Source organism: Carettochelys insculpta, chromosome 5 (assembly GCF_033958435.1).
Source record: "Carettochelys insculpta isolate YL-2023 chromosome 5, ASM3395843v1, whole genome shotgun sequence".
NCBI lineage: Eukaryota > Metazoa > Chordata > Testudines > Carettochelyidae > Carettochelys > Carettochelys insculpta.
In genome coordinates this window covers 38,775,088-38,836,035 of record NC_134141.1, presented here as the reverse complement: position 1 = coordinate 38,836,035, position 60,948 = coordinate 38,775,088, and the positions used below count along the sequence as shown (strand labels likewise).

General features: G+C 43.5%; 1 protein-coding gene across 1 annotated transcript; it reads right to left on the bottom strand.

Moving 5' to 3' along the window:
- Positions 1–369: 369 nt before the first annotated feature.
- Positions 370–5,158, bottom strand: DMRTA1 (DMRT like family A1). The gene is made up of 2 exons (XM_074994851.1): positions 4,678–5,158; positions 370–1,324 (listed from the first exon to the last, which is right to left on the bottom strand). Exons 1-2 carry the CDS (start codon positions 5,156–5,158, stop codon positions 537–539), a joined length of 1,269 nt encoding a protein of 422 aa, XP_074850952.1. The 3' UTR covers positions 370–536.
- Positions 5,159–60,948: the final 55,790 nt, after the last annotated feature.

The window sequence follows — 60,948 nt, the reverse complement described above, 5'->3', positions numbered from 1 at the left end:
TGGCCCATCCATACGGGGCCAAATATCAGGAAAACCTCCTTTGCCAAGACATCGCTTCTTCCTTGTGGAACAAGGAAGACAGAGATGTTGGCAGAACGCTCCCAACATGGCAGACTTCTGCCGAGAAAAACATATCCCAGTTAATATTCATTTACCACCCAATTTGAAGATGGTATGAAATAAAGTGTAAATAAAATTTCAGTTTTAAAATCAGTACCAGTTTTTAAACCAGCTCTTTACAGCAGATATTCTGAATGGAAAGAATACATACTTTAAAAATATTTTATTTTGGCTTAAAAATTTCTACATTAAAATAAAATCACATTCAAAAGGTGTGAGAAGTTTCATTTTTTTTTTTTTTTAAAAAAAGAACTGGAAGTGGAAGTGGCATCCTTTGAGCCTTCACATATTAGTTCAGAGGTCAGTGGAGCTGCGCATTTTGGAAGCGCATTGTGAAAGGGAATATGCTAATGGCACTAACAGTCTTCCTGATGTAGCCTTGAGTAAATTCCACTGCTGGTGATCGACTCTTTACTCTAAAAGAAAGAGGCACCTTTGATCACTCCTGAAAAGGAGTACTCCAATGCTGGGTGAAAAGACAAAGCTGGAACCAGTCCAGGTGTTAAGTAAGGTGATATAAATCCAGCCAGACCTCTTCCAGGGGTAGAATAAGACAGTTTTCGAGGGCTAATCCCTGGTCTAGGGTTTAGGCCAAAAAGATTTGTTTCACTTTCTAATGAAGTAGAAGTGGTGCAAAGAGGGGAGAAAGCTGATTTTTTGCCAAATGCTCCAGCACTTAATCCTGAAAGGGTACAGTCAGAAGCTCTCTGTAAGGCACTAAATTCAGATCTTGATGGGTTTGTAAAGTCCCTGACATCTTGTTTATTCTCTTTCCTATTCAAGATCTGTTCTATGGCTTGGACTACATCTCCTTTGCAAAACAGAAGAATACTCTCCAGCTTGCTTCGTTTGTGTCTAGGAAAGACTTTGGTGAGAATGTCAAGTGGGTCTCTTTGTCTTGAAGCAGCAGTGGTCGGGCTAGAACCAAGGGGAGCAAAACCCTTGGACCATTCACTTTCGTTTCCTGATTCCATGTCTGAAGAAGAGAGAGATCCTGAGCTGTCTAAGCCTTCCAAATGCTCCCCTGGATTAAGACATGGAATATTGTCTTTCTTTTCTGAGATGTCCAGGCCAGATGGCCTCACTCTATAGCTTCCACCAGCTTGTGTAGACTCAGGAGAATGTCTCAGGGGAGGAGGATGTGATAGGACTACAGGTCTTTCTAATACACCGAAGTACAAGTCACATTTCTGCACCTGCTCTTCTGGGAAATAAAAAAAGATAAATTTAGTCTAAAGCTCCCCAACTAACCTTCAAAAGCCTTATAAATAGCTACTACAATTTCCACATTTCACTTCCCAAGAAAGGATTGAGGATGAAATCTGAGTTCCACCAAAGTAAACTATAAAATCAACAAGGACTTCAACTAAGCCACAGTTTTACCCCGGATGTTCAATGCAATGAACAGTATAATCAAGATTGAAGTCTGAAAAATGACTATGCAAAAACATTGCATCTTTGTATTCAACCAATCCTTGCCCAGATTCTCATTTGGAGTAATCCATTCTTTTCAAGGGAGCTATGCTGGTACACAATAAGAGAAAAACAAGAGTCCCTCTGTTTATTTAGGTATATCAGCTCCCTTTAGCAATGAAACAGCCACGTTGGCTCTGCAGGGCTGTGAGAGTGGGCTGGATTCTATTCCTTCTTGTTCTTCAACAAACAAAATTGCTTCTTAAATTCAGACATTCATTAGAATGCTCAGTGCCAGTTTGCATGTACATTTAGGAAAATTCCCTCCAGTTGATTCTGAGTTAGGAGAAGACGGGGGAGACGAAGCAGAAACGTCAGCTTAGATCTCACCACTCTTTAGCTATTTTTTTGCCCATGAAGAAGAAAAATGACTCCTTTTTAAAAAACAGCAAATAAATGGTGGGTGGTCCTCACTGAGTAATATTCTTTCATGGGATACATATTTTATTATTTTCATCTAGGATACAGAGGCAGCTGAAATGGAAACGAATACTGACAAAAGACTTCCCAAATTGTCCAGCATAATACTTACATCATGTCAATACTTTCTGGAGGGAGGCAATAAATATTGCACATGCCCAGAACAAAAATCTAGGCCCCTATCCTTCTATTGGTCTCATGCACGTAAACATTGTGCCTGAATAGTCATATCAATTTCATTGAGGCTCTACCTGTGTGCATAAATTACAGAATTAAGGCCTTCAAGGTTAATTAAAAGAAATTCACATAATAATTTTCTTTGTAACATAAGTTTGGAGGTTCTATTTTTGGTCATTCATTAATTTTACAAGGGTTTTTTAAGCAAATTTTTGCACTTTATGTAGATGTTCAAAAACTGAGGTTTTTCTCTTTGTATATGCTGTAATGAGTACTTTCTTTATAATGTTCCTTAGTGCCTTTAACGTCTTACTATTTCAAAGAGCATGACATTAAAGTGTACTAGGGAACTTCTAGTACAGCAAGGTCTACATGGCCTAATCAAAGCTGAACATATTAGTACCTTTTAAAAATCACACCCACCATAGTCTGAATTACTGTTCTGGGTAGGCAATACAAATAACTATTTCCAGTACTTATAGGATAAAATCTGATTTATCAATTTTTGGCAGTTAAAACCTAAAATCAGAAGCCTCACAAATATGTAAATATTGAAAATGTTCTCATATTTGCATAATCCTGGCAGCAACCACACCACAGAGACTTTCGCTGTTTAAAAATTAAGGCTGCAAATCCTGCAACCACTAATAAGTAGGTGAGACTATAAGGACTAATTTTGCACCCACTAAAGTCAGAAAGAGTTTTGCATCTGATTTCAGCAATATGACTTCAGGCACATGGTGCTTACACCTCTGCAGCTTCCGAGCCCCATAAATGATCTCCCATGCATGCATGATTCACAGAAGCAAATTCGAAACAGTAACACTCAAGATTTGTCAAACTACAAAATGTAGCTCAGTCAGTACTAGCTTTCTCACTCCCTGCCACCCCGCCGGGTGCATAGTGGGTAGATTTGTTAAACTATAAAATGTAGTTCACTTAATGTTAGCTTTCATACCAGTTTAAAATTCCTTGCTATGATACTTGGTTTGGCATATCAAACATCCAAATGTGTATGAGTCTTTCATTAAACTTTGGTGTATATTGCGTATATTGCCAAAGGCAAGGATTAAAGACTTGAAGCTGCTACCCTTAGTCACTGTTGTCCAGTGCCACCTAAATGGACTTCACCCCACCTACGATTCTGCAAGATTCATTTTTGTTAAACTGTAAGAAAATCAGCAGAGACCAGAATTACGCCTAAGAACAGAAAAGCCATCCACTTTTTTGCAGCATTGTACCATTAACTTCATAAATGCCATACTCCCAATCTTAAAAAAATTTTTTTTGCATCTCAAATGGGTTTTTAAAGCCATCTCTTGACTTATTTCTAAATATTACATTATATACATTATTCAGATCATACAGTGCTTATGCCATTTAATATGCAACATATTCATATGGTACACAGTATTCTGCATAATAATACTGCATATTTAGCATTTAAATATATATGTAAAAATAAAACCCTGATCTTGCAAATACTTATGCAGTTTACTTAGATGAATTATCACATGGAAATTAGTGGGACTTGTCATGTACTTAGACTTAAATATATACATCAACGTTACAAGACTGGGGCCATACAGCACTGATATATTTTAAACATGAAATTGCCTACTTTCATAGAATCATAGAACACTAAAACTGGAAGGGATCTCAAGAGGTCATCAAGTCCAGTCCCCTGCCCTCATGGCAGGACCAAGCACCGTGATCCATAACCAAGCATCCCTGATAGATGTCTACCTAACCTGCTCTTAAATATCTCCAGTGATGGAGATTCCACAGCCTCCCATGGTAACTTATTCCAGCATCTAACCACTCTGACGGTTAGGAAGATTTCCTAATGTCCAGCCTAAACCTCCCTTGCTGCAGTTTAAGCCCATTGCTTCTTGTCCTTGTTTTGTTTTACTGCACAATATGATGCATTTTGTTATATGCCTGCACATCCCCAATGCAAATTATATTACATATGGAATAGTTAAGAGGGAATTGCATATTTAATGAAAAGCATAAATGTGTTTACATGCTGCGTATAGCATCCATGCACAATGTGCAATACACTGGCTATTTACAATATACAATATATACAGAGACATCCTGTAGTGGCACAAATTGCAATACTTGCTACTAGCTTTTTAAAAGAACTCAGGGCATCAGGCTCTTTAGAAAAACAGGCCAGGACCTGCTAGGCGCTGAAAACAAGGTTCTTACTTAGGAGCCCGCAGGGAAGCACTATTCTTTTTGAGGTAGGAGCCCCAAAGGCGCGTGTACCGTCAGGGCAGTTCCTAGCGTTATCTACAGGCGCCGCAGTCCGTCCGCACAGCCTCGGATCAAGCTCTCCAAGGCGCACAGGCTGCACAGGAGGACTCCTGCCCCCCCCCCACCCGAAGCCCACAAACACGTGCCGCAGAGGGGCCACGATTCCGAGGCAGCTGTGGGTCCCTTCCCCGCCCCCGTGCCCCCCTCCCCACTCCGCTCGCGCACCTCTTGGCCCCGAGTGGCGCTCCCCGCCCGCAGGCGGCCGCCTTGCAGCTCCGCGGCCCGTGGGCGGCGCGTGGGCGGCTGGGGCCGGCGGGCGCTGCTGGAGCAGCTGGAGCCCCCGGCCCTCGCTCTCCTCCTGCGCCTGCTGCCGCCGCAGCGCCACCTGCGCCGCCATGACCCGCTGGCGCTCGGCGATGAGCGCGCACTTGGCGCAGGCACAGTCCCGCCAGCGGCACAGGCGCTTGTGGCCCTTTAGCGCGGACACCACGCCGTGGTTGCGGCAGCGGGCGCACTTGGGGGTCCGCGGGGAGCCGGGGCCGCGCTCCGGGCCGCCCGCCGCCGGGCAGCGGGCAGCGGCAGGCGCAGCGCGCCGTAGGAGGCTAGGCGGGCGGAGGAAGGCGAGCGGCAGGCGCAATACGGCGGGCGGGGAGGCAGCAGCAGCCGCCAGCCCCTGGCGCAGCAGCGGGGGGCCGCCAGGCTCCATACCCGCGAGAGCCGCTGCAGCCTAGCCAGCCTTGTCCCGCTGCGCGCGGCTTTAAAGCGGCTCTCCCGGGTGGCCCCGCCCCTGGCTGGGGCCAGCGCCCCGGAGCAGAGCCCCCGCCCTCCCTTGGGCCGGAGCGCTGGTGGCTCCCCCGGGCAGAGAGGGCGGCGCTGACCTGTGAGAGTTCGGGTACTTACGGAGAGCGCCGGCTGGCACCGTCTCGCTCCCCCGCGGCCCTCCACCTCCTCAGCCCATGCTTCAGCCCGGGCAGCACTGAAGCTGGATCTGTGGGATGACCACGCCTCGAGGAATCCCATTCCTTTCCCCCCTTTGCTGGAGGAGATAGAAAGATTTCGCCCCAGAACGTAATGCCAGGAGGGACCACCAAAATCAAAGTTGTACCTCTCAAATCCAGGGTCCTCTCCTCCGGCTCGGTGTTGCTGGACCAGAGAATCCAGAGCCGGTGTCCAGCAGCAGGGCCTGGGTCTCTCCACCTGGCCAGGGCTAGCAGTGGGAGCAGGGCTGGGGTCAGAGCTCACTGCAGTAGGGCTGGCATCAGGGCAGAGGTGGTGGTAGTGGGGCTAGAGCAAGGCTGAGGGTGGCAGCAGGGGGGCCAGGAGGGTTGGAACAGGGGCTAGTAGGGGATCTCTCACAGTCCAGCAAAAGCCCCTTGTTCTGGACTGGTCGGGTCTCAAGGGTGCCAGACCAGGGAGGTCCCACTTGTATTTAGTTCAGGGGCGCTCAAACTGGAGGGAGACGGTTTTCTTTTGAAGGGCTGTGGCTATCAGCTCCAAGTACCTGGGGCTCCTGCAGAAGCCCTGCCAGGCTACCCTTTCTTCCCCTTCTTCTGCCAGCCCTGCACCTTATTGCTACGCCCAGGGGCAGACAGCAGGGCTCAGGCTACCAGCCTCTGGCGATAACAGAGAGATAAGTGCTGCACTCAAGCATCATTCCTGCTCCCAGAGAGTGGTACTGATGAATATCAGCATTCACAGTGCCGACCTTATTTCTATATTATTGTTAGTGGTGAGCTACCTTCAGAGCTTGGTCACACTATATGTAACGGAGTGAGGAGGGTAAGTGACCAGAAATACAAAGGAACAGTGATCAAATAATTTCAAGAAGCACTAATCTCATTTAACCTCCCATATATCACAAAACACCAATAGCAGGGCTAGCAGAAATGGTGAAATAGCCACTTATTCTGAACTTCAGTGCCATGTAGATGGCACTGAAGTTCAAAATAATTTACCTGGAAATAAATTATGCAATTTGCACAACACAGCAGACTAAGCTGTAAAGTGGTACAGGAAAACAGTAGAAGAGACTGAGGAGTACCAGCACAATAGTAGGGAAATGACTGAGATATACTTAGAAAATCCCAGGGAGGGACCTGCACCCTCTCACTGCAAAGGAATACAAAAATGACCTTCCAAAAGGCACTGCCAATCAAATCTGGATGGAAATTACCTGTTGACTAATGTGGTGAGCCGGAGAGCAAGGATGCAGAGAACTGGCCCTCCTATCCTATTTCTCATTTTCAGCCATGGCTATTCCTGATACTTGGATGAACCCTGAAGAGTATTAAGAGGGAAGAGGAATTTCTTCTTCAGCCCTGCAAGTAACTATCTGAAATCCTGAAGTATGAGCTTTAGGGTAATAGGACATAACAAAGAGAGACCCTGAGGTGGTGAGCCTGGCCTGCTATCATCACATGCAACTCTCTCATACAACTGCACTTGGAAATTTAACCATCTCTCTCAAAACTAAATTTTTCATCCCCACAACTCTTTTGAGTGACTGTTCCAGAATCTCTGCCTTTTAATGGTTAGAAGCCTTCTAATTTCCAGTCAGAACTTGTTTGTGGCCAGTTCATATCCATTTGTTCTTGGGCAGACATTCTTTAGCACAAATAACTCTTCACCCTCCTTAGTACTTCCCTCTCTAGCTTATTTATAGAGAGCAGAAGTATTCCCTCTCAGCCTTCATTTTTGATAGACTAAACAAGTTTTGTTAGTTTTCAACCAGCAATTCACAGCTCTGACGTCTTACGCTTCATACAGTGTAAATCATCTATGTGAATAGCAAGTGTAAATGCTACTGTAGTGAGTCGGTATGGCCTCCTGCTGACTCAGAGGCAGAGGAGGCTGCGCAGAGGCCCTGGTGGGCAGGTCCAGAGCCAGAATACCAGAGGCCCACCCCTCAGAGGGCAGGGCCCAGGGCTAGAAAGGCCAAGGGCAGGGCTCGGGACCCATTAAAGCCTGGGCCTCCAGGCAGGGAGGACGTGCCTGCATGAGCTCCCCGGTGCGAAGGGCAGAGGGCTTGTCGCCGTCCGACCGGGCCGGAGGAGCAAGCCCCCAGCGGCTCCGAACAACCCCAGATCCAGATGCCTACTCGGACTTCCCAGACCTGCCAGGACCCTCACGCCGGCGGAGACCCCCCGCCTTGGAAGAAGCCCCAGGAGCGGTCTGCCCCAGAGTCCCGGCGGATCTCTACAGCCCTCAGGCCCAGGATCGCCTCGGGTCCCCCATGCTACCGCCGCCCGACTATCCCAATGACATTGAGATGAGCGACTGGCCGGAGCCCCCGAAGGTGGACGATCTGGAGGAGACCGACCCAGAGGGACCCCCCCCAACCAGATGGACTGGGACCTTCTGCCAGTGGAGGTAGAGGTAGGAAGTGGCCTGGGGAACGACGCTCCTGAACCCATGGCAGTGTGTTGCGGCCTGGATCCCCACTGCTGTGGTCGTGTGTGAGCAACCCCCCCAGGGCCCCGGGCTGGGTCGCAGTGGAGTGGGAGGGTCTGTGCTAAACCCTTGTGCTGTTGCCCCGCCCCAAACTGAGGGCTGGGCCTGTGCTAAAACCCTTGTGTTGCTGCCCCACCCTGGACTGAGGGCTGGGCCTATACTATCTTGCTATTGTGAACTGCTGCCCCGCCCTGGACTGAGGGCTGGGCCGGATGTGTGCTGTGACTGTGAACTGCTGCCCGCCCTGGACTGAGGGCTGGGCCGGTATTGTATTGCGACTGTGAACTGCTGCCTGCCCGGAACTGAGTGTGGGGCTGGTGTTCTAACCCCTTTTTGGGTGCCGCCCGCCCTAGGCCAAGGGCTGGGCGTCTCAGGACTCTTACAGCTCCTATTTTATTTTGATACCATTTGCTATAGATGTAAGTGAATACACAAGGTGCAAGGCACTGGAGAATCAAGCATCATGCTTTTGTCTAAATACTGAAGTCAGTGGCTGTGCAAAATTCAAAAGATTGTGTTCATGTTGGCCATGTCTACACTACAGTGATCTTTCAGATCTCTTCTGGAAGCTCTTCTTTCAAACAATAGGTCTACACACAAAAAAGTGGCTCAAAAGATCAATCTGCTGTTTGGAAAGAGTGTTCACACAGCCTTCCCCCACGGGATTGAAAAATCCAGCTCCATGAGGACCAGTCTTTGAAAGAAAGGGCCCCAGGAGCATCCATGCATACATTTTTCCAGAAGAATCTTTCAGAAAAAAGCACTCTTCTTACTCCAGAAGAAACATCACATTCTTTTGAAGGGAATTTAAGAGTGCATTTTGTATTTGGATGCACTGCTTGTTCTTTTGGAAGAGGGCCCGATTTTCCAAAAGGACTTGCTAGTGTAGACATGGCCATTGAGAGAAACTTAGCCTGCCATAGAAGCCTACTGCAAGGCCTGCCAGATCATATTCATTTGTAACTTACTGCATGCATAGACTTATTCACTCACAAAGTAAGGTGTAAGTCAGAGTAAAGGTAGCAGAATTCGTCCATAATTCCCATGGAGGAACAATGTTAAGCATGCAGGAGGTACCATAGTCAAAGCAGCCTGTGATTTACGAGGGGATTTTGCAATGAAGGTACCTTTGCAGGCATGAAGGGTGGCAATTGCCTGGGGGTAATCTGAGACCAGAATAACACTTGTTTACACCCTATGCTACCAACACTTCTGCTTAGGTCAGCAAAAAGGTGACATTAGCTTGATTATGAATCTGGACAAATATTCTTTCACACATTCCTAGGAACTCAGTGCTCCAAATGATTAGCTCCATATTTCATTATATGCTATTATTTTATGCTGGGGTAATGCCTCCCGCAGATTTAAAGTAATGTTCTCCTCAGAATGAAACACTAGGTCAGATTGACCTGCAACATTTACAGGAGCAATTCTAATGTAATTGTTCAAATGTACCTCATAGAAACATTTTGAATCCTGCTTATAAAATAGAACAATTATCCCTTATTTAAAATTAATATAATCCATGTGGAACAAATTAGAATGTGAAAAATGGGTTTTGAATGCAGTTAGGAGTTGAAGCTAGTTTTAATGACATGGAGCAGAGCTACTATATTGCCCCTACACTCTAAGACAGGCATGGGGAACAGCCAGGTCGCACTCCGGGCTTGTCTGGATCCAGATATCAAGGCTCAGGTCTCCCCTCCATAGCACCCAACCCATGGTGGGGTGGAGGGTTTGCATCCCCATACTTCATGGGCCATTTCAGAGAAGGTGGGGTGGATCCAGACCACAGGCTTTGCCGTGGGCTGGGGAGCCAGAAGTGGCTCTGGGCTCTGTCACTCATTGCTGCTCTCTCAATCAGGAAAAGGGAGGGGGAGCAGCCTCCTCAGAACTTCCAGGAGGTTTCATACCACTGCTCTGATTGGCTGTAATCCCAGCCAATTGGAGCAGTGGAGGACCATGCCTGGGAGCAGAGGGATGGAGCTATGTGCATCTGTGGTTGCTGCAAAGGTAAGCTGCACCCCCATTGCCCAGACCCTATGGCACCCATCCCATCCATCCCCAACTCCCAACCCTCACCCTGCTTCTGCCCCCTCACCTCTACCCCTTCCCACCCAGACCACACACCCCAAAGCCTCCTACTCACTTCCTCCCACCTAGATTACCAGTCCCAGCCTGCTCCTACACCTCCCTTCCACCCAGACCCCATAGTCCTGGCCCCCATACAGTTCAGAATCATAACATCAGGGAGGTTGTTTTTTTTTTGTGGGGAGGGCGGTTTGTTTGTTTGTTTGTTTGGCTTCTCACTTGTGTGGGCCCCACCTGGTTTATCTATGGGTCAGTCTTCCCAACCCAAAAAGGGTTCCTGACCCCTATCTAGCACTTTTCATTTTAGGTAGAACAGTCAAAAACTTTTGTGTTGGGAAGAGTATTCAGCAGTGGCCTCAGTGCTCTCAGTGTGTTAGATGGGAGCTATATTTCAGTGGGAGCTGAGCTAGACCAAATATGAGCGGTTTTGAACATTCCATCCTCCTATCAAATTGCTCAGCAATTTCTGTGTTAAATTGTTTAACACATAAAATGAAACTTCTTATTCTGGGGACAAATATCCTGAAGAAAAACAAAGTTGGATAAATCTTATCCAATCACCAGGCAGACCCATGCTGCCTTCTGCAAAGAGGGAGTATGGGAAAAGATGATTACCACCACAGAAGGTATTTTGTTGAGCTGATTTTAAAAAAAAAAACCATGCCCGAGGACAAGAGTGCTTACTCAATGAATCAGGTGGTCTCCTGTAATGCCCACTTCAAATGCATTTGGAAACCATATCAGATAGTAAGCATAATAAATTGCTGACCTTCATATAACTATCATCCACCTAGTGCAACCTCCATCTGTCAAATGTGAACATAGTGTAGCTTTAAAAGGATAAAGAATAAGCAAAAAGATCTACCATCTCACTCTGAGCCCTAAATTGATGAATTATCACATTCCACAACATATTTCCTCTGTGAATGGTGTATGCACCAGTCCCGATTCTTTCCCGAGTTTATCCTCATCCTAAATACTTACCATAGGGTTTTCAAACAGATCTCAGCCTGCATGTTGCTCACCAACTGTTCATGTCACCTATTGGCAGTTCATGGTGAGTGCCTATCACCTCAGGCTTGGTCTACACCAAGAGATTAGGTTGAGCTTAGCTGATTTACGTTAATTTTCTAAGCAATCAGCCCACACTACTGGGTCCATTCTGCCAACTTTAAGGGCTCCTAAAGTCAATTTTGCTACTCCTGCTTTTTCATGAGGAGTAACACCAAATTTGACCTTGCATGATCAACTTTAGGGTAGTACAGACAGAGCGTTGCAAAATTTGACATGTTAGGCCTCCTGCAGGTGTCCCATAGTGCCCCACTGTAACCACTCTGGCCACCACTTGCAGTTCTACTGCTCTCCAGGTGTGCAGGAAACTTCCTGGAAAAGTTTGAATTTCATTTCCTCTTTTGCCAGCGTGGTGGCAAGCAGAGCAGGCAGCATACCTCAGCAGCACATCTGGCCATGAATATCCAGGGTTGTAAATCGGCTCCAGCATGGAGCATGCAGAAGATCTGACTGTCTTGCTGTGCGGTTGGTACTGACAGAACTACAAAGCAGCAAAAGATCCCACAGAGCATGTTGAGAAAAGGATACATGGGCAGTGCCACGTGAAAATAATGGAGATCAAGCAGGTATACCAGAAGACAAAGGAAGCAAATGGACATTCTGGATCATCACTGCAAACATGTCACTTCTATCCCAAACAATCCATGGATACCTCCCAAGAGATTCTTCAGACATTATCCGGCAACAGTGGGAAAGACGTGATGGACAAGGATGAGGGGGACGATGACAACAACAGTCAGCAGGTGAGTGGAACAGCTGTTCTGACAGCCAGGAACTTGTTTTAACTTTGGATCTCATCCCCTCCTTCCAGGGCATTTCATAGCTACATCCTAATGGCAGGGAGGACACCTCTGGTGAATTCTCATTTTTAAACCACGCTGCAAGTGGTTTAAAGCAATTGGGTGTCATCACTAATGGATGCTGTACCTACCCAGCCTGGACCCCTCCCTGCTCAGCTCCATAAAGCTCTGACAGGCACTCTTTAATCCTTCTCACAAGGTTTCTGGGGAGACCTGCTTTAGTCTGACCTCCACAATAGGAAACCTTTCTATGCCAAGCCAGAAGTAAATAATCTGGCATCATTATACCAAACAGCAATGCAGTACAGTACTCTCTCAAGTTATGCGAGGGTTGCATTCCCACACCCCCTTGCACAACTCAAATTTCATGTAAGTCGAGAGGCGGCTTTTTTCCCCAGTGGAACACACATTCTGCAGCCAGGGAAGCAGAAGAAGCACCTGGAGTTTCTTTTGAGGGTATGTCCTGGGGTGGGGGGCAGTTGGGGAGGGGTAAGCCTGGAGGTGGGTTGGGTCCATGGGATGGGATCAGGGGGGTTAAGCCTAGAGAGTGTTAGTGCTGCAGGGGGTGGAGTTAAGCAGTGGCCACATGGCCCTGTGGGTGGTTGCACCAAGGTTGGGGAGTGAGCCAGAGCTGCATGGGGTGTTGAACTGGGGCCACAGGGCAGGGGTTGAACAAGGTTGGGGGGGTGAGTCAGAGGTGGGAGGATGTTTGAACCAGGTCTTTGGGCAGCGGTTGGGGTTTGAACTGGGGCCACAGGGGTGCAAAGCAGGGTTTGAACCAGGGCTGAGTGGGGCCACATGCAGGGGGGGGGTTGAGTCAGGGCTGGGGGAGCAGGATTTTGAGCTGCACTTAATGCACATTAATGCGAGTTAAGTGCAACTCAAAGGAGGGATTACTGTATACTAAACAGCCTTCTGGCCACGTTCAACGAGCGTCCATTCCTTAGCAATGTGTGTTATTCTAAGCAGGCCAATATCTCCCATTGCAACTTAAAGGAAACATGGGAAGGCGCACTAAGCTATGCGAGCACAAGCTAATCCACCATGCCTGGCCCACTCCCCTCCTTTCCCTTCCCTGAAGTTTTCACTGTCTCAGACAGGTGTAGACAGTTTTTTTTAATATAATATACAGGACATTATTAATAATTAGACTACATTAATATCGTTCCATGATTAAATGTTAACCAACTGTAACTCTGCCAGCCACCTTTCTCTGAAGGAAAAGCAATGGTCTTTCAGGCCTTTGGTAGAGATGCATCAGGCAGACTGTTTGTATCTGATGTCAAGGCAGAAAGAGATCAGAAGGATCCCAGCAATTCAGTGTGAACACACAGTTGCTCTTAGAAATGACTAGCATATAGGCTGTGGTGGGAAGGAGGTATAACAAATGATTAAGGGTTTCTATTAACACAAGTTTGTGTTAGAACTAGATTGACTACCTTACAAAGACTATTATATCCCTCTGCCTAAGCGGGAGGAGAGGAGGGTGGATCAGGAGGACAAGAGTGCTGATCGTGAGGCGAGGAGAGCACTCAGAGAACATGAAGTCTAGCCCCAGTAGAAGATGATGGTTCAGCAGACAGATCTCCTGAGGAGCCTGGTACAGAAGCATATAGCCCCACTCCAGCCCATGATTAATCAAATGCCCTCTTCACCATGTTCTGTACCCTTCCGAACCTCCAGAATGTCAGGGTGAGGATGGAATTCAAGGGCAGCCCTCCATGCCTCTCCAAGGGATGCTTCTCAGAGCAGAAGGCTGACATTCCCCAACCTGGGATTAAAAAAACAACTCTTGCCCTAAGTTACCCTCCTTCAAAGCTCCTTTCAAGAATTCCTTTCCTGTGTGCTGAATTTTGTCCCCTAAATAAAAATGATTAAGCTCTCAAAACAAGGGTCTTTATTGCTTGTGTTGCACAGAGATCACTGAGGTCTAACCAAGCCAGGAGGCTCCTGAACCTGGCGTTTAAACAATGCACATTCTACCACCATTCTGAACTTGCTCACGTGTACTTAAACTGCTCCTTACTGTGGTCCAGTGTATGGCTTCATGAGCCAAAGGAGTAAGGGGCACTCTGGATCTCCCAGGATCACTATTGGCATAGTCATGTCTTCAATGGTGATTTTCTAGTCTGGGAAGAAAGTTCCCATTCTACACCTTTCTGGACAGGCCAGAATTCCTAAAGATGCACCTTTCCTGACCATCCCATGTTGATGTCAGGGAAACAGCCCTTGTGATCCACCAAAACCAGCAACACCATGGAGAAATACCCATTGTAGTGTATGTACTCTAAGGAAAGGTGGTCTGGTGCCAAGATAGCACACACTTCTTTATCACCCCACAGCAGTTAGGGAACCCCACTGTGGCAAAACTGTCCAGTATGTCCTGCACATTTCCCAGAGTCACTGTCCTTTGTAGCAGAAGGGTACTGAATGGCTTGGCTACCAGTAGATTTGCTCTCTCCAAACTGATTGCACACTAACAGGTAGCTGTCTGGCATTGCAGTCTTCCACAGAGCTATTACCACTCTCTTCTGAACTGTCAAAGCAGGTGTAATTCTGGTATTGCTGTGCTTCAGGGTGCAGGGAAAGCAATTTGCAAAGTTCCGTAAAAGTGGCCTTATGCATGCAGAAGTTTTGTAGCTGCTAGCGATTGTTCCATGCCTGCAGAATAATGCAATCCCACCAACCTGAGCTTGTTTCCAAGCATCAGAAATCGGTGCTCCATGTCTAAAACATCAAGTGCAGCTGGCATCTCCTAGTTCCTCCTCTCCAGTGATCCACATTCATATATGTCCTCATCAGAGTCTTCATCGTTCTGAAGGTTGCTTCGGCTCTGCACATACCACCGCACAATACGTGAGGTGCTCACAATATTTGCCACAACAGTTTGAAGTTGCATGGGTTCCATGTTAGCCTGGCAATGGTGTCTGCATGAATACCCGGTATAAAAGAGGGCACAAACACACTTTTTACCATTGCTTTCTGAATGAGGGGAGGGGAGGAGATAAGTGCACTATGGGAATATGACCGCGCATACCCAGAACCACCCACAGCACTTTTTTGTCCCATCAGATGCTGGGAGCTTAACCCACAATGCAAGGGGGCAGCAGAATCTGTGGGGAATATTGCCTGGTGCCCACAAGGCACTACTGACGAAGTCAAAGCTGCCCACCCTACCAGGGAAACACGCTATCAACTTCATGTGCCAGTGGGGACATGCACCCTCAACTTTACAAAATCAGGTGCTAAGAGCCAACCTCAACAAATTCAACCTAATCTCCTAGGCTTAGGCTACATGTCAGAGAAATGTTGGGGAAAAGATATGCAATTGCAATTTGCGTTATCTTTTCCCGCTTTTCTGTTGGGAGGGGTTTTTCCAAAAATTGACCTGTCTATACAGTGGTAAATTGCAGAAAAATCTCTTCTGTCAAGCCATCCGTTCTTCCTCATCTAACGAGGTTTACAGGGATGGCAACAGAACAAGTCCACTTTGCCAGAAGTGTTGTTGGACATGGCAGACCTTTTCCGAGAGACCTCTGGTATCCTGGGAAAAGGGCTGTAGTATAGCCATAGCCTAAGTGTAGAAGTACCCTAGGTCACATAGCATTATCTCTACTTCCTCACTAGATGTCTGAAACTCTTTAAACATGAGCCTAATGAAAGGATCAACACAGGCAAGCGATATACTTCTAATGTCACAGTTCAGACAAAATCACTGGTGCCAACATTTGAGGCACCTGAATCAGAAAACACAATCAGAAAACAAACCTTACTATCTGGAACTGGTGGTGAGGTATCTCGTATCTGCATCAGACAGAGAAGACAACCCAACTATTAGTTTTGGAAGAACTACAATGTTAAGATGGCTGTAGAAAAATATCACAACTGCATGGAATAAAATTACTCAGAGTATCCTGAATGGTGTTTGGAAAAAAGCTATTGTTCGTGATTTTCGTAGTTCTGCGGGTGAAGTGAAAGACATTCAAATTTTATCATGTGACTGGCAACTCCAGCAGGATTCAATGAGATGGACACAGATGATGTTCAAGACCTGTTATTGTCACAGTGAAGAATTGACTAATGAAGAATTAATTCAGCTGGGTGCAGAAAGGTTATCAGAAAAGGAGGAAGAGGAATTGGAAAAAACACAAAAAATCTGCACACAAACAGTCAAAAGTCTTCAGTGCATTGGAGGCAGTCACAGAAATTCTTGGTGACAATGACCCAAACTTAGAACAGAATTCAGCATGCAAGAGACAAAGTCATGAGGCTATTTGATGATACCAGGAGTTGTACGACAGGAAAAAGAGGGCTGCAGTACAATCTTCAATTCTATCACTTTTTCCAACCCTCACCCGCATCAGCTCTTCCTAAACCCTCATCACCGTCAGCTGATCCTCAACCCTCACCCTCAAAGGCTGAAGAAAAAACCCCAATTAAGGAGGCTGAAGTCACTACGAAACTATTTCCAATGATGACACAGATGATCCCATGCAACTCCCATTAACACCACCATCTTCACCACTAAGAACTGACTAGCGGTAATAAATGTCATAAAAAGCAATAAAGTAGCATGGTTCTTATTTTTATGATTGTATAATATTGTAATATACATGGGGAAAATATTGGGGTTTTTTGGGAACTGGGAATCAGTCAGAATTTTTAACATTGAAACTAATGGGAATTTTATTTTCAAATTATGAATTTTCACCTTACAAACAGTTTTCATGGGATGAATTACGTTCGTAAATCAAGTGAGAAATGTATAGTAATGTGCAGAATGTTGGGGACCACATGTTGAACTAATGGATTTAAGCCTATTCTAAACCCAAGAGAGACAAAAATAGAAAGTCAATTGCTGGAAATGAGAGGCATATAATTAAGATTATGGATAGCAAGTGTGCAGTCCTGATCTAGAAGCTCAAATGCATGATCTCCCAGAAACCTGTGTCAGAAACTTACGAAATGGAAGCACCTTAATAGCAAGGAAGATGGTAGAACAAGTAGTTGAGACATATGTCTGAACTAATTAGAGAGAGACAGATGGGAGATCCTACAGAATGCAAAGGCCAAGACCTAGTTAAACTCAGATTAACTCCCTCTTGTGCCTATCTGTAAGAAACAATACTTGTACGTGCTTTGGATTTGGGGGGATAACTACATTTATCACAGCTAAGAAAGTGCTTGGAAACATTTCTTTTAGGGACAGTCCTTAGGATGGAGTAGTTATTACAATAGGGGATTTCCCAGGTTCTTCCCACCTTCTCATCTGTGTTGAAGATGGGCTACATCCACTCTGATTCCATTTGCACTGATATCAGACTCCCATCTCTGTATCCCTGTTTTTACTTCAGCATCTGAGGAAGTGGGTTGTATATCACAAAAGCTTATGCCACAGCACCCTGATAAATTTGTTAACCTTTAAAGTGCCAGTAGACTTGTTTTTTTAGAGATGTTCTGAGAGATTCTATGCCTTAGAGTTTATACTTAGGATTAAAGTAATCAGATGTGAAGTCACACTAGACAAATGTCTTGTGTGGGCTAAAGACAATAAAACCTCTGGCTCTAGAAAAAGTTATAAACCTAGAATCCAGAAAAAGACATCTCCTAAAAATGACTGGTCTAACAACTAAGTGTGAGGTCTCTCAACAGCATTAGAAATTTTTAAGAACAAAGGCAACATTTAAACAGGAACACAAATAAATTATAAGAAGAATAATTTGCTCTTACAAGCAATGACACACTAAAGTAATATATCTATATTTTATATGTTCTCTAGTGGAGGTGCTGAGTGCTAATGAACCAGACTGTAAATTCTGTATGCAATGGAAACCAACACAGCTCAGCACCCTCAGCATGCCTAGTTCCAGTGTCTATGTTGTTATCTGAGTTATTGCAATAAAAATAAAACATGAACGATAAATAATTTTGTCACAGTACTTGTAGCATAAGGAATTGAAGGATGTATTGCAAATTCTAAAGATAACGTTAATTTGCTACTTGTGGCAAAACTGAAAAGATTGAGAGCAACTGCTGTAAATAACAAATTTGTTCCAATCCAAAAAAAGATCAATAGGAAAGCTATTCCAGAGCCTGGATCCAAAGCAATAAATATCTACATCTCTAAAGAACATGACACTGGATTGCAGGCTCTCCAATAAAATAAGAACACACTGTAGTTCTCAATAGACATTAGTGTACTGGAGAATAATAACCAATTTCTTTAGCACAATTTCAGTCCATTCATCCCCTGAACAAACAAAATGAATCAATCTTGGGCAAATGAAGTAAAAACAGGATACTGTGCTTTAAACACATCCTGCAAACAAGTAAGTAAAGAAAAGATGTGTGAGCAAAGATGATTAATGACCCATCTGCCAACCAGTACCTGGAATGAACCAATGTAAGGCAGCACATGGAAAGTCTGCAGAGCTGGAGGCAGTGAATGGAGACAAAAATGTTACAATAATTGTGTGTACAACTGTTAACATATCATACTTCATACTGATTTTCAACAGAATGTGCTGATTTTTATTCTGGCTTTGCTAAATATGTACATTTATTTGCATTGCAGTCTTCATCAAACCAGGCTGGATGGAACCAAGCATCCTTATTTCACAGCAAAAGGTGAGTTGCTGTGAATCTGCATTGTAATAAGGGACACTTTGTGCAGTTTAGTTAGCACAGAGATAGTAGAGGAAGTGTTTCTGCACATTGATTTAATTTTTTCAAGGAATAATAGAGAATTTCATGTAAAAGTTCTGGCACATGAAACAGCATTACAAGCATTATTTTTAATTATACCTAAATTTTCTTATGTCCCCTTTGCAGTGGGATATGAGGTCTGTACCACTTTTCCCTCATTTCTGAAAGCTGACTCAGCATTGATTAAATGTGTTGGATGGACATCTTTGGAAGCCTGCATTCTCTAGTTATCCACAGAAGAAGTCAAATCCTCATTTTTATCCATAGGCAAAACAGTGACTTTTCCCCTCACTTCCCTATCAATGTACATTCCATTCTGATTTGCAGAAAACACATTCACTTTGTTAGAGGCTAGTTCAGTGCCATAGGCCAATCAGTTTTTGGCCTGTCTGCTGAGACTAACATAACAACTAGTACCAGCCATGTTGGTCCATTTTGTGATGTGCCCAGGGCACTTAGGCACCAATCCTGCAATTTGTTTTATATAGAAGCATATGTGCTGGTACTAAGAGTGTGGGTGGAGCTGTAGTACCCCTGGGCTTGAAGTAGTTTCCATTATACACGGGTTTACAATTTTCTTGTATGCACTCCCACGATATAAATTGTTCCGGCATCTCTGTATGGAAGGATTGATGCACCTACCCCGCAGCCCCATTTGACTTCACAGCTTCACTTAGTGCAGTGATCCAGCTGTGTACAATAAATTGCTGGATGGACCTCTTGACAGTAAGAGCTGGATAAAGATAGTGATGGGTGAATAAATTCCATTAAGACTGAAGGGGTTACATAGCAACACTGGGCTCAAATGACACAGCCCAGTTGTACCTGCTGAGCATGCTCCAGATGCAGACGGAGCTTAAAAGAAGGCCAGACCTCTCAGAAAGGAACTGGCAAGGCAGCTCCTGGGAAGGTATGCTGCAGCATCTCCTCTGCAAAAAGACGACCTCGTTAGCTAGGCCCAGACAGACTGAAGATGCTGTTGATATCTTTCCCTCAGTACCTTTTGCTACAGACTGCAAAGCATGGATGATGAAGTTGGGGGGCTGGAAGTAGCTCAGAGAGGATAGCTGTAAGATGCTGTGGGTGCCTCACCTTTGGAAATCCCCACAGGGCGCTGGGACGGATCCCCTTACTCTGCAATATGGAGGAACTGAGCCCTTAACCACTAGGTTAGTGGTTCTCAAGCCTTTTTAGTGGACTGCTAGAGAATTGCTGAGGGGTCTCGGTGGACCACTTAATGATCTTTCCAAATGTAGTTTGTACCGTTAGCCAACTACTGTAGCGCACTTTGGATAAAAGTGTCACGTTAAAAACACTTAATGTTTTTGTTCTACAGATAAAAGTGCACAACTCATATTTTAGCATCAGCAGAGGTGTCTCCCCTGCCTCAGCAATCAGAGTCGAGGCTGGGAAGGAAGCTGGAGCTGGGGAAAGTCACTTCTTTCTCTGGCTGCTGCAGTCCTGCACATCCCAAATTCCCCCACCTCTCTTCTCAACTCACTGGCTGCACACCTACCTCCTATTGCTCCCTCCATCTTACCCAACTGCCTCCTCCCACCTATTCCCTCCAAGGCCACCACCTCACCTTATATTTGCATCTTCTCCAGCATCCAGGCACTGAATTAGAAGAATCGTGCCTGTGAGCGACTAAATAGGTGTGCAGCCCTTTATTCTCTTGTCTGTGGCTGCCCACCCATGCAGCTTACAAGCAACTATCTACAGACCACTCGAATGGAGCCCATGGAGTGGATCACAGTTTGAGAACCCCTGCACTAGCTGATGCTTCCAGCAGGCACCAGTCATTACAAGGACGTCCAACTCTATTCACAGAAACTACTCGGCCATCCATAAATGGTAGCAACTTGCAGTCACTACCAACCCCAAAGTTTCAGAGCTCCGACCTAGATGTGAAAGATTCCAAACCCAATCTCCTGAGTCTGCTAGTCCACACAACTGTCAGCTCTTCAGTCTGTGCCAGTACATTTATGCAGCAAACAATTTTAAGTGGTGTTTTAAGGAAAAATATATACCACTGGCTCCAATCAACAAAGCATTTAAGCAGAGGAGAAATCTTGTCTCTGTTCCCAAACACTTATACTGAATTGGAATAAAAACAACACCACAGTTGTCTGGTGCAGCAAATTATTCCCCACTGTTCAGTCAAGGAATGCGAGTCTCCCTCCATTTGGCACCAGCTAGAGAATCTGGGTCCAGCTTCTCAGTTACATGCAAATCTCTGTGTATAATCTGTCATGGAAACCTGATACAGCTTTTATCTCACCTTAGCTTCCTGAAAAGGAAAGAAAAGAAAGGCACTTTTGTCTTGACAACTAATTATTAGCTTCTTAAATTATGTTTCTTTCATTGCCAAACTCTAATGAAAACACCAATTGTAGATATGCCTGTAGATTCCAGTTCTGTAACTCTAGCAAGCCCCTTCTGTGAAGCAACATACAAATGCAGGTTCAAATCCTCTCCTCTGATACATTTGGTGCAACCGCATCTCAGAAAGCCTTGCAAACATTAAGTTTCATGACATTCCTGAGAAGAAGGTATCACTCCTATTTTGCAGTTTCTATTTTATTTTCCTATTTTACAGCAAGACAGTGATAGAGCTGAGAAAATACACAGGCATTGCTGTTCTTGGTTCCTTGTTATAATTGCTAATCTGACAACTTTCCTTCTGAAGGGACTATAAAATCATGGGACTGTACTAGACTCCCATTCCTCATTTATTAATCTTTTAAAGAGCTGGCTTTCTACTTTTATTTGGGAACAGCAGCCACACGACATCACAGTGAGCTGCAGCAGAGTCAAAAGTCAGAATATTTGGTGTTCACCAATGAATGCTATAGCTAAGACTGAAAGAGGACTCCACTGTTTCAAGTTCCAGTCTAAAAGTTATCATGAAGTAGTTCAGGCACTTTTAAGTGTGGTTGGGAACTTCCAGAATAAATCCCGGAATCATACCTGGTCATTGTCTTGATAATACAGTGGATGAGGGTAATGTTTTCCTTCAACTTTCAAAATCTTATGCTCAGCAGCATCTCTCTAGATATAGCATGAATAACCGAGCTGTGCAGAATTGGGTTCTGTAATTCAGAAGAGAAAAAGATTAGTATGAAGAAATAATGCCACAGAAAATAGTAAAAGAATTCCCATAGCCCCCGTGTATGGAAATTCCTGTTAAATGGAAGGTTAAATTCAGAACTATTTTTGCTGTTAAAAGAAAATACAAAAAGTGTGATATCACATGTCAAATAAAAGGTGCCCTACCATAAATATTTGGTTTATCTGAACAACTGTCAAAAAGTGAATTTATAGATTACGCTTCAATTGTCTCTTTTACTCTTAGCACCTTTGGCCTTTCCTTTTATTCAGCTTTCTACTCCCTGGAAAGCTTACATTCTTTCTGTGTCCATATAACTGTTAGTCTTTAACAGCTATCTAGTCATTCTATCTTATTGGTCCTTTTACCACATAGATGAGACAAGAATTTCAGGGCTTTGCTGTGGGATAATCAGATAAGCATCATCTCAGACACTGACAATAGCTAGCAAGATAATCTATGTGAAAACATACAGGGGTAACAAATAACATGATTAGCTACAAATTTCATAGCCACAAGTGTATCTACTTTAACATATAAAACTCATGGTTTTTTTCTATTGGCCAGAAGAAAACTAAAAATTGAAATGGCACCAAATAGCAATATGCGCAGAGAATGGAAGCTCCCGTTTGCAAAGAATTTCAAAATTTTGAAACTGTTTTGTTCCAAATTGAAGCAAAGCTTGAAAAAGACAATATTCTCCATAAATTAAAATGTAGAATAAAAACTGGGGTGAGGATCATTAGAAATATTTCATTTAGACAAAAACAAAATATTTTGTTTCCCTGTTGACTTTTAAAGCTTGTATTCTATTATACCATGTTATATTTAGTTCATAATAGAATATGCACATTTTTTAAAGTTTGAAATGAAGAGTCATTTCAAAATGAAAAAAAATGTTTCATTCCTTAAAGGTCAAAACAATACTCTGTTGAAATCAACTAGATTTTATAGTGTTTTGATTTGGTAGAACTGCATATTCCAATAGAATATAGTTCCATCAAAGTTTCTTCAACCAGTTCTACCTAGCAACACATCAGTAGTATATGAAACTACCAGCATATATATAGGCTGGACACATGAGAGGTATTACATGACAGATGATATGAGCAAAACTACTCCTGGAATCATGCTCCACTGGTTTCAATATAGTTCCACCCAAGGTAAATTTGACAAGCTAAAAGTAATGAGGACAGAAGTAACTTTTGCAGCTTCACCTGAGCACCGCTTTTCCATTTGCAGCAGCTGCAGCTTGTACCAGTCCCACTGTCCTTTCCATGCACATACACTTGCCACAAATACTCTCTAAACATGGATGCTCTGTTTTCCCTCTCAAGCATTCCATATTCTCTGTGTCTCAGTCCCACTGAAAATAATGTGCTACTGATACTGTTCCCTGGCCATACCAGCCATTCTCACACAGTCACTGTGACAGGATTAGGCTGCAGAACTAGCTTAGAAGGGGAGAGAAGCAGCTCTAAAACACAGTAATTGACCTTGGCTAATTAGGAGTTCTCAGGCAGAGCAGAAGCAGCCAGAATGGGGCTGCTATAAATCCATCAGGGCCAACTGATCTCACCTGAGGCTGCCACTGGACCCTTTAAAAAAGCTTTCTGCAGTAGGGAACATGGTAGAGTGTGAAAGAGAAGGCTGGAGAGAGAGAAAAAATATGAAAGAATTTAAATAGAAAGTCAGCATTGCCAGAGGCTAAATCTATACTAGGTAAAATAAGTCAACCACAGATACACAATTCTAGCTACAGCAATTGTGTAGCTAAAATAGAAATATCTGCACTCAGCTATCTTGGCTGGCCATACTGGGGACGGCTGATGGGAGAGTTTCTCCTGTCAACCTTCCTTACTCCTTGCATCTCATGAGGAGTACAGGGATTGACTGAAACCCATCAGAGGTCAGTTTCATGCATCCATACAAAGTCAAACCCTGGAAGATGAACCCTAATATCCAACCTAAGCCTCCCCCTTAATATATAGCTCATCATTTGTTAATAAAAGTATCTTGATTGGTTAAATAGTTGTACCAGTTAACAATTAAATAAGAATATTTTATATCACGTGCAACAAAGCCAAGAAGGAACATTAAAGAGATACTTGTGGCTTATGAGCCACAGTCGAAGTATCACTGTCTGATGTTTCTTCTGAGAAAGTAAGTTTTACCCACAAAATACTAAGGAACACAGAATGAGAAGATTGGCGCTTCTTAGGTCATGGCATCCATCCATCCTCCCTTCTGCCAGTCTATGTGGATATTAAAGACCTAACGGTCCTATTGAAATTCTTAGAAGATATAGCAGGTGACATTAGCCAATGTTCCATTTATCAATCTAAAGCAGGGCATGAACTGCTGAGTTCATAATAATAGCTGTGCTTGCCTGTGCCATACTGCATTAATTATTTTGTGGAATGCTTGTGGAGGATGGCCGTGACTGCAAAAGACCCTGCAAATGCATATTACGCTTTATTTGAGCTGTTAGATGAATTTCAGCATTATGCTCTATATTTTGCTCGTCTTTTGTTTGTGACTTGCCAAGTGACAGTTGTACAGCACTTAATACTAAAGATTTGTTTCCCCAATTTCTCACAGACCTTATTTTAAAAGAACACGTAAGTGTAGTATAAAGCTGTGCATAAGCCTCCAGGAACTTTGCACACACAAAGCGTTTCATGGAAGGAAGTCGGTTTTACCCACAAAAGCTCATGACCTAATAAATGAGTGAGTCTAAGATGCTACAGGATTGCTCATGTTTTGTATACAAAGAGGGAAAGAAAAGCATTCTTTCATAGCTCATTTAGCAGAATACAAATGAGAAAGGAGCTAATTTGGGGATAAGGAGTACAAGAATGACATAATAAAGAACAAATATGCAGGCAGGTGCAATGGATGTAAAGCTTAGCCCTTGGGAAGGATTATTTTAAGAGCTTCTCCTCCAACAACATGTCAAGCATAAGTGAAGTTGGACTTTAAAACAAGAGGCCAGTTCCTTTCCCGCAGCATGACAACATCTGAGAGAAAGTTAACTACTGCTATCAGAAATGTACTTGTTTGCAGAGTACACTCTACTGCATGTTTAAAAAATCAGATTAACCCTCAATCCCTCTCTCCTGCCCTGTCTCCACTCTGATAGAATTTGCTAGAATTTCCCCATGAAGCCTTGAGCTGAAGCCTGTATAAGTCAATACATTCCACACCTGCCCTCAGCTCCTCATCAAGCCCAGAAACCATAACAGCACTCATTATTGCATGACCTGCTTGCGTTATGGGTCAGGTGGTGAGAATACAGCTAAAAGTCAGACAATAGCTAATGACAAGGCAGGCAAACCTGCTGATGAGAAAGTCCTGATTGTGGGACAATGTATACAAAAGCCTGAGTCAAAAGCACCAAAGTTATTGCTTCCTAGTCCTGCCGTACTGAAAGTATGTAAAGATGGGGAGAGGGAAAAAAGGCAATAAGGCAAACGGGACTATACTGAGGGATTGCCTTTGAATGACTGAAAATTTAAACCTTCTTACAGCTACTGACTCCATTACAGCTGATTGCTTTGATGAAACCAAGTCTTTTCTGGGCAATTGTTGGTTTTACAGAGGTAAGTGGGATGTTCTGACAGCTCCCTGACCTCCTACAGAAGTGGTGTCCCATAGTAACTGAATGATCGCCACACTTGTGGTTGTCATCCTTCTGTATTTGCCACAGCACACCCCTCCCAACAATGCCCTCCCCATCCCCCACCACCAGGCACCCCCAGTCCCCCACCGGCGCAAACTGAATGTGGTGACTTACCAGAGCTGCCGCCACCTCAGGAGCAGGTGCTGCCCATACTGCGTTGGGAACCGAGCCATGGCTGCATCAGGGCCTGAGCCACACTGGCAAGAGCTGGGGCCAGTGCCATAACCCATGCAGGCAGGAACTGGGAACTGTGTGAGCCGCACTGGCAGGAGTCACACCAGCAGGGGCCAGGGCCTGCACAAGCCACCAGTGGGCAGACAGTGCTTACATGTGTGGCTCTGAGGAGCAGCATTGAAAGGCTCCAAGAGCTACATGTGGTGAGTGGAGAACATATTGCATACCATCGGTTCTATAGTGTTCGGCTTCCCTAAAAATTGCTCTTACCTCGGTGATGAAGACTACACTGCATGCAACTCCCAGGTTTTTTCTTGAAGCTTAACAATTTTCTTTTCTTAATGCAGTCAAGGCTATGTCTATACTACAGCAACCTGTCCACAGACGTTACTGTTGGACAATAGCTTCTGGCAAAAATTTTGTTGACAGATCGAGGCCAGACCACAAAGCAGATCAAGAGAGAGATCTGCCTGTCGGGAGAGGCATCCTGCTTCACTGGGGGACCAGCAGACCACTGTTGACAAAAGTGTTGCACTCTGTTAATTTACTGTTGACAGAACACCTTGGGAATGTGGAGGCAACGTGGGTTTTGTTAACAAAACATTAGTTTTGTCGACAAAAGTCTCTAGTGTAGACATGATCTGAGAATGCTGAGGTGGGGGAGGGTGAGTGCACAGGGGGAGCACGGATATGGGCTTCCAGATTTACTAATGATTTCTTCTGCGGCACAAACTCCAAAGAGACGTAGCCATGTGGATTCAGAAGGGCAACAACAGTAAGTCTCGGACTTTTAAAGGTGCCTCTGGCAGACAGGCCCCCAACTGCCATTGAATTTTCATAGTATTTGGGCACCTAATTTTTGAAGGTCCAAGTCCAAGGCCATCTCTTTTCTTCCCATCCCCATCTGCAGAAAATTAACTCAAAATCTAAAAAGAGATAAGCCCATGGTTTTCCTCTGTGTAACAATGAAACCATAGCTGAAAAAATAAACCAGTTTTCTTTTGTTTTAGAATGATTGCATTAAGCAGGTGGACTTAGAGTTTTGAAAATCATATTCAATGGCACAGAGATGCTTTTATGGAAGTTTTAATTCTTTTGAACAAATTTTCCTCCTCCTACATCCATGCAACCACAGAGTCTTTAGGAAAGTTAAGAGTAAGAAAAGGATTAATACTTTAATTAGTAAATTACAATGAAAGATTAACACAGGATCCTTGGACACTAAGGGAAATTTTGTCACCCATTACCTGGAAGTCCATGGTGGTTTAATTTAGTCAAGGGTGACAGAATTTGGCCCTTCGAATTCCTGCCCACAAGTACGAGACATCAAGAATTTGGGAAGGGATGATCAAGGGGCCACTGGACAAAGTGAGGAACAGAGAGGAAGAACAAGAAGTCCTGTGGCACCTTATAGACTAACAGATATTTTGGAGAGTAAGCTTTCATGGGCAAAGACCTGCTTTGTCAGATGCATAAGTCAAAACAGAATGTGTCTGTAATGCTGAAAAAGAAAGATTAAGGAATTCAGGGGTGAAACCCTCAGCCAGGAGTCATCGTTCAATCTTTGTAAGGTGCAGAAAATGCTCTTTTGTTGTTTGGTTGTTTAGGGGTTTGCTAAAATTGTTTATCCTAATTCTGAAGCTAGAAAGATGGATGAAAATATCCCTAATGAAAAGCGACTTGTTAGGAGACTAAGATTTAGCCTTTGGTTACCCAAGTTCCGGCTGTGGCTGGCATGCAAATAAAACGATGCTGGAGACTGAAATTTATAGGGAAGTTTTCAAGAGAGCCTCTGTTGGACAGATATTTCTATGTGTACCTGTGCAAATGCTTCAAACAGTTTAGCACGTGTTCACACAGCATAGGTGCTGGAATGAGAGGTGTGGGAAGCGCAGCAGCACCTCTGGCCTTGAAGGGGTGGCAGTTACACACATGGTTTAAAGTTTGGTTCAAAGGATTTCAGCACCTCCACCACATAAATTATTCCAGAACTCCTGTCATTCGGTGTTGGAATCTGTATCCCCGAAATCTATTGGATCCAGCACGCTACAAGCATGCTGTGATTACTCCACTTGGTAAACTTTGTTACGAACTTCCTTATTTTTGTTGTCCAATGGAGAGCAGGGCAGAAATCTTTTTTCCTCTGGTATTTAATTAGCTGCAGTTTCATGCAGGTCATGTGTGTTTATGAGCCCACTACTAGAAACTTACTCTTGCAATTTTTAAATGCATTGTTTTAACTGAACATTTCACATGGATATGCCTTCTTCCTCTCAGACTTTAACCACTTGAGGTGGACTCAAGATCCCACATAGAGGCCGTGTCTACACTAGCTCCAAACTTCGAAATGGCCATTCAAATGGCCATTTTGAAGTTTACTCATGAAGCGCTGAAATGCATATTCAGCGCTTCATTAGCATGCGGGAGGCCACGGCACTTTGAAATTGACACGCCTCGCCGCCGCTCGGCTCGTCCCGACGGGGCTCCTTTTCGAAAGGACCCCACCTACTTCGAAGTCCCCTTATTCCCATCAGCTCATGGGAATAAGGGGACTCCGAAGTAGGCGGGGTCCTTTCAAAAAGGAGCCCCATTGGGATGAGCCGCGCGGCGGCGAGGCGCGTCAATTTCAAAGTGCCGCGGTCACCCATATGTTAATGAAGCACTGAATATGCATTTCAGTGCTTCATTAGTAAACTTTGAAATGGCCATTTGCGTGGCCATTTCGAAGTTTGGGGCTAGTGTAGATGTAGCCATAATGTAAAAGTTATGTTTACAAGGTGAATTCAACTATTGCACTGAGGGCACATATCAATAATTGTGACTCTGTACAGTACACTCTCTTTACTATACGCAGTCAGGATCACATTCTGATCTGCCTGGGACTTTCAAAAGAGGCTATGAGAATTAGGTGCCCAAATCCCACAAAATGTTAACAGGCGTTAGGTGCTGAACTCAATTAGGCTTCCTTGAAAATCCCAGCTAACAGTTTTCTTTTTTTATTCCAGTGGAAATTGTATGCAGATGTAGCCAGAGCAGGGTTTATTAAATAATTATCTGATTAAATAAAAAGGGACAATTTTGTATGCCTTCAAAGCAAAGGCTTTGGGGTACAAGAGCCATAGGCCTGTTTTAATAGAAGATTTACCCCGCATTACTTGGGTCCTTCCATGCAGGAAGCTAAGGGTGAGGGTGTACAGTGCTCAGGGCAGGAGTTTAGGAATGTGGGGGCTCAGGGCAGGGGGCTGCAGGTATGGGTACGCAGGAATCAGGCCAAGGGGCTGGGAGGTGAGGGGGAGCTGAGGACAGGAGATGGGAGTACTGGAGTCAAGGCATGGGTTGGAGCCAGTGTTGGGGAGAATTTAGAAAAGGGGGCTGGGAGTCAAGGGAGTGGCTGCCAGGCCTGCCTGTGGCAGTGTGGGTGGTGCTGCTGTGATGGTGGCGCACCCCAGCCGGCTACGGCTGCACTGCCTTGGCAGTCATCTCCCTGGGGAGCGCGCTTGTCCATCTGACAGCTCCTTATGCTCACAGGAAGTGGGGGCTGCCTGCCCAGCCCCCATGTCAGTGACTCTCTGTGGGGCAATGGGGGGCTGAGCTGCCCAGCCTCCTCTGTCAGCTCCTAATGGGGGGCAGGGCTGGGCTGCACACCCCCTCCCCACCAGCTCCCTGTAAGGAGGGGGTTATGGGGCTGGGCCACCTCATCCCCACAACTGGATCCTCACAGGAGAGGTGGCGCTGGGCTGCCCAGCAGCTCCTCAGTGAAAGGGGTGCGTGTGAGGGAGTGAGAGGCAGGCCTGTTAGTGCAGAGGCTAAACAAGAACTGTTTGCCCAATTGGCCTCCATCATTTCACCTGCAGCCAGAGCCAGGCCTGGAGGGAAATAAAAAGAGGGAACTTGGCTCAGTTAGAGGTGAAGAGGAAGGAGCTGGTTCTGCCATCTGCAGGTCCTGAGCCACAGCTGCCTACTAGGTCAGCCACAGAAGGACACAAGCCACCAAAACCTCCCCCAGGTGCCAAGGGGAAGAACCCGAAGGAAAGTGGACTTCAGAGACCACACCCCTCACATTTGTAAGTGATCGGTAGTCTTATTCCCCGAGGTCTGAGCTAACCTGGGGATTTAATCACTGCCCAGGGGACCCAGCTACAGGGTAGGACGGCTGGTCAAAAGGGCTTCCACCCTCTGGTGATGTGGGCTCGGGGTAAGGTGGCAAAGGGCCCACTTACCTGGTTGAGTGCCCAGCAGTATAGAGAGCCCTGGCCCCAGCTGGCCACTCTCTTACTGGTGTGGCTACCCCCCTGCATTGTTCACTCTGCAGTATAATTGTCTCCCCACCTCCCAAGCTTAGTGCCCCCAGTGGTCATTACAGAGCATAAGTGTGTCTCCTGACATACCTCTCTCTTTCCATTTTATGGAAAACAAGAATTCCACACACATCCCCCTTTCTGTAACACAGCCAAACTCTGACCTTGCTTGAAGTCAGGATAAAAGGAAGTTGCATACCAAATTTGGTGGTTTTAGTTCTTACTGTTTAAGATAAGTTCTTGAACAAAGACTCACAGACAGACAAACATACAAACTCTCCAAAACATAGATGTCTGCTGCATGGGCAGTGGGTGAAGCTTTTGCTCGGAAAGGTAACCGCCCAAGACTGTGGTCCTGCCCATACTCCACTTCTGCTCCATCCAGGCCCTAGCCATGCTTTGTACAGGCCCCACTCCCATACCCCAGCATGTCTGTCTCTTCTCTTCCCTCCACCTCTGTTCACCCCTTCTAGCCAAATCCCTGAACCCAAATGCAGCAAATGGCATTTGAAAAAAAAAATCTTAAATTTCTCTCTAAAGAATATGGAGCATGTTTTCCACTGCGTGCCCAATTGTAAAGACTGGACACGCAGAAAGTATCTATTTAAAAGCACTGTATTTGTAAATTAAAAAGTGATTGAAAATAGAAATCCAGATGCCTGTTCTCCAGTCTAATAAGAGACTATAATATCTCCCATTGACTGTGTGAAAAAGAGAATTTCTCTATCAGACTTAATAATTCACCTTTACTATCAAGAGGTGAGGAACGGGAGGTCACCCAGTGGCTCCCAATGAGATCACAAATCACATAGCAATATGTAGGCCTTGTTCTAATCCTCCCAATGAGGTAAATTTCACCTACAGTGAAGAAATGCCAAAACTGGCATACTCCACCCCATCCTTCAAACTTCCACAGCATAATTAAAGGTTCTAGTGCTCACTGGATGCAGAAAAGCAAAAACAAAATGCAGATGTTCCTGACACTAATTATATCCTTAGAAGAGTTGCTCTTGCAATAACTTGTCTCTGAAACTCCTATTTCTAAAACTTTGGGTAAAATTAACCTATAACTTAAGTTGCATCTTCTCTAGCTAGAAACAACCAATAACATTTCACATGGGAATGGGTCTTTTTAAGAAGTGGTGAGATTACAACTGGGATTTATTAGCAAACAAATTACATCCTGAGCTATGGGGTCTTTACCATGTTTCCACAATTCACCTTCATGCAAGGTTGTACATTAGACCAACACTGCTGCTTTCTGAACTATGTTTCCATTGCTTCACAACTACCTGGAATAAATTAAGCAAGGAATCAGCTCATTAAGTTAAAACATCTGCTTGGTGAAGGTCTTTTTATACCTTTTGTGCCATCAAGAACTTTCTCTGACACAGCCATGGGTGAACCATGAGTCAAACAGTAATACAAGAACATGCATGCTTGTGTGCCCCTTGTAAAATAAAACTGAGTTGCATCTGATGTGAATTATCCATCTCCTTAGCTGTAATGCCAGTGGTATTACAACACAAGAAGCTAAAACATACATTGTGCAACTCATTTTTTTTTAATTTGTACTGTAGTCTCAACTGCCAAGCTGTTACGAGGGGAAAAAAAACAGGAACAAAAATGATCTTGGGTTAGTAAGTAAAATGTGGAGAATGCCCACTTAATTATTGTGTTTTTAACCATCAGTGAGAAAGTGTAACACTACTCCAGTCACACAATAAATTTTAGCAGTATTAAAATACTAAAGTTCCCTTTTCTTCTTATGGGTTTTCAGGTTCCAGGAAGATATCAGATTTTTGTGCTTTATCTGAACAATATGAATAAGCACTATGTATAAAAGACAAGTATTTCTTGGCAGTGAACTTTAGCTGATTTGGCTCCAAGTTAGTGGTTTTGTGTTCCGCTAATGATAGAAACACAAAGCAAATAACTGAATGTGTGTCTTGGCAAATTTACATAACACTTACAGCAAGTATATTGCTTGTCTGTGACATGGAAACAACAGAGTTCAGGTCTTTACATGAGATTTCCAGCATGTTGCAAAGAAAAGGAAACTTTCTTCCTACCATCTGGGAAGTCACTGATCATGCAGGTTCAAACAAATTTCTCCAATTGTGTAGTCTTTTTTCAAACCCAAGGATATTATTACTTACATTATAGCACCTGCTTTTATTTTTTTTCAAAGAAGCTGTACACCCTCATCTCTTGCTGACTTCAGATGGAGTTGTGGGTATTCAGCATGTTCAAAAACAGGTGAATGTTGAATAGTATAGATCAATGTTTCTTAAACTTTTTGAGACCATGGAACACCCAACAATACTGCGCAACACCTATAAAAATTTTCTTCAAAAAAAGAGTCAGACCGACCAACCAACCAAGCCGCAACATATACAGCTAAACAAAATGAAGTAATTTAATGAAGTATCATAGCAATGAAGTAGCAATGTATCTGGTTTTAATAACAGAAAATATATACATGTGCCCACACATCATTGCAAGTTGCTACACCACCACAGCTCACCTGCAAGTTGCTCCCAGAACACCAGTGTTCCATGGAAAGTAGCTTAAGAAACACCGATATAGATACACCTGATAATCCCAGGTACCAAGCACAGACAATTCCTGTATTTGTCCTATTTAATTCTATAGCCCTGATCAAAATGCTATTATACATCACCGACTCTCATGAATTTAACCTCCCAATACTCCCATATTGCCTACATTTTGCAAATTGACCACTGAGAGACAGAGAGATTAAAAATTAGATTTTGAATCCTTTACTCAACTAGGTAGTTCCACTGACTCCCATGAATAATAAGTGAGTTCCTATCACCAGTCTGAATAAGATGTTCAAAGTTAGTAGCTTGCTCCAGGGTTTCTATGGGAGAAAAAGGAACTGAAATAACTTCTCTTAGGCTATGTCTACACAGCAGCCTTACTTTAAAATAAGCACTGTTCCCTGTCTTAATGCCACCTATTTAGAAACAGCTATTTTGAAATAGGCATTATTCCTCCTGCAATGAGGTTTACCTGTTTCAAAATAGCACACCCTCTATTTTGAATTTATATTGAAATAACATGTGCATCGTGTAGACGACAGCAAAGTTATTTCAAAATACCAGCTGTTATCTCGAAATAGCTTGGCTGTGTGCCCATAGCCTCAGTGTTCACCCAGCAACGTAACTACAGGACTATCCTTTCTTCCTATGGAAGTTAGTAGTAGGTGTGGTGCTCAACACCTCTGGGCGGGGGCGGGCAGAGGGAAATCAGGCCACGAGGCATACTAGGCTTAACGAATCAGCATCCTGTTTCTCAGGACTGCTCTTCAGGACAAGTTGCAATATCCTGCAGGATGACGTCATGGTCTTTGATCTGATTTTTCTGTCAGACTTTCCTTTCAGAATAGTATCGTAGATTTCTACAGTCTGAAGCAATCATCGGTATCATCCAGCTTGAACTCCTGTGTTACACAGGCCATAGAATTTCACCCAGTGATTCCTGCTTCTAAACCCAACCACCGACGACAGAACTAGAGTATGGCTTTTAGAAAGACATCCAGTCTTGATCTCGAGGCTCTGCATGACACTGAATGCTGCAGATATGTTGCAAAGGGCAAGCTGAAAGGGTTCAGTATCATCAGTCTCAGACATAAGGAATTTAGCAAGGTAGCATGGAATTGCCCAATGTAAAATTTGACCTGTATAATATGATCAAATATTCCTTCTGTGAGATTTCTAACAACTGCAAGTCACCAGGATCTAGCTTTTATGTCTCCTCTTCAGGATAGCACTGCCTGGAGTCCTGTGCCTGCCATTTGTGCATGTTTGGCATCAGCTTTGACCAAGAGAGCACTATTTATATTGAGGGTACAAAATGACACTCAGATTCAAGTCCATGTCTTCTCACATGTGTCAGACAATTTACATTGAAATGAAAAGAGAAATGAGGACTCATCAGTTTCATCCCACTCGTTTTCATCAGGCTACATAATGGTGAATTATGGCATCTTAATTTAGTAAAGAAATTCTTTCTCCCAGAGCACTTAAATCTGTGATTGACTTCTGCTTTGCAAAAACAGAAAAGGACATTGATATTTTTTAAATCAATGGTATATGAAATACTGTTGACAGAAGCTTTTAGCAACACTACAACATTGTTAATTGGTAACTTAGCAAGATGCTGCAAAGAGAAGGGAGAGAGCTTAACAGGTCTGCCTTTTCATGTTTGCTCACCAATAATAATAATACAAAAATCTAGTGCCAGAAGACAGACAAAAGATAACTTTCATGGCTGTTGAGTGCCTTATTTTTCCAGATGGTCAGCGCATAGATTTAGTTCATGGGTGAATAAAAGTCTGAGTGAAAACAAGTCTGGTAATTCAGCTTGGTAATGAAAACAACTTATTTCAAAGTTTGGAAAGCGCTCTTGAATGCATAAGTATGGAATCCCATCAGCAAAGAGGGATGGAATATTTGGACAGTTAAGAAAATGAAATCATGAAACATCTTTCTAGTTTTTCGATCATTTGACTGTGTCAACAAATGGTTCAAAAGCTGAAATTTTACCACTTGCTTCTTAAAAAGGTTCAGATGAACAATTCATCTGTTCCTGGTCACTTAACATTTCTATTACATCAGCAGATTTTTTCAAGGTTCCTTGTTTCATGAAGATGAAGACATTTTTGAGACAAATTTTCAAAAGTGATCTCTATTTCTGATGCACAGTTTTAAGCACCTGGGACCTGATTTTCAGACATAACAAACAAGAGCAGCCTCTTTAATTTCAGTTGGAGACATTGGTGCTCAGCAATTCTGAAAGCCAGGACAAAAGTAGGTATGTAGACATCTAAAATAAGAAGGCACTTTTGAAAACTTTGAACTTAATGCTTCTCTGGTAGAAGTACTAATGTCACACGTCCTTGGTGATACTGACCATAAAATTAGTTTTAACATCAAGTCAATTTATACAACCCTACTCTGTGGTGACACAATCTTGCCTTTTGTGTTACTACTACATTATAACATCATGATTGTAGCTTTACATGGCTCTATAACAAAGGAATTCCACTGTCATACTGCACATTCCCCAAACACAAAGCAGTCAAGTAGCACTTTAAAGACTAGCAAAATAATACATTAGGTGAGCTTTCATGGGACAGACCCACTTATTTTGTTCATCTTTAAAGTGCTACTTAACTGCTTTTTGTTTTGATAGTATATAGACTAGCACAGCTCCCTCTCTATTACTATTCCCCAAACACATAAGCATAATATTGGCTCCTGAACCTGCCCAGAATTTGTTCACATATACTTTGGGTCTGATTCAGATTATACTGAAATCATTGACTGAGTCCCATGGCTTGCAAGCAGCTCGATCAGGCCTTATGTTAAAGCTTTCAAAATCAAGACTAAAATACTTTATTTGCCACCATTGTAATGGTATACTGTAGAGGGGTAAATGTCACAAAAGACTTAGCTACTTTCATTCTCTTAAAATTTGGTTAAAATTAAAATTTAATTAAAATCTGTTACAGTCTGGTTTTAAAATTAAAAATTTAAGTAATAATAACCTCAGTATAGGTCATTTCCTGGGGTTTCTACGTCCCTACTTCTTTAAACGCGGCCAGCAGTAACCATAGATCCCCGTTTGGGCTGGCCAAGACATCTCCGCGCTCCTGCTGGCTGGCTCCCTGGTGGACCCGCTCATTTGAAAGAGTGGACCGTGGAGCACACATCCTCTTTCCAAATTTGACTTTGAAAAAGGGCGCTCTTCCCAATACGGGAATGGAAGAATGTCTTCAAAATGTGGGCTGTGTTCCCTCAAAATCAATTTCAAAATAAGGCTTTACGTGTGTAGATACTCCGCGGTGTTTTTCAAAAGGGGCTCTTCCTTTAAAATTCATTGCTAGTGCAGATGTAGCCTAACTAACTATAACTCTCATCTGCCACAAAATCTCACCTGTTTCCTGTAACATCTGACAGTATCATGAAAGTGCTAGGTACTATTAATAATGGGTCACAGCATCAACAGTTTGGGGCAAAAACAGAAGTTTGAAGGGCCTGCTGGGCACACTGCAACTCCTACTGTCCCCCCCATATTTTTGAAGGAAAATAAATATCCAGGTTTTGAGGTCACAGCACAACCACTAAAAGAGGGGAGCTAGTGCAGTGGGTAGAAAAGAGAGCAGTAACCCTTCAAAGACTGTAGAGAGCTCTGTGTTCTATGTTTCAGAAACTGTCAGAAACCAGCCAGACCTGCAGTGTTTATGTGGCTAGACCTTAAATACATACAAATATTAAGGAGTCAACATTTTCCACATGGCTTTGTTGTATGAAGAACTAAAGACAAAAGCTAGAGGGGAAAGTTTCCTGTAGAATGTTAGTTCTATAACTATTCATTGTGGTGCTTCTCATACCTTTCACTGAAGGGTGCAGTGTTGGTCACTGTCAGAAGAGATGAAAGGCTAAAATAGATGGACCATGGACTGACTGAATAGGCAATTCCAGTTATCCTTATTTAGTTTAAATATGTAACAATAAGTGGTGACACAAGCTAATTTATTGTCATCCTGAAGACTTACAACACTTAGGTTCTAATTCTGAGGCACACCGAATCTCTTATGCAATTCCTACAGGCTTCAAAAGAAAATGCAGACTTTCACTGCAAAGATGTTCCTCTACTTTCTTTTCTATTAACTGTGTAACACACAGACTTTTTAACAACTCTTTCATGCTGTTTTATTGAAAGGGATAATTGCAAAGTGAACGTCGTGGACAAGCTTTTCAAAAGTGGACATTCGCAATTCCTTAATGATGTGTGTGCTGCTATTTTATGTGCCAATATCCACTGTGTACTTGTATATCTGGTATTCACACATGCACTTGGTCACTAAGAACCTTGCCTCATACAACTTATTACATCCTGAAACAACATGGAATATAGTAATGAGATTTTAGAAGTTTGTTTTGTTGTTGGTAAGGATGAAGATGGTTCTGTATTTCCCCGAAACACAGTGAGAAATTATGACTAAAATTATTTGCTATTGATGTTGCTCAAATTTGTGATGAGAACATATTGTAATGAAAAGAGTAGTAAGCATCAGTCACCATCACTGTATGCATTGCCACTGTGAAGTTCAGAAGGCCCAGTCTTAGACCCCTCCACTGTGCATTGAGAACAATCACACTGTAAATTATCAAATTAATTATCAAATTAAGCAGCCCAGAAACCAAGATCATAATTAGACACAGCCATTTCCCACATTGTCCACATAATTCTCCCACAATATAACCATTGTGACTACTTGGAAACTTGGGAATCTCTGGAGAAAACTTCAGAGCTGGAAACCAAAATCAAATATAGACCTTGCTCTCTGAACACTTACATTCTTCCTTTCTGTTTGTGCTGTTTACTGATGCCCATTGTGTGACATCACGTATGCACACATTCAGTGTCAGATTTTCACCGGACTGAACCTGAAAACCTAAAGCTGAAGTGCTAAATGTTTCCCAAAGGTTTGAATGGATTTCAAAGGAGATAGGAACAAAAAAGGAAGAGGATAGAGGGGGAAGCCATGTGTTTAAGTTGCTGCAGTAATCTCATGCTGTGAATAAAAACTTTCAGGGTTAGAGAATGAAAAGAGACTTCTAAACAGACTTTTTGCTGTTGCTCAAGTGGCAAATAGGGATGTAAAATCCTGGTTAATTGGTAGGGCAGGGATGCTCCAGCCAGGCCAGAGCAGCCCCCATTTGCAGCAGCCCCAGGTGCACAGTAGGCAGGGATGCTCCAGGAAACAGAACGTGCTGTCGGCAAGGGCACTCCAACCCCTACTGGTTAACCTATGATATCCCTAGTGGCAAGCTCTGGAAATACAAGATACATGGAAATCTGCTATCATACTAGTAAACCTCCAGGAAATCACACTTGTTTTAAGATTATTTTACATAGTTTAGGATGTACAATATATGAACGGTTGAGCCCAGGTCAGATGGTAAAAAGAACTGTGGGAAATATGTATAATGAAGCCCAGGGGAACCTGGAACAATACATAACCTGGGGTTTCACACTGAATTTGGGTCTTATTAGCTGGAGCCTGAGTGTCAGAGGAAGCTCATGAAATGAAAATCCCACATAATGCCAAAGTGCAGAAATATTCTCTAGAGCCACTGAGTTGAAACTGCCAAATTTTCATACAGAGCCACTGAATAATAAGTAATCACTAATCGAGAAAATTGAAGTGCATATCTACTACATTTTTTTAATCTTACAAATATTTCCCACAATCATGTAAGACTCATGAGTCCCTGAACATCTTAATTACTTTGTAAATAGTGGGGTATGCTAGCCATATACTAACTGATGCTAACTTAAAGTATGTAAACATACTTGAACATTCACAAAGGCCCAGAGCCACAAACATGTGTAGGCCCCTAGCTTCCACTGATTTCCAAGGAAGTTAGTTGCCCGTGTACCTTTATGGATCCGAGAGTTTGCGCTATTTGGATTTCTGTTGCAAGCATAAGCAGTGGTGCAACTGGTTTTTTGGTTTTTTTGGGAGGGGCAGGGATGGTAGGGGAAACATTCAAGATATGACTTTGGGCCCCCCTCTCCTCTCACTCCTCACATCTTGGGCATTACTGCTTCGCGAATGTTAATGATTTTGCCCCATCTTCTCCGTGTAATAAAAAATGATTATATAAAGTTTACATAGTTTTAATTGTGCCTAATACTTCAACCACTCAAATGACAATCCAGAGTACTCTGGCTCCCAGCATACTTGAGTGATAGCCCAGAAAGTAGAGGAGCTGGGGATTACAGCAGTATCTGCACTGTCACCTTCTTAACATGTCATAGAATCTTAGAACACTAGAACTGGAAAGGAACTCTCAAGGTCATTGAGTCCAGTCCCCTGCCCTCACAGCAGGCCCAAGCACTGTCTAGACTATCCCCAATGGATGTCCATCAAACCTGCTCTTATATATCTCCAGTGAGAAATCATTCAAAACCCTATGAAGCTTAAACATTGAAAGTAAACAAAGACAGCAAAACAATAATCATCAACATCCCCATCATCACGGCAACTTATCTCGGAGTCCAGGTCAACTGATTTGGGTTCATGCTACAGTATAACAAATACCAATGCAGACGTTCTCATTCTGACTGAAGCACAGGCTCTGCATGGAGAAAGTCTGAGTCCAAGCTCCCACCTGAGTGGAGACATCTACACTACTATTTTTAGCCTACGGAGTAATTTCTCTCATATCTCCTTAACAATGGTATTAAATCAATCAGGTGGCAGAGCCTCTCTTGGCATGGGCATCTTCAAGTAAAAAAATAATTCTAAAGTAGGCCATCACTGAAAAAGGATTGAGAACCCCTATATTTTTTATCATTACTGAGAGCAGGAAGGATGGGCAAATGTTGAGGAGAAGCTGTCAGACTACATTGAATGCTGGCCAGATAACCTATTCCAGTACAATATTCCTACATAAGCATTTTCTGTGGATTGCAGAGCAAAATTTAATCCTTCTGGATCATAAGGAAAAATGGTGCTTAAAATGTCGACATAATTTAGTGCAAAAACCTGCAACAGGCACTGTTAAGTCCTTGGTTGTAATCCTGATCTTATTTATCTCCATGTAAAATGCAAGGGAGAACTCCACTGAAATAACTGGATTTGTCATGCCACTGGAATCTTTGTGTAAGAGTAGAATCAAGCCTCAAGTGGCTCGCCCCCTTATATTTGAGAACTAAAAGGTATGGATTGCAAGATCAAGAGTTGCAAAGTTCCTTCGACTCAAACAGACAGAACACTATCACCATTCAACTGTTAAGTACCAATTGACACATCATTGATGGCTGCAACACTACAGAACTAATTTTATTATTATTGTTATAATTGTATTGCATTAGCACAAACGCTCAAGCCCTATTGTGCAAGGTGCTGTACAAATATGTAGCAAGACATTGTACATTCTTTACAGTAGGGACGACTTAACATACAAGATGACAAAGGAACACATCATCCAAGCAGAAGATCAGGAATTGGAACAGAGAAAAATGATTTGCCCAAAATCATACAGGAAGCATGTGGCAGAATCGCAAACCAAACCCACCTCTCTTGAGACAGCCTAAAACACAAGACTCTTCACCCTCCCTAAAAATGATAAAGGACTATCTAGTATTGCAAGGTACCTTCTTTGTCACACCAGCCTCAGCACTGCTCCCTTTGGCAAGACAGGTCTGGGGTAAATGAACACCTCTCTTCCACACTGGTCAATCTTTCCCTAACAGGCTCTCAGGCTGGCCTGTTTCCTATAGGAAAGAAATACAATCTCTCCTTCTGGAGATGCTTACTCCTCTGCTTCCACTAGCCTCCTGACAACTAGCTTTCCTTCACCCACACTTCTTTATCTCAACAGGGTAGGGGTTTAAAAAAGTCTCAGGAAGCTTTTAATTGGATTCAGCTGATCCTTATTGGCCAGTCTCATACGTATGGCAATTCCTTCTCAATTAAGCAAACCAGCAGTCATGTAGCACTTTAAAGACTAACAAAATAATTGATTAGGTAATGAGCTTTCGTGGAACAGACCCACTTCTGAAGAAGTGCTACCTGACTGCTTTGTTAGAATACAGACTAAAACGACTACCTCTCTGTTACTATTCCTTCTCAAGGGACAGGAATGAGAGCCTTTAGCATTCTAGAGCTTATACATCTGCCTTCCCATACCTTCTTGGCCTGACTTTGTCAAACTATAAACATAGGAATGGCCAGCATGGATCAGATCTAAAGTTTATCTAGTCCAATATCCTCTCTGACTGTAGTGTCAGCACCACATGCTTCAGAGGAAGGTGTAAGAGTACCCTGGAGTGAGCAGATTTGAGCTACCTCACATTTGGTCTGACCATGATCTCAACTAAGATGATACTAACTAGCCCTTCCAAAATCTGTTAGCATTAGCCATTCTAATTCTGAATATTCTTATTAGCCATATAAATGTCCAGCCCCATTCTGAATCTGTGAATTATTTTTCAATTCTGAGAGTTTCTCAGAGGTAGCCTTCTGCAGACACATAGTTCAAACATCAACACAAAGCTCTTAGATTTTGTTTTGAGTGTTGGACCAAATTCTTCTCTCAGATACATCTCACGGTCAATTTCTGCTGCGCTGAGAGTCACTGTTTACGTCATATGGGCTCTGAGGCACTGTTGTCTCACAGGATTTCCTAGCTTTTGCTACAATTTCAAGTGATGGCGAGTGCTTTTAGTTTTTTATTGCTTGAGACCATGACTGCCCTCTTGTGGCTTTGGCTTTTTTAAAAAAAAAAAAGGATGGTTAGAATATTCTACCCTCAGACCAAGGTAAGAGTTTATGGCTGGTTCTACATGGCGCAGCTTTCCTAGTAGGTCCGTACTAACAAGCAGCCTCGAAATTGCAAATGGCCACTCATCAGCATTGTCCCACGGCTCATTAGCATAGCCACATGAGAACTTGTTCTCGGCAGAGGAGGGGTGCCAGTAGTTAAGAGGCCAGGTGGATGTGTTGCTGCTGGCATAAAGCCCCTCTGCCACCTGATCCTGATGCCCGAATGGCTTCTGCACTTGCCAGATGTTGACAACTGCTTTTGAAAATTTGAAACGTGGTAGTCCTACTACTTAGGACAGATGGAGGACCACAGAGAAGGGAACTAGACCGGACATTCCAGGTGAAATTCACCCCTCTGAATAGAATCAACACAAAGTGTATGCACCTCCTCAATCCCAGTAAAGCTAAAGCTTATGCTGGCCTTCCAGAATGGGTTGAATTTAATTCATTGCATGAATTTAAATAAACAAAACAAAACTGTTGGAGAAAAATAGCTTTCAATATGAGAGTTAGGAAGGTAAGGTAGTACAAGCAGTTCTATAGGTAGCTTATACAGCATGTCCATTGGTACTTGGGGCATATGATTTCATATGAATTTTGGCACCAGCTACATAAAAATTTGTATTTATATTAAATGAAATGTACCTTTAATTCCAAGTCCAACTATGGTGAACATCCTTGATGCTACCATGCAGACTGCACACACAAAACACAGTCTTTATCTTATATCCTATTCAAAATATAACCTTAATTTTACATTGTTTAAAATATAGCTAGAGCACACAACAGAGCAAAATATGTATGGCACTAGATGAATATTGTGGTTGGAGCTGATAGACATTTTTCAAGTTTACGGAAGTTTTTAACAATTTTTTCATTAAAAGTTTTAACTACCTCAAGCTACCCCCAAAATTCTTATTTAGGGGTTTTCTGACCATCTGTAGAATTGTTTCACGGTTTTCACTGATCAAAAGTAATTGTTGAACTTTAGAAAACACACCATAAAAAAATCCCACAACACTTAGCTTGCCCATGTATCCATGCTTGGTATATAGCCAAACAGAAAGACAGAGATGTTCATGTAGCTGCAAATGATTTCAATTCCATTGGACCAAATTCTACCACTGAATTAAAAAGCATGACATATATAGAAGTAGTTGTAGTCTTTCCAGCATGAAATTTTCTAGAGGAGTCTCTCTGAGTTAAATGAGACCGGATTTTGGCCTACTGACAAAACAAACAAAATCAAAAGCACAGTTGATTGGATACAAAATTATCTTAAAATTAGTGTTACATTTCAGATGTAGAGATTTCCATAGCCTTTTAAACAGTCATGAAAAATGCATCCAGAATAGTTTCTCAGGTCAGAAAAACTGTGTGCAGTTCAGCTTCCTTAACTTTATTACAATGAAACGCACTAATAGCAAGATGGGTCCCTCCAACACTTCACTGCAGAGAAGGTTAATAATGAGCCAAAACTCTCTGAGCCAAAGAGACATTGAATATTTCTGCTGCTAGCAACAGATATATTCATATATACCCACTGATTAACCAGAAATATGTTATATGTTTATAGACAGAAAGAACGATTACACTTATATAATCTGACTTCGTGCATATTATGAACGTCAAAATCAACGCAATCCAGCCGACAGCTGAGATGTTATCAGGAGCTCAAACCCCGGCAATGACCACACCCCTATGCATCACAACTTTCCTGATGATGTTTGACCTGAGTTCCAGATTTAAGAAGCAGAAAATATAGTTCTCAAATTCAACGTATTTCAGAAGAAAATAAACTCTGTGCTCCAAAAATTAACACACTAGCATTCTTTACACTAAAGGAAAACAAAGCAAGCTGTCCTGTAGCGCCTTAAAGACTAGTTTTTAAAGTGCTACAGGACTGTTTGCTTTGTTCTGCAAAGATACAGACTAACATGGCTATCCCTCTGAGACTAAAGCCGTTTCTTCACATGCCACTTTTTCCAGAAGTGACATGCTAATAAATGGCCTGAAAAATGCTCATAAGTTGCAGATGAAAATTTCCAGCACCTCATTAGCATACGGTCACATGATTTGGAGTCCGGAAGAAGCTCTTGCAGACTCCAAAACAGCGCGTAGAGGTGCAGCCCCTGGGGGATCTCCCAGAAGGAAATGCTCCTTCCGGAAGCCCCTTCTTCCTAGGGAAGAGCATTTCCTTCCGGGAGAACCCCCAGGGGCCGCTCACCTACACACTGTTTTGGAGTCCACAAGAGCTTCTTCTGGACTCCAAATCATGTGACCGTATGCCAATGAGGTGCTGGGAAGTTACATCTGCGCCTCATTAGCATGCCGCTTTCGGAAAAAGTGGCCTGTGTAGAAACAGACTAAAGGAAAAGTGTTCATCCCCGGTTAAATTATATTGAAACAGGAGGGGGAGCTCTCACCACATCAGCAAGGAGGAGGGGAAGCACAGCTTAAGCAAGCCAGGGAGAGGAAGGGGACCTGTTTTACCCGCCACCTCCTCTCTTTCTTGCTTTAAACCTTGGTATGTTATCACCAGCGTGTGCTATAAGGCTAGTAAGCCAGAATACAGTGGTTTCCCGTCATAGTGAGACTGCTCACACTATGTCCGCTGGACGATGAAGGAATAGCAGAAGGCTGTGCATGTTGGGGAACTTTGGCCTCTCAGCCAGATGCAGTACCCAGTCTTGTCACCAAGCAGGCTGAACTTGGTACCCTACATCTTGTAATACAGATTACTACAATGCTTATGAATGTGTCGATAAATGACAGACACACCCCTACCACAGCACTGACAGTAGCAGGCTGCCTCTCGGGCTTCAGCAGTGCCCTAGATCCTGGAAGTTCCTCTTCCTTACCTTTCCCTATAGTAGCGTTTCCCAAAGTGTGGTCCATGGCCCAGTACTGATCCTTGAAAAAAAAAAATATACCGGTCCTTAGAAAACATACAAATTATTGGTATATATTATTATTGTGAATACCTAATAGACAGTGAAAATTTATTCATTTTTCATTCTTTTATTTATATATGTTTATAGTTTTGGGACGCAAAAGAAGGTACTGCAAACACCAGGTCCAAACTGTATAAAGTTTGGGAAATCCTGCCCTAGGGCATATGATAAGCTCTAAGCCAGTCAAAACAAGTTAGTGACTCATACTGGAGTTCTGGGCTTTCCCAGGGAGGAAAGCAAAGGGTGTAATAGCAGTTTTTGGGTTTTTCAATCTGACAACAGGAAGAAGGAAAATTTAACACCATGCAAATCTCAACATTGCTGCTGTCAGTACTCAAAATCTTGAAGCAAGAGACAATAGTTTAAAAATCATGATGCTATTGTAAAGTAATACATTTGGGGTTAGTTTCATTGACTTCCTGATTTCTGATATTTTAATGTAAATTTGATTCCTGTTCTCAAGCTTTTATGCATAACTAAGAAGTATTGCATTGTTTTAACGAATGCTAAGATTCTCATGTACTTCCTTTTTTCCAGCAACATGGGCTTGGGGAGAAACACCAGATGTTTCACGACGTGATAAAATCAAAAAAGATAGCAATACTGTATATTAGTATGGCCCAATTGCACCCCACTTCATCATAGTAAAGCCATACGGCTAGTCATGGAGCAACCTGAAAAGAGTGCCTACTCATACATTTACCCAAACAGCTAGACACTCTAAGATGCAGATGAGCAAACTTTTTATATCATGATTAGCCAGGGGCCCCCCAACCTGTGGGAGGACCACAGGAAAGGATGCTAGGGGGTGCTGGAAGGCTCCAGGGGTGTCCTCAAAGGGGAAGGGTCCTTGGGGGGGGGGAAGGACCCCAGGTGGGTACTTAATCAAGGTGGGAACTCCCCGGTTGCCCCCACCACTTGTCTCAGGATCTCCATGCATTGATTGGCCCAGCAGTGGGGGAGGGAAGAAGGGCTCTCACAGAGCACCTGAGCCAAGCCAAGCTGCCAAGAGGCAAAGAAGGGCCTTTGCTGGGGGAGGAGGACCAGAAATAAAGCCAGCTCTCTGCCAGCAGAGACCAGGGAGGAAGGTAGCAAGCACTGCATGGGGAAGGTGATCAGAGAGGCTGCAGAAGGCAGTGGAATGCCCCCATGGGACAAAGGGGAAGCCAATTGCTGGGCCGCTCTTTTGAAATTTCATGTTTCCCTGGGGGGGTGCCCTGCCGTTTGTACACCCCTGCTCTAAGAAGCCAAATAGCCCATGCATTCTCCTCCTACCTCCACTCATCAGATCCTGCTCCAACAGTTCCAGGTACACCTACCTGTTATTGTCTTCTCATGAGATGACACTGATGACTTGCTAACCACTCATGTCTTCAGGGGCCAAACGTTATTTTTGATTAAACCCAAATTTGTAATGAAGTTGTGTCCATTTTGGTGAAATTACCCTTAGAATTGTTCCAAATTTTCCAAAAGAGAAACGTTATAGGAAAAATTTATTTTGGAAACATTTCATTCAAAACACAGTCTTTCTTCCAAAATTTTATTGTATTTTTCATTTTGTATTACTTTTTTTTTAACATTATTTCATTCCACAATGATGGTAACAGTCCACAATGTCGTCATAGCACATCATGTTATGACATATGATGTAGCATACCAAATTACACGACTGACATGTCATGAAATAATGTAAAAAGAATGATCATCTTTTAAAAAGCCATTTGGGCTGAGAAAGAGAGAGACAGAGAGAGAGACAGAGAGCAAGAGCGGCTATGAGAATGGCTCTATAGGTTGGTGGTTAAAGCAATCACTCATGATATGGGAAGTCCAGGATACCGTCTTCCTGCTCCAATGATACTTTCATTAATCCAGACTGCAAAAACTTCAGCAGGAAAGTCTGAGGTGCCCCAGAATATCCCATAGCCACATTTTGTCATGAGAAATATCTTCCTCCTTTGGTTGGGGGAAGATTTGAACCAGGAAGCCTCTGTCTCCCACATTAGTGCCCTAGCCACTGGGCTAAAAGTTGTGATGTTTATCCCTTAGCCTCATAAGTTGGCATAGCAACCCTGGGAGCCACAGTGTCCAATACACTGACCACATGTGGCAAATGGAACACCCCGGTGCGGCAATTCGGCTCTGGAGCCGCATGCGGCTCATGGAGCCTTTAAATTCAGCTTCTCCGAGAGCTGCACTTGAGCGCCACCTGCCCTCATACATGCCCAACCCCTGTTGACAGCTCCAGTGGCAGCAACCCCAGTCACTCCTCCAGCCCCCAGCAGCGGTGGCCTCAACTGCCCCAGTGGCTAGAGCCACTCCAGCAGCTCCTCCTGCCCTGGCAGCTATAGTGGCGGCTCTGCTGAATCACCAGCATTTAGGAGGGGGTGCTGATGGAGAGTATTTATTTAGAGAGGGGCTGGGGGACCCTGGCTAGGGCTGGGCTGTGGTGAATATAGAAAGACCACAAGTGTGGTGAGCTTTCAATTCCCATTGGGCACCACTGCCCCAGAGGTAGCCATTTAAGATCAGCAGGCACAGAATCATCTGTCTCAACAAAAAGGGTCTGAAATGCAAATTAAATACTCACTTAGCACCCATACTCTCTGGTCACCATCTCCCATTGGCTAGCATAGGCAGCTTCCTCTCTAAATTTGCTGGCTTTTGTAAATTACATTCTAAAGTGTCCGTCTTTCCCCATTCACGATTTAGGGAGCCTAGGTGCCTAACTCAGGCTTTGTGAATCACAATGAATTTCTTAGGTGTCTAAACCTTGGGATGCTCAGAGTCATATGACATAAATCCTTTTGCGCATTCAGCCTTGAATGCTTCTTTTCTTAGCCAAAGTCTCAAATGGTTTTTCAGAATTTTTGTTTTGCAGGAAATGTCCAAAATAGTCATCTTTATCCTAATCCAGAAAGAAAAATTGTGAAGGTCAAAATGTCGGACAAAGTTGAAATTCTGAATTTTGACCAGCTTTAGTCATTATGGAGATGCCATAATTCATGAGCTTAAGAAATATTACTCAGAAACTTTCACGAGCAAAGGGACAGTTTTAAGTGATGTGCCTCAGAAATAGAAGAGGCCATTCTCCTATAGAAATGTTTCTTAAATCTATTCCTAGACTCTAGTGAGGCAAAAATTGTGGGTCATGAAAACACAAATTTAACAGAGAGAAACAGGAAGCATGCTGTTGTTGCAAGACTCTATAGTGTCTCTTGCCATTGAGGTAAATGAACCTCCACATGCTCATCCAGGAGAATTTGAAGCACAGTCCAGCTCTCAAGCTAAATGAACTACTAAGCACAAAACTTGGAGTTACACTCCAATAATATGTGGATATGCTCCTCCATTGATGTATTCCTCAAAATGAAAGAAATATACCAGCTAATAACACTGAGCCACAAGAGTGAAAACGCTATTCAAAGTTGAAGGAACAAAACTTCTGCCTACCACAAACATGGAAGAACAACCAAATTAACAATCTATAGGTACTTCTGTGTTTTTAATTATTGTTAAACACTGCCAGCTTACTTGACATAATACAAACTAAACACAAAGCACATTCCCTGACCTACGAACACAGAAGTATGCATGTACTTACAAATTAAATTACAAATGCGTTCATATGTTTTCAGAATTGGGGCCTAAATCTTTACTACAACTAGATTTAACATAGTAACAGAGATAGCTGTGCTAATCTATATACTACCAAAACAAAAAAGCAGTCTGTGGGTCTGTCCCACGAAAGCTCATCACCTAATAAACTATTTTGTTAGTCTTTAAAGTGCTACTGGACTGCTTTTTTGTTTTGATAGATTTAACAAAGTATGATAGGTGTGATAAGGTACAGATATCAATGTACTAAGCCCAGTACTGCAACACTTATGTATATGAGTAGTTCAGGCTCATTGGGATCACTTATGTTAGTCAAGTTATCCTCATACAGAAATATTTTTAAGACCAGAGCCATCATTTGAAAAATTGCCAGTCAGTCTTCTGCAACCAAGCCATGCAACCATGTTCTGATTTTTCATCAATCTGCTGAAGAGAGTCACTGAGCCCTTTTTAAGCAGGTGTGGGTGTCCCAGGAAAATGGGAGAGAGAAAGCATAAAACTACTTAAAATAAAAATAAATACATCCATAGCAAATTGACCTGTGGAGCAAATTGCTTTTCAGAGAGGGTGTAGTCAAAGGAATTGTGCGTATTAAAATATGACTTTTAAAACTATTGTTACCTTAGAGTTTTGTTTCATAACATTTTGCATAACTAAAATTTACCCATTAGCTATGTCTACACTACAGCGATCTGTCGACAGACATTTCTGTCGAAAGATACCTTCGCACAAAACTTCTGTTGACAGATTGTGGCCAGATTGCCAAGTGGATTGAAAGAGTGATCGCTCTGTCAACAGACAGTGGCTGGACTGCCCAGCTGTTCTTGCGACAAACTGGCCAACTGGAAGCACAGCACACAGGGCTGCCTGGTGTCCCAGAAACCCTGTCTGCACACAGGGAACCCCCTGGAACATCCAGACCAGCTTTCTGTCAACAGAATCTGTCAACAGAAGCATTCTGTCTCATGGGTAAGTGGCAGAACACTAATTGACAGAAGTGCCACGTTCTATCAATTTACTGTCAACAGAACGCCCGGGGATGCAGACACTCTGCAGGTTTTGGTTGACAAAACTCTGTAGTGTAGACACAGTCACTCTGTGCAAGGTTTATCAGCACCAGCTAGTGCTAATATTAAGAAGTTGACACCATATCACTCATCCCAAGTGAATGCATTAGCAGCATAACCACACTTTACTATTGCTAGAAATGTTAAGATCAGGAGTCACAGGCTGATTTGGCATCATCTATAAAGACTGGGTGTCATCCTGATAACCTGTATATTAGACATTATGGAAACATTCTGCCAAGATCTGTTCACAGTGCTAGCATTGACTTTTCAGCACATCAAGTTCCAGCCAGACACTGGCAGCTTTTCATTGTCTGATGAAAGGCAATGTAATGGTCATTTTGCATGGTCCTGAGGAGGCATTCAGTTTCAAGATTAAGAGCTGTCTTTTTGCCTTGTTAGAGTACACCACACCACATTTTCATAATCCAAAAAAGTTATAATTTATTTATAACACCCTCCAAGGACTGTATATTCACATGAGGGTGTTTATACTGAAATGGACCACCTGTGTTCCTATGGCCCAAATGGCTATTGAGGTGAAAATGACCAATGAAAGTTCATAAAAGGACCATTCCAGTATCCCACAGCTTGAACTGGATGGCACTAAACTTACATGGAAGTGCTGCCTCTTTGGGATCTGCCCTGATCACGATGACAATTTGCAATAGCACCCACCCTGTGCTCAGTGCTTTCTGAACATTCAAGGACGGTCTCTAGTCCAAGGAGCTCACAGGCAGTGTTCCGCCTAAATATTTTTCCATCCATGAGCAGAATAAATGTTATGTATACCAAGGCCTGCGCAGATCTGCACCATCAATATAAACACATGCTGCCAGCTGGGGGTGGCTATTGGCACTGTGCTAATCAGATGGGCGGCACCTGAATCTCTCCTGGGCAGCCACCCAAGTGTTCAGCTTCCAGGCTAAGAATCAACAGACAAAGAAATACAGGTCTCGGAGGATGTGTTAGTCTGTAGCTTCAAAAACAACAAGCAGTTGTGTAGCACCTTAGGCTATGTCATAGTACACCCCATCTGCACCCACCTCCCATGCGCTGGGGTGTGATGTACAGGGCACTCACTGGAGGGACCCTTGCCCAGCCCTGAAGATGCCCGGGAGGTGGTCTGTCTGTCAGAGACCAGCTCCAGCACTATGCAGAGGCTGCTGCTGTCCTCTGATGCCATGTCCAGCTCCAGCAGAGGTTGAGTCTCAGAGGCCTCCTCCTCTTTCTGCAGGTGCTCTGACAGCAGGCAGAGGCCTCCAGCGCAGTGTCCATGCTGTAGGTCGGGGTGAAGTTTTCCCCTACTCCCGGATGGAATGGAGCTCCTTGCAATAGCGACAGGTAGCGGGTCCTACCCTGGAGTGTCAGGCAGTGTCCTGGGCCTGGACATAGCCCTGCCTCAACTCCTTGACTTTTGCATGGATCTGCTCAAGGGAACAAAAGCGGGGGTGCCATCCAGGCATATATGGGGTGATTCTGCTGCTAGGCCTTTGGTTCCTCCTCCTCACCCAAAGGTCCAAAAGGGCCTGGCCCTCAGCCCTGGTCCAGGAGGGGGCCCACCTCTTCGCGCCCCACGGTGGCTCAACAGACCCCACAGGCTGGTCCCCCGAGAGCCCAAGGAGATCTTGTGGTGCTTACGCATCTGCCATGCTGGTGGCTGGTGTGGCGGTAGGCACACTGGATGAAGCCAGGCAGCACACCACTGCTTCAGTGCTCACCTTCCTGCCATGGGGTTTCCTGGGCTCTCTGCAGCTTTAAGAAGGCCTGGAGGCCAGAACCATAGAGCACTGATTGCTGTGGACAGGGTGTCTCCCAGGGCACGTGTGGCACCCTGGAGGACTTTTCTGTCAATAGAAGAACCCCTGGAGTGTCCAGACCTATGTTTTGTTGACAGAATTGTCAACAGAGGTGTTCTTCCTCATGAGGCGTGGGGTATGACTGTCAACAAAAGTGCTGTGGACTGTTGCCTTACACCTGGCAGAAGGCACTTGCGAATCTAGATGTTGACAAAATCCTCTAGTGTAGACATACCTGGAGAGAGTAACAAATTTATTGAGACACGAGCTTTTCTGCGTAAGACCAATCATACGAAGAAGTGGGTTTTGCTCATGAAAGCTCATGGCCTACTAAATTTGTTAGTCTCAAAGGTGCTACATGACAGCTTGTTATAAAGAAATACAGGCTACGGGCAAGGAAACAATAGGCAATTATGTACAAGTCACTTCAGTTCATTAAAGGCTGCACCTCACAAGTAGGTCTTTAGCAAGAATTTAAATGTTTACAGGGTGGGAGCCATATGAATGAGTCCATGAATGTTTTATAATACACAAGAGACCATGTACAAGGCACTGAAGTGACTATGGGAGAAACTGACAAATGGATGAAAGGGTTATTTGCACCAAAGTAAAATAAATGACCATGATAGGTTGGAGCAAATCCTTAATCTTTTATTACTTGGAAGCATGAACTCAGGACTCGGACATCTAATGAAAAATTCAATTATTTCACAGATTATTTAGCCCAAAATCTGAAGCATGACCACTAATTATTTGGGCTGTGTCTACACAACATAGTTTTGTTGACAAAACTCGGAGTGTTTTGTGGACAGAGTCTCAACAAAACAGAGCACTTTCCCTGACAGCGTTGTCTCTTTCCGCACTGAGCAACATCCCTTCTGTTGACAAAGTTCTGTCAACAAATGTGCAGCGTAGATACGCTGGGACCCTTTTCTCGACAGACAGGACTTCCAGTTCACCAGGCAGCCCTGTTTGCAGAGCTTTGGGTCAGCCATTCTCTTGAGAGAGGGCCAGGCAATCTGGCTGCTCTCCATGGACAGAGCGGATCACTCTTTCAATCTGCTTTTATGCATAGATGCAATCTGTCAGGAGAAGTTTTACCAGTAGAGCTCTTCTGACAGTGACTTCTGTCGACAGATTGCTGTAGTGTAGATGTGGCCTTCATGTTTACTACGTTTAATCCTAAATACAAAGATGGCACTTTCTATCTCGGTCTTAAAGTCAATCTGCTTCAACCCATTTGGGAAATACGTGGGTTAAAGGAGTGAATTCCAGACTTTACGATCAGTTTTCAGCCATCAAAGAACAAGTATGCTGTTTTATTCCATTTTTGAAGTGCTTACCTTTCAACAAGTTGTGAAAGATGTGTTGGTGTATATTAGAGACAAATTGTTTCAGATAAACTAAGAATGCCTCTGAGCTGTTGTACAGTTCTTAAATGGAATTCAAAGTAATATTTTTAGGGTTTTAAAAATGTTAGCTAATCATTATATGTATGCGAGAGAGGTGATATTTATACACGTCAGTACTACTTCATTTACACAGGATGCCAAAGTACTGTAAGACCCACAAAAAGGCAGAATACTACAATGATCTGAGCAGTGGTAGGTAACTAATGCCACAAGACAGCAAAACATTTGCATACATACATTCAATGCAAACTATTAGGAAGACCAACTTCTCCCATCATCATCTTGTGGTAGGTTGTTTACCCCACACAACATACTCAAGATTAATATGAGGCTCAGAGTCCAATTAACCAACCTGTATGCACCTGGCTGGTGGAGAGGGGGCGTTGGGAGAGGAGGAAGCCAGCTTTAATGAGAAATAAAGCCTAGGTGGATGAGAGCAGGGTTTTTTTTTTCCCCACCGCTGAGCACAGTCAAGGAGTGAAGGTGGCAAGTGCTGTCTTTCTGAGAAGCAATCTGGAGGAAGGCTGTGGGTGGAAGAGAAAAGGACTTGATTAGTGTCTCCAGGGCGAAGTTTCAGTGCTGAGATGTGGTCTCTGATGAACTTATGGGGCTGGAGCACATGGCCTGTGAGGAGAGGCTGAGGAATTTGAGCTGATTTAGTATACAGAAGAGTGAGGAGGTTTTGAAAGCAGCCTTCATCTACCTGAATGGGGGTTCCAAAGAGGACGGAGCCAGGCTATTCTCAACAGTGACAAATAACAGAACAAGGAGCAATGGTCTCAAGTTGCAGTGGGGGGCAGTCTAGACTGGATATTAGGAAAAACTATTTCACCAGGAGAGTGGTGAAGCTCTGGAATGGGTTCGCTAGGGAGATGGTGGAATCTCCATCCCAAGAGGTTAAGTCCTGACTTGACAAAGCCCTGGTTGGGATAATTTGGTTGGGATTACTCCTGCTTTGAGATGGTGGTTGGACTGAGCCTCCTTCCAACCCTATGATTCTATGGCAGAAGGTTCTTCCGCTGTAAAAGGGAAGAGTCTGTGCCTCCAAGACAGAAGCTTGGAAGGCAGAGGCAGGACAAGGCAGGCTGCCTGCTGGAGCGGCACTAGTGAGGTGGAGGAGCATTAGAACCCTGCAGCAGCCAGCAGGCTACCCAAGCAGCAAAAAGAAGGAACTCCAACTGAGCACCTTGAGCCAGGTGGCAAGGTGAGGAGGCAGGCAGAAAAAGAAATAAATGGTGGGTGGGACATGCAGGACTGACCCCTGCTGCAGGCACCAGCCCTTCCTTGCCTCTCACATACCCCTGAGGTGCTGAGCCCCACCCAGAGTGCAGGTCCTGGGGTGGTTGTCACTCCTCATCCTATGAATGGGACGGCTCTGGATAACTATTCAAACCTCAGTTAAGAATTTCTCTTCTTCCTTCCCTATATCTTTTATAATCCTTCTCTTTCCCCTCTTCCTCACCACACACACACACTTTTGGAAGTGGAATGCTAATGAGCGAGATCAAAATGGAAATGAAGCATGGATTTACATATCTCATACCTCATTTGCATGTTTGTACGATTGTGCTTCCGGAAGAGACTTTTCTGGAAACAAAAGAAAAAAAGCCATGTAGACAGGGTTCCTTTGAAAACAAACCCCATTTTTGAAAGAACTCCGCCTACATGGCTGTTTTTGCTTCTGGAAAAGCGTCTTCCAGAAGTGCGATCACATGGGAATATGCAAATGAGGCACAAGGTATGTAAAGCTATGCTTCATTTGCATTGTCAGTCACACACACTTGCATTTTGCTTCACAAAGCGGAATGCAGCGTAGCCATAACCACAGTGAGACAACAACTGAATGTATGGCTTATAAAATAAAAGCATTTTTTTAATATTATATATTCTGTTTCAGAGTAACCATTGATACCATTAAGTGTGGTGGATGCTTTCATATTAAAGATGCAATACAGAAAATTGCTTTAATACTTTGATGTATATTTCCACCTAGTTTGCTGTTGCAAGCTATTTATGGACAGTTATTTTAGTTTTAAAATGCAGTAGAGAAGCTGGTGCTAGAGACCTCTGTGAGCATTAAAGATACTTTGTTTTTGTTCAAACAAACTGGGAAATCCCCATGAATAAGAGGAAAGGAAATCTAGGGGGTTTCCCTGAACGGCAGTGAAGTGTTTTTAAACTGTTGTTGGACATAAGACCAAAGACAATCAACTTAGGAATGCTGTGTATCATTAGGAGTGACTCAGGAGGCTTGCTGTGGGGGGTTGGGCGAAAGTTGGCCAAAAACTTTACAGGGACTTAATACCAATGAATGCTTTATCTATCTTTCTATTGGATGGCATCTGTCATCCAATGTGCCCCCAGGCAAAGCAGGGGACAAGGAATCAGGACTAACAGTTACCACGATTTTGTTCAGCTGGCTCTGTGGGTTCTGCTGATGACATGTTTAGGCAATCTGGGTCTGGACAATTATTTCCTAAATGGGATAATGTAGGGCAGTCAGTCTTGAATTCACATCCTCTGGATTCTTTCCCACAAATCTTCACATGACAACAGCCTGAACTAACCCTAGCTTCCATCAATACCAATTATGTGACTATGGTGGCAGCGGATGCAGGGAAGGATGGAAAACATGATTCCTGCCTGTCCATATGACCACAAACCAGCAAAGCAAGCACAGCAAGATGGCAGACGGGAGTTAAGAATTGATGTGTAATGCCCCCCACCCCCCGCACCTTACAATCCTTACCTCTGCACTTACAAGTGCTAGAATCATTGTACTTTACAGTATTTTCTTTTGTTAAAATTATCACAGTAACTGTGTAATACTGTAAAGTGGCAAATGTAAAGATTTTATTGGGACTATTGTCTCGAGTCACGTTTTGCAAGTGTATGGATGTACATACAAGGTTCTTAGTGAATTCTGTGAGGGCTTCATGTGTAGCCACAGGTGCGGCGCTGCTTCTCACACAACTCCTGCTTCTCTTTACTCAAAAAGAGAAACATTAATAAGAAGGGCAGAGATAACTTAGCCAATGTCAGGCCAGCAGGTAGACAATAGCTGATGAAAGCAATACAAACGCCTATAAGTCACAGCCGGGCTGTCAAAAAAACAAGATAAAACAAGAAGGGGAAAGGCAACCTACAGAAGCAGGTATTTTTAAGGCAGTTTGAGGAGCCTGGCTGCTAAATTGCCACCACGTGTCATCAATAGCAAAACCAATGAAAAGATGGAAAGCAGTCCCAGCTGTAATGTGTTCTAATACAAAAGCTGACACATGCTGTCTGCTCATCTCTAAGTTTTGTTTTTGCCAAATAATATTCTGAGGGAAAATGATCTACATGTGCGATGAGTATCTCTCATGGGAGTTATTGTTTGGCTCTGATGTCCTCATTCCCCTCCGTGGGATAGGCCAGGGGTTGGCAACCTGGGGCTCTTTAAGGAGCTATTTGCAGCTCCAAGAGCTGCTGCTGCTGACTCCTCTTGTGACTCCAGAGGTGGCCACTGCTTAAAACGGAATTTATTTAAAAACAAGTTCCATTTAAGCAGCAGCAGGTCCGGAGCTGCTGAGCAGTCAGGGGCAGCAGGGCAGGGAGCCGGCCCACTTGGGCACAAGTCAGCCAGCAGGAGGGCTGGGGGAGGGGTGGCTGAGCCTGCCCCCTCTGGAGCCACGCAGCCTGCTGAGAAGGAGGTGGTGGCAGGGAGCGGCAGGGGGAGGCCGCGGCCGTGGTGGATAACTATGTGCTGAGGTGAGTTAACCCTGGGGGCGGGGGAGGATGGGAGTCGGAGGGGCTAAGCCTGGGGGTGGGATGGGGGGTAAAGCCTGGAGATGAGGGTAACAACTTTCTAACTGGTACAAATCACTGTGTGCGCGCTTGTGATGAAAAGCAGAGTTTGATGTTATCTATTAAAGGACTGTCTCCTACTCACCTGCATTGCAGCTCTTGAAGAACTGATTTTGTAGCTCAATTTGAAAAAATAGCTCTTCTTGAGCTTTCAGTTCTAGACCCCTGGAGGCAGGCTCTGCACCTGCCTTACTTCTCTCATTCCGCACCCTGGGCAGTATCTCTGATCCTACAGCACAGAGGAGAGACTGTGGTGCAGCCTGGGAGATACGGTCTGACCAGGAAGCCTGTCTGCTAAATTAGCACAAAGTGTCATCGATTGCCACTGTGTGTAACTGTGCCAACATTTCCAAATCAGACATTTCCATTTTTTCAGCTAAAGTATTTGGTATTGGATTTTTTGCAAATTTCAAAAATTATCTGGAGTAAATACTGTAATATGAGTTGGATTGTTAAACTTCTAAATTAAATAGTGCAAGCTCACACACAAACAGGGAGAGTACACAGTCAGAAATGAGGACAGAATTTAAAAACAATAGGATGAATGCATGCAAACAAGAGTAAGCTCTAAAATGAGTAAAACAGACTCACTTAGGGACGTGTGATTTAACTAATGCAGCTGCTGGTATTGGACAACTTTATGCTATTTAAGAGACTACCAGAATTATTGATATGCTACAACTGTTTGCAATGAAGATATTTCAATAGCTCGCTTATGCCTGATCTATATTAGGGCTTTAGAAATAATTTGCCACACTCCCATACCCCTTATTTTGAAATACCAGGCCATTTATTTTGAAACAGGTACTCCAGCTTTCCATGAGGGCTGTGGCTACAGTCTGAGCTCGTCTCAGGCCACCAGATGCAGTGTTCCACCATGTCCAGGGCATTGGAGGACATTAGCAGCGGCAGGAGCACCAGGACCTGCGTGAGCAGGGCCTCCAGACCACGCTGGGGTGCGTCCTGCTGGAGCAGCATGTGGGCAGCTTGATGGCACTGTGCCACATCTTGCTGCTTGTGGCACATCAGGACAACAATGTGGTGAAACTCTGGCTCTGTTTCTTGCAGGCTGTGGTTTCCACAAGGGCAACCAGAGCATGAGGGCGTGGGTGCCCACTGCATCTTTTCATGCCCCATGGGAGGAAGGAGTGGTGGAATGACTTGCGAGACCCAGCCATGGACAGGATCTCCTGGCAGCATGCACCACAGTTTGCCTGACCCAGCAGCCACAGGAAGCATCTGCTCTCCTGGTTCCCACCCCAGAGTGCTTCCAGGGGCTGTAAATCCGTGGCAGATTCTCTGCACTGTGGATGTGCTGTTTTAGAATAGTTCTGCTTTCTTTCCATGCTTCCCCATAATGTGGGCATGCTATTTTGGTTTAAATTATTTCAGGCATTATTAACAAGAATTTCATTATTCCAGAATAGTTTCCCCAATGTAGCTATGCCCTCAAATATTATAGCATCCTAATACAGATTGAACCTCTCTAATCCACAACTCTCATCAAGCAACATCTGTAATCTAGCATGATATTATCTAGTTTGATGACTTATCATAGGTGTGACCAAGTTTCCTGTGGTCCTATAGGCTGTTACCAGCCACCAGTCCTGGTTCTGTGTTCTGTCCTGTTACTTAGCTGTGATTTATTCCTAAGTGCTTAAGAGCCCAGTGAACAGTGTAAGTTTTGGTAATGCTGCTAGACAATATTGACCTCCCACAGTCCCCCAAATTCTCTTGTCCAGCACCGGTCAGGTCCCAAGAGTGCCAGACTAGAGAGGTTCAGCCTGTAATCATTTCCACGGCATTCATCTACAAGTGTTTACTTCTATTTACCTTCTATTTTAGTTATCCTTACACGCTTGAAACTACACCTACATATGTCTCCAAATCTTTAAATAAAAATTGAATTGAAACCTTTTAACAACTTTGTTAATTTTATTTCCCAGAGAGATCTAGAATAATTTAGCTTAGAGCGTCTAGTTTATTTCCCCTTTTGATATCTGAAATACCCTTTCCCCTCCCTTATTACAAGGCTATGACAGCCAAGATGAGCTGTAATTTTGCATCATCCAAGTCCCTACGTGTCAGCTGGGCTCTTAAGGTGTCTGGCCCTGAACTGATTCCACTTTGAAATCTTAAGGAATTGTTATTCAGTGCAGGGGGATTAGTAAACTAACCACAGCAGACTCTGATTCATCTTTCTTCTATCTAACTTTGATCCTTTCTGGTGTTTTATGGAGGAACACAATCTCAATTGTAAAGCAAATGGATTCCCACTCCAACACCTCTGCGCTGTGTGGGCAGTTCTCTGATTTCCTTTTCTTTCCTTGTGTTTGCTTTCCTTTCCTGTTTCTGATCTCTTTCTCAAAAGGTACACAGTGCTGAGTGTCTTGTAAGTCATCAACAATGTAACCGTTATTTTTCTACTCTTTTTAAAACACAATAGGCTAACAACCTCCTTAAATAGTTATTTCAGCAGACCAGTTATATACATTATCAGCCACGTTCTTGAGGCTTTGCAAGATACAAACGACAGTCCTTTCTCCAGAAGCCACAGACAACAGACAGAGAAAAGCTAAGCCGCACCAAGAGATCTAGAGAAAAAACGTTGAATAAGAATGAATATTATCTCTATGACAATTGTACCTAGAGGCAATAACTGAGACAGCCTTATCCTAGACGCTGAACAAATACATAACAAGTGTGACTCATTGCCCTGGAGATCTTACAAACAAAATATTTTCTTTGTCATATTTATCCCCATTTTACGGGTAGGAATACAATTTGGCTTTTGAAAGCTTAAGCATCATGCATAAGGTCACTGTCCACAGCAGAGCTAAGAACTGAATTCAGGCTAAAATTTGTCCCATCTGTAAATCTATGAATTAATTTTACTTATCACCCTTTTTAAAAGGCTAAAGTGGCAATCACATTTCACTGGTGAAAGGTTGGTGTTTCTGGGCCATGATAGAAGGGTCTGTAACAGAGGGTGTGATGGCCTGGTGCAGTGGGAACAGGAAATCATTCATGCCTGGGAGACAACATGAAAGACAGAAGGGAGAAGGAATCAGACAGGGTGATGAGGCTGGTAACACTGGTGAGGTTAAAGGGAAAACAAAGTATGCAATAACAGCAAGAAGTTCTGTGACACCTTATAGACTAGAAGATATTTTGGAGCATAAGCTTGCGTGGGCAAAGACACACTTTGTCAGATGTAAGTATACAGTGAGAAACAAGATCTAAGGCCAGAGTCACACAGGGCCTGAATATCAGGGTAAGAGATCAGTAGATCAGTATGTGCAAGAGTGAGCGGAGGTGTGGGGTAGCAGGGAAACCAAAAGGAACACAGAAAGAGGCACAGTGTAACCTGGCCAGTCATGGAAAAATAAGTAACAAGACCTGTAACTTTTCTGGGTATGAATTGGGACAGATGCAAAGACATCAGAGGATCTCTTTGCTATGCTGTTTGTCTGGCGGGGTTTCAGCAATGAACAAAAGTGGAGGAGGAGAGGGCTTGAGCAGGTTTGCTCTGCAACAGCTCCCTGTTTAAGGATATTCATCCAGCATGAGCGGTGGGTGGGTGAAGCTGCTGCTTGAGGAGGCAAGCTCCCACCAGCCTGCAACTCCACCCCTGTTCTGGCTCAGAGCCTGCAGAAATGGTCACATTAGGGACAGGAAGAGGGGAAAGACTGAGCACTAAGACCCAGTGGAGGCATTGTCTCATACTCACCATCATCTCTGTCAAGGGTGAGTAAAATGGGGGGCACAATTTCATAAGGGGAGGGCACACGTGTATTGGTTGCTCTGTGTCAGACTCATTCATCTCATTAAAATGTTGAAATGTGTTAGTTTTTATTTATGTGTATTCACATTTATATGCAGATTAATCAAGTTTTTACATTCTAAATACTTATTTTCTTATACCTGCCAAAAGGAGGCTCCCCCCCACATATGGACATAACCAAAATATAGAGAAGTTTGGATAATACTAGACAGGTTGGGGTGAGGGGGAACCTGCTAACTGCAGGGAGGAAAAGTGGGGCCCAGCATAAAAAGTTCACTCATCCCTGATCTATGTCATCAAAATATACAAAATACACGTCAGTGCATTATCTTCATCTGCAACTAGTAGCTGTAAATATCAGAGCCAGTAATTCCAAAGGAAGAGGATTGCCCTAAAATGACTGTTGATCCCACTGAATCTTTCATACAGACTAACTCTCCAAGCAATACTCAAATGTTCCAAGTCCCCAGCATGACAAATATTGGTTTGTCAGGTTTATTTATTGCCATCTGTCTGGATAGCTCTCTCCTTGAGCGTTCATCCCTTATAATCATAATTACTACAAGTAAAGAAGCTCAGACTTGACTGCAGGGATTGTTTCTTCTTTGAAACCTTGTTTAATTTGTAGTGAACATATAGCAAGTGTGTTGCACAAAGAACTTCAAAATATGCTAAAACAGGATTACCCTTTATCAAACAGTTTCTGCTACCTGTCTTGTTCCAAGTGCATGCCACAGAGGTAAAATGGCATTAACACAGTACATGATGGGTCACAAAAGTGTGTACACAATAGTGAAATATGCCCCTAGGACTCCAAAAATTTTAAAGTTGTATTGTGAAAATTCCTCCTATTTACTTGGGAAAGACTCCTTTCAAAGTGAAAGACATTTTCTTATTCCTATTTGCCAAACACCTTTAACACACTAGCATTTAAAAATTGCTTACACCTGCAAAGGTTTTTATGATTATTAAAGGGAACAACCTGCCACACTTGTTCGGAGGGGTGGGAATTTATTCTAGGAACAATTTTAATGAAGGAAATGAATCTCAGTGTGTACCAGAGAAGCAGAGTCTGGCCCTTGGAGCCAGATTTTCCAAAAGGTAGGAACCTCACACATGCCCAAGAAGTGCAACTAGAGCATGTGCAAACATATTGTGCACTAGACATCTATTCAAATCCATTGACAACTCTATTTCATCCACCCATAAAGTGTTCCAAGAGCCTCCAAAAATTGAGGTCCTAGTGTAAAGCCAACAAATGAGAAGGA

Bases quoted from the DNA above. Each gene is read 5' to 3' on its own strand.
- DMRTA1 (XM_074994851.1), bottom strand. From the start codon at position 5,158: ATGGAGCCTGGCGGCCCCCCGCTGCTGCGCCAGGGGCTGGCGGCTGCT. The intron at 1,325-4,677 runs GTGCGCGAGCGG...TTTATTTCCCAG, and splicing joins GCGCCACTCGGGGCCAAGAG to AAGAGCAGGTGCAGAAATGT.